The sequence below is a fragment of the Phocoena phocoena genome, chromosome 1, assembly GCF_963924675.1.
Source record: "Phocoena phocoena chromosome 1, mPhoPho1.1, whole genome shotgun sequence".
NCBI classification, from domain to species: domain Eukaryota; kingdom Metazoa; phylum Chordata; class Mammalia; order Artiodactyla; family Phocoenidae; genus Phocoena; species Phocoena phocoena.
In genome coordinates this window covers 51,974,002-52,046,090 of record NC_089219.1, presented here as the reverse complement: position 1 = coordinate 52,046,090, position 72,089 = coordinate 51,974,002, and positions in this window count along the sequence as shown.

The window sequence follows — 72,089 nt, the reverse complement described above, 5'->3', positions numbered from 1 at the left end:
AATTGCACTGCTGTCCCATTTCAGGCCCTCAGCATTCTCATGTGGACCATGGCAATTTTGTTTGCTTTTGCAAATCTTTGCTAATCTTACTTGGATCTAGTTGTCCCGCCCACCTTCAGTGTGTCCTTCTGTACACTCCTCTCCCTACTCATTGGCATTCTGAGCTTCGAAATGCACAGGTCTGGGCACCCTGCACCCTGCTCACAAGCCTGCCATGGCTCCCTACTTACTGCCTGTAGAATTTTGTTTAAATTCCTTGGCCTGGCACTGTAAGCCCTCCGCAATCTGGTCCTTTTTGATCATCCCTTGTACCTTGTTCCTTAGTTACACTTAACTACTTGCTGTTTCCTACACTTAGTTTTCCGTTTTCTGCACACATCAGATCTCTGCTCATCCTTCCACGAGACCCCAAACTGGTGCCTCTATCAGGAGTAGGCCCTTAGCTGCAGGTAAATGTCTTTTTAACCTACATGCCCACAGAATATTCTGCATCTTATGTTAGCCCTTATTATATACACTGTGCCGTGAAATATAAGTATCACAGGTAGGGGGCAGCACAAATGATACTTTCTCAGAAAGGTCACCTCTGAGCTCTCTCTTTTTAAAGTATATTTCACCTATCACTCTCTTTCATAGAATCTCATTCTTTTCCTATAGAATATTTAACAATGTTTATAATTTTGTACTTTTATGTATGCTTATTGCTAAATATTTGCCTTACCTACTGCATTGTGAACTCCCTTGTTTGCATAGGCATGAAGTATGCCAGTATGTTTATGTCTATCACCAGGGCTTAGCAAAAGTGCCTGGCTCATAGTAGATGTTAAATAAATAATAAATAAGTAAATAAACAAAATAAATGCTTCAAGCCTACCTAGATTGTCAACTTCTTGAGGTTGTCTTTGCATTTCACCATTCCGTCTAGCCCAGTCCTTCTTCTGGTAGGTGCTCAACCAACAATAACTGAACTGGATTTTAATTTTAGTTCTTCGTTTCTTTCTGTTGAGTGAGGAAATTACTATGGCTGACTTGCTGGCCTTTGGATTTGTTCATGAAAGAAAAGGGATGGAAAAGTATGCAATTAGATAGTCTTTGATCGCATTCTAGTAGATTTCCACATGGGAGACCCCCAACATGCTTCCCAATAAAAAGCCTTTACGGGGCTTCCCTGGTGGTGCAGTGGTTGAGAGTTCGCCTGCCGATGCTGGGGACACGGGTTCGTGCCCCGGTCCGGGAAGATCCCACATGCCGCAGAGCGGCTAGGCCCGTAAGCCATGACCGCTGAGCCTGTGCGTCCGGAGCCTGTGCTCCGCAACGGGAGAGGCCACAACAGTGAGAGGCCCGCGTACCGCAAAAAAAAAAAAAAAAAAAAAGCCTTTTCATGGTAAAGCAGATCAACACTGTGGCTGTTAGCAGCAGAAATAATTACCAAATTTCTGACATGAGTCTGTTTATCCTGCTACTGTCAAGGGTAATCATGTTAGTTTAAGAAAACCCTTTTGCCTTGATTCTAAGTGTTCACATGTGAAAATGTTGTCAGGTGTGGATTCTGGCTGTGAAATTAACATGCGTAGAAATTTATGTATGTGTTCACGTTGTGGATGACCCATAACTTTAATGAGGGCAGGACAGGATTTATTTGTGAATTAATTGATCAGAGTGTTCAACCATTCATCTATTTGTTTATTGTTTTGTTCTTTTATTTTTAATTACTCATTTGTTTGCTCACTTGACAAGTCCCAGAGGGGTAATTGTGGGCTTAGCCGAGTCAGGGCTATAAGCAAAAACACAACGTGTACCAGTACCAGCCCTCAGTGAGAGCTCGGTGAGAGCTCAGGGTGCATAAAGAGATCACAAAAGGCTTCATGGAGAAGTCAATATGAAGAAAAAGGATTCTTCCCTTTGATCAATAAAGGGAAAATGGGATCTCCATTCACTAATTTTACATTGCTCTTCCTTGTTGGGTTCATTTGGTCATTGACCATATTGTGTGTGTACATGTGTGTGTGTGTATAAGCTGTGTATGTGAATATGTATACATTTTGTATGTGTGTGTATGTATACAGTGAACTAGTCATGCCTAAATTCTGGCTGTGGAAGAGATGAAGGAAATTAACATTTCTAGTTTTCAAAATCCATTATTTAGCAAGTGATTATTTTTTCCTTGTAAACTGTAGAACTCATCATTCACATACCCTACTGAGAGGAAAGCCAGGATGCAGTCAGATGAGAGCACTGCTGGATGGCTGGGGTAGGAGGCCCAGCATGGGTCACTCAATCTTCTCCCTCTAAAGAGTGTCTAGGGCATTGAGTTATATTATATAAAATCTACTGGCTGAAATTATTACCTTTATCGTCTCTCTTTCATCTTTTTCTTTTAACTTTCAAAGTTTTATTTACTAGACCCATGTAATTAATATATCAAGAAGCAATCAAAATATAACTAGCAGTGGGCATAATTCTCCATGCATATGATCCCAGCAGATGAACAAGAATCTACCAATACCCATGTGGGGAAAGAGCTTGCACCTCCTAACATCTCTAAACTTGCAAGCAGGGTCCTCCAAAGGGTCTCCTGGAAGCTTTGGCCCAGATCACAAAGGTAGTAACCAGATCCCTAATGTGATTCCAGGCATGTCTGAAATATTTCAGGCCCATCAGATAGCGCATAAGATGAAGAAGTAAACACCCATGTGCCCATCATCAGCATATGAATAAAATGTTATAACTATCATGGAAGTCCTCTGTTACCCCCTCTTTAACTGCATTTCACCCCCTCCCTACCCCACCCCTTTTGGCTTTGTGGTGATCACTTTCAGCCTGCCATCATTTTCTAAAGCCCATAGGGTATAATTTGGTTTGTATGAACTTTTAGATTCAGTTACTCAACAAGAAGAGTTTCCAGTTCCTTTGCATTTCCTGCCTTGGATTATCACCATTTTTTTTTTTATTAGTTGATCTGACCCTTGGAAGATAATTTAAACTTGGCTGAAGTGTTTAAGTAGGTGGTTTCAGTTAGAGTATGTTGTCCCACAGAGACCACGGTCAAGCTCCGCATTACTTCAGTTCACGTATTGTGAATAGCAATACGTGTGGGAGGCACCAGGATGATGTAAAAATGGAAAACTGGGTTATTAATCCTGGAGGGAGGTTAATGAAGAGAAATTTGGGGAGCATAATGGTCATCCAGCTATTTTAGGGGCTCTCATTCTCCTTCATACTCCTGACTCCTGACTGGTCATCAAGCGTTTTCAATTACTCTTCTTAAATATCTCTCAAGAGGGAGACGCAGGTCTCCCTCTTTATCGCATACACAGGGCCTTTGTGTATTCAGGCCCTCAGCACTCTGGCCTGCTCTATTGTAATAAGTCCTTAACTTACTTCATGCTGCTGCTCACTCCCCTCTAATTCTATTCCTTTTACTGAATCCAGAGAAATCTTTTTAAAACAAAAATCAGAGTAGGTTACCTCATTTTTCTTAACACCTTTCAATGGCTGCCCATGGCCTTCAGGGTAATACCTGGTATTCATAGTCGGGGTCCCTGCCCACCTCTGTGCGTCCTCTCTCTGTCTTCTCCACTTCCCACTCTTGCTTCAATCAGGTTGAGCTCCATTTGGTTTTTTCCTCTCGTGTAGATGTGCCTGGGCCCGCTGTGAACTCCTACTCGTCCTTCAAGGTTTAGATCTAGTGTCACTTCTGTGAAACTTTCCTTGATTGCCCCTTTCTGAGTTCTCATAACACCCACAGACTCTTCCATCTTTGCACTTAACAAATTTTCTTGTAGGGTTTTATTTGTCTGTCTCCCTCTCTGGACTGCAGGCTCCTTAGAAGGTAGGATTGTTGTTTATTTCTCAACCACAGCACCCCTCACCCTGCCTAGTCTGACCCACGTTTGTGAAATGGATGAATGCGCGCATGCCTGAAGCTAGAGGAGGAGAACTGAGTCATTCCCCCACTTGAATGTAAGCTACAAGAAGGATGGGTTTCTGACTGTTTCATTCTTTGCTGTAGCCTCTGCACCAAGCACCATGCATGGCACATAACTGGCATTCAACGAACAGTTGATGAGAGAATGAACTAAGACTTCTTCTGTGTGACTCCATAGGGTAGATGTCTGACAGTGGGTAGGAATTCCAGGGATATTATCTGGGGGATCTGTTCTAGCCCTGCAATTTACCAGCAGGAGGCTCAGTCTTGTGCAGCCCTTGAGCCAACGTAAATCAGGTCTAGCAGCATGATTTTCACTCCCTTCCCACTGGATAGTTTTCAAAACACAGTCTGTGGACCACATGGGAAGCACCTGCACCAGAGGCGCTGAGGTGCATATTAATATTGCAGGTCTCTGGGTCCTGCAGTAGACTAGCTGAATCAGAATTTCTGGGGTGGCTCCAGCAATCTGTTTTCCACTTGTTTCCCGTGGAGACTAGGAAAGTTCAACAATGGCATTGACTACACTGGAAGGGTAATAAATACCCCATCAGTGCAGGAGATCTAAAAGAGGTTGAGCAAACTAGTTAGGGTAACACTAGGCTGACTCTCCCACTCACCCCCTAAATAGTACATGAACAGCACAGTGTAGGCACTCAGTAAAATTTGCTGAAAAGAATGAATGGGTCCGAAACTTGTTCATACAAAATTAGATAAACACATGTTAAGTGATGCTAGGTGTTTGTTCTTTATCTGTATACTTCGGAAAGACTGAGCAATTTATATGAGCCAACAATCAGACCTGGTTTGTTTTTGGACTTGAATTTCCCTTTGTATTCACAAATAACACTACAGGTAGGAAGTCATTAAATTTCTCCTATAACATTTTTATAAAAGTGACTTTTCTGAGCATTACAAAATCCCAGTAAAGTTGAATCTCTTAAAGTTCACTTGAAGTTGACCTGGAAAAAAGAAAATGGGCCTTGAAATTGAGGAATCACAGTTGTAATGACCTTAATCGATTTACAAAACACTCATTCAGGAAGGAGGATGTGAAGATATATAAACATGGCATGCACAACATAAACATTTTATTTCATTTGGCAGGAGATATCATTAGGGAGGATGATGGAGGGGCTTGTTTCCCCTTCTTTTTGGCGTGTTTCATCTTTAATATTTACAAAGAATTGGCATCTTCAAGGATACCTAGACACTTTTCTGCCTGGGATCTTCCTTTCCAATCGTTAGAAATACCAGCAGCAGAAAGAATCAAGAAATCTTTGTTAGGCTGGGAATGCCTTTTCAAAATAAACTGGGAAACTTCCTGACTCTTACTTTTGGAATTTTCAGCAGGTGGCCATAGATCCCTCCAAGGATGTACTTTTTGATCCAGTGAGCACGGAATCATTTTTACCCTTCTGGCTTTAACACATTTCAATATCTGTGTTTTCTATTTATTTGGATATTTGAAGGAGATGATTAAAATACTGTCACCTTGCTATGTGTCATTTGATCTTCAAGGATATGGCCTGATATTGCTGAATATTACCTCCTTGTACCTCATCTCTTTCACTTAATGGGGGGGCACACTCTAGAGGGGGTTGAATGGCTCCCCCCTCCCCCCCAAATATATATCTACTCAGAACGCTTTTTTAAAAAAATATTAATTAATTAATTTTTGGCTGTGTTGGGTCTTTGTTGCTGCGCGTGGGCTTTCTCTAGTTGCGGTGAGCGGGCTTCTCATTGGGGTGACTTCTCTTGTTGAGGAGCACGGGCTCTAGGTACGTGGGTTTCAGTAATTGTGGCACGCAGGCTCAGTAGTTGTGGCTCACGGGCTTAGTTGCTCTGCGGCATGTGGGATCTTCCCCGGGCCAGGGCTCGAACCCGTGTCCCCACACTGGCAGGCGGATTCTTAACCACTGCCCCACCAGGGAAGTCCCTACTTGGAACCTTTATAGGTGATCTTATTTGGAGAAAAGGGTCTTTGCAGTTGTAATTAAGGATCTCAATATTAGATAATCCTGGATTATCTGGGTAGGCCTAAGTCCAGTGACGAGTGTCTCTAGAAGAAAAGGAGAAGATAGACACAGGAGGAGATGATGTGAAGACGGAAGCAGAGATTAGAGTGATGTATCCACTAGCCAAGGAGAATCAAGCATTTCTGGCAGCCACTGGAAGCTAGGAGAGAGGGACTGTTTGTCCCTCAGAGCCTCCAGACATCCTAACACCTTGATTTCAGACTTCTGGCCTCCAAAACTATGAAAGAATACATTTCTGTTGTTTTAAGCCACCCAGTTTATAGTAATTTATTAGGGTTGCCCTAGGAAACGACTACTCTATGCTTTGGACCCAATCTCTCCATCTTTCTGCCACCCTACTCTGCTATAAGGCTAGACTTATCCTGAAGTTTGAGGCCCCCTGCTTTGGTGAGGGATCTTACTCCACAGTCTGTGCTGGGCAACCAGACTTTGAGAACAACCATGGTTGTCTTGGGGCAGAAAATGTTGAAAAATAGCTAACATTCTTTAGTCACTTATTATTTGTCAGGTGTTGTTCTGAGAGTTTTACCTGCATTGTCTTATTCAGTCTTCACAGTAGATCTCTGCAGTTGGTTCCATTATTTTCTTCCATTTTCAGAGGCTCAGAGGATTTACCTATTACATGTTTAGGCAATTATAGAGTTGAGAGCAGAGCTGAGCTCTGAACCTCGGTCAACCTCACTCCGAAGTCTTTTCTCCAAATCATGTGGAATTTCAAGGAAAACAGAGAGCCCCTGGAGGGCCAGGGCCTGAGCAGAGCTTTGGCATTCACAAGGGTGCCCCTGGACATCTGTGTGACTTCTTAGGTTCTAGAAATCTCTGTACTGTGCTTGAGAAGGGGATGGCGGACTAACTCAGAAAAGGACTCCCAGGATGAGTGACTCAAATCTGATTTTTATTTAAATCCCCAAACGTTATGAAGAAATCATTATTAGGACTATTATAAGTTACTTCAAGTCATGGGATATTGAGGTTGAGGGTTGCTTTGCTGGCGAGATGGTCCAGCCTTTTATGTTTAATGCTTCACATGATAGCGTGGCTGCAATATCACTCCCTCCTCTTCCCTCCACGTCCCCTTAACAATTTCTTCCAAAATCTACTGAACTCATATACACTTTGCCTGAACTTTTAAATAAGTAGCAATGGTCTCTTCCTTGACTAGGTGGACAGCAGCTCAGGTAGAGATGGCACTTACCAAAGGAGCCAGGAGACCTGCGTGACAGTGAAGACAACACAAGCCCCTCCAAGAACCCTCAGAACCCTTCAGACCTCAGCAGAGTAAGTAGCGGGGAGTCACACTGATTATATGAAGATGGGGAACCCCTATGGATACCTTGTTTACCTCTGTTGCCTTACTGTCCTTTGCACATGATAAATGCTTAGTGGGAATTTGTTGAATAACTGAGAACAATAAAAAGAATGTCTATGTGTCTCAGACTCTAATCACGTAGGAATTCATAGAAGGGGGAGGCCCATGAGTTAGGGGAAAGTGGAGAAGGCCTGGTTCAGAAAGTGTCACTTCTGACACCTTGGAGAGCTGACCCAACAGTGGGTTTGGCTGTTGTCACTTTGATAGGAGCAGTGGGCAGTGTGGGTGCAGCCGGCCAGCTCTACACCTCATTAGAATCAATATTTGCTACTTTGGGCACCTCTGGAGGATACTTGGATGTTATTGGGGGGTGGTCAGAAAAGGATCATGATGTGGTCATCCCAGAGGAAAGAGGATCAATGAGTTCATTTTGGAGGGGAGCAGGTGACTCCCAGATCCAGGTGCAGGTGGTCCGGGCCTGACCAAAGAGGAGGGGGCTTGCTGAGAGCCTGTGTGTTCAGAGAGGATGGGATTCAGCCACAGAATCGTCAACTTGCCCGTTGCCTAGGAAAGGGCACCTTGGACGCCTCTCAGTTGGAAGATATTATCTCCAGATGGAGTCCTATGCCTGCTGGCAAAGTCAACAGTATTATTTGGTAATATTTTGATGTGCTATTTATGTGGAAAGGGGGTTTATTGACATATCTTTCACATCATGCACAAACAGCTCTAACTTTTTCTTTTGAAAGGGACGATAGTGATGAAGATGGCGAATCTTGGAAAGGAACTGAGGGGCAAAGAATGGGCTGGGCATGGCTTTGTGCCCAACACCATGTGTCCTGGTCTGAGCATCCAGGCCAAAGCTTGATTTGCATTCATGCTGCGTCCCTGGTTGGTGAAGCTGGACTTACTTATCGTCCTGATGAGACTGGCAAAAGCTCCAGACGAAGGGTGACAATGAACGGGAAAACACTGCAGAGGGCAGGGATGGGAGGGGAAGGCTCGGGGGAATTACCCGGGGGTTTCGTGTCATGCATTTGTCTGTTCATCATCTCCATTTGGGCAACAACAACTTAAGAGGAGCAAGCAGAGAGGTTCACATTATTTTAGTGACCCCTGAAAAAACTCCCACATCTCTGCTGGGAAATGTGTGCTTCCCCTCCATGCAGCATTTGTTTTAAATATTTAGCTTCCCCACACAGTGGCAAGCTCATTTACCCATTTCCTCTCTCTTTCTCCTTCTCTCCTCTCTCTCTCTCTCTCTCCCTTTCTCTGTCTCTCTCCCTAATGAAATCACTTTAGTCAGCACAAATTTGAAGGCAGAACCAAACCCAGTAATAGCATATCTCAGGCTGCTATCAATTTTCCGCCAGAACATTTCAGGACACAAAGTCCTTTGTCTATTTCCAGAAGCTCAATTCAATGACATTACATGAATGACTACAACCCTATAGCATGTTCTGCACCGTTTCAAATTGTAACCTAAAAAAAGGGAATAACTTGGATTGCGGCCAGAGTGTAATGATTTCAGTTCTTAAGAAAATCCAGCAACCATTACACCACATTCAATATTTTCTTGCTGTGGAAATTTAAGAATTGACTCTAATCAAATAGCAAGCGTACCACCCCCATCCTCCATTTTCTTATGGTTCCTGTTACTAACAGGCCTCCCACGTCTGTTTTGGCTTAAAAAAATAAATAAGTTTACAATATGTTTTTAAAAATTGGGCTGAATCAGACAATTGTATATTTTAGAAAATGAAGGCAAAATGTAAAACAGGCTAATCATGATTCCGAATTCAATATTCAGGGCCCTAATTGATCCCATCCCAAAGGTAACATTCTATCTTAATTGACATGCCGAGATGGTTACAATTATGTAAAATAAAACTGGGCCTGTTGGAAACTCCATGTTTTCTCGTTGAACAGGAGATGGCCAGCTTCTATAATAGTTGATTGCAAAAGGATGCGACCACTTTGCTCAGATTTCCTATTTTGGTTTGGCCCTTGTACATGCGCAATGAGGTCCCCCACCCTTCCAGTGAAGTATGGACATCAAGGGGGATTTGATGTCATTATATTTTCCTTGGGGCTGAAGGAGGCCTGATAGAAAGGGTCAACATTTTCAATGTCCGTTTTGGAAGTCAGTTAAAAAGAGAGAAGGGAAGAGAGAGAGGGGATGAAATCGAACATTTCCCCATTTGTTGGCGGAGGGATATGTCTGCGCGATGGTGACCACACGCGTGAGCTCGTGCTCAGCCTTGATAGGAAACAGAGGGCAGCGAGCAAGCACTGAGCACGCGGAGATTATAGAATGCCGGGCCCACGGGATGGACCCACAGCCCTTCTGTCTCTCTGTCGAGGGCACCCCGACTGGGAGGCCAGGACTCCCTGGGGGCCATACAGGAGGCTGAGGAAGACAGGAGACCTGTTTATGCAATCAGGAAAGGCAGAGGCTGCCTTCGATGGGGTGGAACACCTGTGCCTCTTGGCAGCTTGCCTCCCTGGATGGGTGAACCAAGGGAGCCCGGTGCGTGGTGGTTACTATTAATCACCCTCCTCCTGCCCAGCAGTGCCAGCCACAGGGGCATTTTCCTCTCACACACGGCGGCTGTGCTCACTCTCTACCTCCCGACAAGACAATGTCATTCTGTCAGCATCCACACTGGTCCTGATTTAGTTTAGAGCGTCAGGTCTCTCCTGCACGGTGGCAGTGGCTTTTCTAACTGGCCCCTCTGCCTCCAATCCTGCCGCCTCTAATTCACAAACCTGCCTATGTGGCAGGTCTAAACCTTGCCAGGGCTCCCCAAGAACCTCAGAAAGGAGAACAACTGCTGTTACTTATTTGTGTAATTATTTGTTTCATGCCTCTTTGGCTGCCAGTTTACTCCTGGATCCTTGGCATCTAGCACAGTGCCAGGCCGTGTGTGTGGAGCCTTGGGGTATTTTTGTTGATTGAATAAAAATGCTCTTCCTTGAGCTTCCCTGGTAGCGCAGTGGTTGAGAGTCTGCCTGCCGATGCAGGGGATACAGGTTCGTGCCCCGGTCCGGGAAGATCCCACATGCCGCGGAGCGGCTAGGCCCGTGAGCCATGGCCGCTGAGCCTGCGTGTCCGGAGCCTGTGCTCTGCAACGGGAGAGGCCACAACAGTGAGAGGCCCGCGCAGCGCAAAAAAAAAAAAGCTCTTCCTTGAGCACTGAGGCCAACTCCCCAACCTAGAGAGCGTTATATACAAGTGTGCTCATATATTCTTCTCTTAGCAAAATATCAGTGCTTTAGTCAACATTTATCACCTACTCTAGACCCGTAGAGACAAAGAACACAGTGAAAGAAGTACTCTTCAGGCTGACAGTATGGTCTGGACACACTTAGCTCCTCTGGAAGGGCCTCGGACAGGAGCGGTTCGATAAGCAGAGAATATTATATTTTGCTGTTACTTTTTGAAGACCCTCAAGACCTCAGGGCTGCATGGGTCTTAAATCACCTTGCTCAACAGATTAATTTTGCAGAAGAGGAAAAGGAACCCTGAAGAGGTTATGTGACTTCCTAGGCGATCAGTTGTCAGTTACAGGTAGGGCTGTTATGAGCACGGGGTGGGGTGGGGGGGGGTGCTCCTAGCCTGAGGCTCTTGTACGTGTTGGGCTGGAGTCCCAGGTTATTTGGGAAATCAGCAAAATCCCTCCACTGCACCTCCTTTAATTCCATTTCACGTTTACACCCCTCCCCCCATCCATTTCCCATTTATATGTTATTTGTGCTCAAGGCCCCCACAGAGAGCCCTGTTCCTGAGAAGCAGCCTGGGACAAAGGAAGGAGAGTCAAGCCTGGAGCCTTGAAGAACCACCTGGGCTCGAGTCTAGGCTCTGCTATTTCCTTGCTTTGTGAACTTGAGCAATTTACTTAGTTCTCTGGGCCTCAGTTTCCTCATGATAGCAACCTCACAGAGTTGTGAAGATTGAGTGAGAAAACATATGAAAAGCCTCTGCCACGTTATAGGAGCTTAATAGATATTTAATACATGTTCCTTCCTACTCTTCTTGTACCCTACTGAAACTCACCCGTCCTGAGCTTCTGTGCCATACTCCCCTCCAGGTTATTCATACCATTGCATGTCTGCCCTTCCTTCCTCCCTCTTTGTATCTATCCCAAGGTGACACGTGCATTTTAAAAAAAATTTATTGGAGTACAGTTGATTTACAATGTTGTGTTAGTTTCAGGTGTACAGCAAAGTGATTCAGTTATACATATATTCATTCTTTTTCAGATTTTTTTCCCATATAGGTTATTATAGAATATTGAGTAGAGTTCCCTGTGCTATGTAGGTCCTTGTTGATTATCTATTTTATATATATTAGTATGTGTATGTTAATCCCAAGCTCCTAATTTATCCCTCTTGCCCACTTTTCCCCTTTGGTAACCATAAGTTTGTTTTAGAAATCTGTGGTTCTTTTTGTTAATAAGTTCATTTATATCATTTTTAAGAATTAGATTCCATGACATGTGCCTTTAGATAGACTAAATCTGGAATAATTTATAATATTTTTGACTATTATGTATTATCTAGCATAAAGTATATTTTATAGTTTATTATATATTATGTTTCTATTATATAAAAAATAAAAATACTCTTTGTCAGAGATGAACAAAATACTGGGGTCAGTAGATGAAATAGAAAGGATGCAGCCTTTGGAATCAGAGACGGTTTTGAATCTCCATGTCCCATATTACCAATAACATGTCCTCGGGAAAGCGACTGTAACCTGTGGAAGGCTTAGTTGTCTCTCCTGTAAAATGGAGTTGATAATTTCCACCTCTCAGGCCTGACCTGTGGATGGAATGGAATGATGGCCCCCTGCCTGGTACAGGGGAGGTGCTCAGGAAAATGGCTAGTCTCTTCCTAGCTCCTGGTACAGACTGGAGCCATCAGATGTAATTTCAACAATTATCTGTTGAATTACATTGCATTTCTGAACGCTAAAGGATTGATTTTAAGGTGGGGTGTCCTGGAGGAGAAGAGGATTTCGCCAACAAACATGCCCTGAATTCCATTATGTGCTAAGAAGTGGAGGTTCTAGATGTGTTCAGTGGATCCCTGTGATCCTTTAGGGGGTTCACAGCCCAGGTGTCAGCAGAACATACACATTTCATAGTAAAAAACAAGACAACCTGATCTAGGCTAAAAGCCACAAGGGTGCTTCCAACCGAAAGTTTCTTGAGATTGAGAAGAAGGAATTTTTCTTTTGAATGGGGCTGGAGGACCATTATTTCCAGGAGGCACTAGGGTATGAGGTGGACCTTGAAGGAAAGGTAATCAGTCAGAATTCAGAGAAGAACCACTTTGGTGGGAAAGCAGAAAGGATGGGCTCACTCATGGATCCTGAAACAGGTCTTACAGTTTATCTGGAGGCAGAGTAGTTAGTTGGGTCTGAAGTTGGTGGAGTACAGCTGACTGGAAATGCCCATAAGTGACACTGGTTCAGTTACTCCTAATCCTAAATGTCTTAGATGTCACTTTTCTAATTCTACCATGTTGGTCATAGGACTACAGGAAGAGGGTGTTGCTGAGTGATATCAAAATAGAAAAGCCATGTGTGGGTAGACACACCAGTCCCAACACTTGCTGCATTCTCAATCATTCCTTCATTCAAAGTTTAAGCTTATTATATGCTAGGCATTGTCTTTGGCCACACCTGAGGTAATATATCTGTGTTCTCTCTCCCTCCACCCATTCGGACCATGTTGCTCTAGAATTGTCAAGAGTAGCATCTTGGTGGTGGCTCCATACACTGGTTCCAGAGACACAGATTTCCCCTCTGACTTCCAACCCATGCATTTGTATTCAGCATTATGCACACCACAGTGATATGCATGATATGGTCATTCTTTCAAGTTCACGGTCTAGTGTGTAAGTCAGTGAGTACAGAGAAAATCACAGTAGGGGTTGATCAAAGCTATGATAGACATAAACATGAAGTGATGTGAGGGAACAGAAAAGGGGGATTGGAACCTGATTATGGTGTCAGGAAGACTTCTTGGAGGAAGTGATCCATGAGATGGGGCCTGGAGGATAAGTGTGAGAGAGTAGCTCCGGTGAACTGAAAACCCACCGTGAACTGAGCACCGTGGTAGGCTTTACGGTTACAGCAGTGGTGAGCAGAACAAAGTTCTTTCTCTCAAGGAGCTTTCGTTCTAGTAGGGAGATAGCGACAGGCAGAGGGAACAGCATGTACAAAGAACCAGAGGTGTGTTTACAGAACAACATATAACTCAGTATGGCTAGGACCTGAGTCAAAGGTGGGGGATTAAGAAGAGGGTGGCTTGGGAAAGACAGGACTGAGAGGTAAACATTGTGTGTGTGTGTGTGTGTGTGTGTGGTCTTGAATGACCTTGTGTGTTAGGCTAAGGAGGGTAAACTTTGCCCTGAGGACAGCAGGGAGCCATTGAAGAGTTTTCAGCAAGAGTGACATGATCACATTTTCCTTTTAGAACAATAACTCTGGCCACAGAAGTGAAAAAATCACTGGCTACAGGAACAGAAATGAATTGGAGGGAAGAAAACTGTGTGACTTTGGAAAAATGATTTAACCTCTCTGAGCCTCAGCTTCTTTATCTGCAAAATGGGAGTACTGTCCACCTAATAGGATTACTGTGACATTAAATAAAGCAAAATAGATCAAATGGCTCTGGTGTTACCAGGTCCTGTGTACTCCTCACATTTCAAGATGAGAAGTTTTTAGGAAGCCCAAGAGCCCATTGGATTTCAGGGAGCAACTCTGGGAGAAGAACTGGGGTGGCGCTGGCCTGGGCCAGGTAGCAGACTGAGGTCAGGGGCAGAGACATTCAGCCCTTGATTCAGAATAGAGCTAATAATGGTTGCTGTGCGTCTAAGGATTATTGCTGGAGGAGAAGTGTGGTGTGTGGTGGAGCGGGAGAAAAATCACTACTTTGAGACAAAGAGTAGAATCCCTGTCAAGAGAGAGAGAAGACTTTGTCCTGGACACACTTTCATGGGTGTGTTTGATCACAGAGCCTCTGTGGTGTAGCCGGGAGGAGCCACGGGGAAGAGATGAAGAGAGAGCTAAATGAACATGAAATAAATTGGTATGTGCTAGGTTGGGAGTAGATAGAGAAGAAAAATATAAGAGGAATCGAAGGAGAGAGGGGGAGATAACCATGGCAGGAGGCCAGGGATTCTGAGGAGAAGTGAGAAATTCCCATTGTGGGTATGGCCGAGAGATTTTAAGAACAGGAACATCTAATTGCTTAACAGTGTTTCTTACCGTATCTGTGTGTTGTTCTGTTTCGTGACCACTTATCACTGTTCTATATTTCCAGTAAACTGTTCAGGAGTGGTGTTTGGGGTAAACCACGGAAAGAGGTGAAACTGTATATTTGAGTCAGCTTGGAACAGAGAGAAGAGTACAGACACTGGAGGAGTAGCAAGAATGCTTTCTAGATTTAGTAGGAGCAGAAAATCTGAGTAGCAACAGATCAAGAACATTTAAACCCTGGAATCCACAGCAATCTCGGGGAGAATATTAGATTTGATGTAGAATGGAGTGGAGGTAGTGTCTCAGCAATGTTATTAGAATCTCAAAAGACAGAGTGGTTCCAGCTCACATTTGAGTTGCGTATGGAATTTGTTCTGACAAATCCGAGAAGCACAACTACTTTGGGAAAGTATGTGTGGCCTTTTGGGGAATACACAAAGCAAGTGCCTGAACTAGAACCTTACCCACTTTATCCACATTTCAAAAATATTACCCACCTATCCACTTACCCATCCATCCACTCACCTACTCACTCATTCCTCCCTCCCTCCCTCCCTCCCTCCATCCATCCACCCACCCATCCACTCATCCATCTATCCTTCCATCCATCTATCCATCCATCTACCTATCCTTCCATCCGTCCTCCACCCATCCAATCCTCCATTATTTCTATCTCTTTCATTGCTCTCTGGAGCTCAGATTGATAAAGTTAAAAAAAAAAAAAAAGAAAACCAGGAAATCCTCTCCCCTCCTTTAGAATTTCCACTGAATAACTTTAGACCTTTCCAGCCTCTCTTCTTACTTTATGGACAGTTACCCAATAGTTACCAGCACTGTCAACAGGATCGTCCTGAACCAGTGTGGTCTGCCTTTCCTTTCACAGTTTGCAATCTAGATATGGATTTGGGACTTTAGGATTTAATTAGAATCTATTTCCCCCATTTTTAGAAGCTCATTTCAAATCCTCTTAGCTTGATCTGAATCTCTTGAATTTTTCCGTTAAGTATTCTGATTGTTATAGATGCTTGGGAGATTTTGTCTTCAGCCATTAAAAGAAAATGGACAGTTTTTAAAAATTTTGTAAGAATCCCACTGATATTTATTATCCATCTTAATTTCATCCAAAAACTATTTGGATAGTTGGTTTTTACTGTGTTAATCAGTCATTGAGGCTCCCAACCTGGCTTTGAGCTTGTGGTGGCGAACAGACCTTTGGATTACAACTCCATGAATCTGATTCGGGGATGTAAACTCTAGGGCACAAATGATTTTAAAAGTAGGTTGAAGCCACATTTCTGGCCTGGGGTTCTGAATGTACTGGGTTGGTCAAAAAGTTCGTTTGGGTTTTTTCTGTAAGATGGCACAAACACCCGAATGAACTTTTTGGCCAATCCAGTAGAAATCCACCGTGTCAGGGGAGTCTGAGGTTGAACCATAAAGACAGAGGCAAACCTTAGCAAGGTCATGTAGAGAGAAGCCCATGGAAACCTTAATGATCAGCCTGGCTGATCCTGTCCCTGGAGTCCTCTAATCCCCTAGGTGCAGCCACTTCATCTGCACCTGTGGGCTCAGCCTTGCCCCAGAATCTGGATTCAATCCTCTCCCTATTTAAGGGGAGTTTAAGGAATTCTGGGCCATTAGTTCAATCAGTCCAATGACTAGTTCCCAATGACTCAGATTTGAATCTGAGTTCCCCTGGTTTTTCTAGGGCTCACCGCAACCTGACCTCCTGCTGTTCTGTCTGAAGTTTAGTTTCCTGGGAACCTATTCTCCAATCCCTCCATACAGACTACCCACATGTCTGGAAATTGCCAACGCTGTTGAGAGACTTTACTAAAACCAGGATGTCACTTACAAAGCATCCAAATGCCAGCTGCTGTCTACATCTTCCCCTACTTCAAGCATCTTCTTCATTTGTCCCTTTAACTGGGGTCTGCCTGATCTCTGGGCTCAGGTTCATTTTCATCTTTTTTAGTTTGGAAACGTCTGTGAATCAGTCACTCTATTAATCCTATGAATACAAAGATGACACCGCCTCTGTCCTTTGGGAGTTCCCAGCTTGGCAGCAAAGACAGATGTGGAAACAAACAATCCTACTCAGTGGATGAAGAATATGCAAAATGCCAGAAGGAACAAGGAAGGGTGTCCTTCTCCTGGAGGGTTCAAGGTCAGCTCCACCCCGGTGGAGAAAATTTGAGCCTTAAAGGATGGGTAGGGGTTGGCTGCACAGATAATCTAGATGAGCATCTCAGCGAAAGAGCAATCAAAAGCACATGTGCTTCTGGGGGCAGTTCAAGCAACCTGGGAAGGCTGAAGGGCGGGGTGGTTGGGAGGTGAGGCCACTGAACTGGGCAGGGGCCAGACTCGTGATGACCTTGTATACAACAATGATAATGACGTTGGCAGTGGTAATAGAGGAGGATGCTGTTAATAACACCAGATCCAATGTTTCTCCTTATAATATTCACATAATGTCAATACAAATAACTTAGACAATAACAATAACTGCCATTTAGGTCCCACAACCAGTTCCCTAGAATGTTCCTGAGCGTTTTTAACATGCATGGTCAGATGTGTGGGAATTGCCGGGGTAAAGGGAGTTAAGCAGATTTCTCAGAGCCTTCCGTGTGTTAATGTGCTTTGTGACCGGGATGTGACCTGAAGCGCTTCCCAAGTTTGACTACCACTTTCCCCTCCTTCAATATTGTGAGGGACTACAGTTTTGCGCAACACCCTTTGGGGACAGACATAGGATGTTTTTCACATCCTGCCCAGTCCAGAGCATTTATCAACAGCCATTCCCAGGATGTAAGAAGGCAGCAGCTGCGGGAGCCTTGGAAAAGTGCGGTGTTAGTCACCTTCCCTTCCACCCTGCTTTCTTCCATCATTCACACGCTGCCCAAGATGTTACTGTTAATCTCTTTGACATTGCACAAGGATAAGGCTGTCAAGCAGTCACAATTTCTGAAAGTGAAACACCGGGGAAAGAGTCAGAGTGGGAAGGAGTGAACTATGGTGATGGAGAGACACTCATAGTGGGAAGAGTGGCCTGGGGAAGAAACTTGAGAAGGGGTAAAGCACTTGCACTGACGATTGGATATGGAGCCCTTTCCCCAATTACAGTCCTGGTTTAGGGACCTGGGTTTAGAACATTTGGGTAAAAATGACCAGTAACTCAGTGTTTCCCAAGCCCTAGAAGGGCAAGACCCTACTATACTAATTCCGTAGCTAGCTCCAGAACAGCCCCCGTGTAAGGTAGGTGCTCAGTTCCTGTGCTAAATTAAATTTTGGTTTTCTCTCTGGGACTCAGCTCTTTGTTAGTAGGCCTGCTGGTTTCTGGTGACATTAAAGATAACTTTCCTTTGAAAACAGTGGTGACCTTTAGAAGGAGGGATTGGGACTAATTTTTTTTTTTTCTGTACGTGGGCCTCTCACTGTTGTGGCCTCTCCTGTTGCGGAGCACAGGCTCAGCGGCCATGGCTCACAGGCCTAGCCGCTCCGCGGCATGTGGGATCCTCCCAGACCGGGGCACGAACCCGTGTCTCCTGCATCGGCAGGTGGACTCTCAATCACTGTGCCACCAGGGAAGCCCGATTGGGACTAATTTATATTTTGTTTTAATAAATGTGTTACATTTATAACCAGGAAACAACAATAATTTTTTGAAAGGTGCATCCTTAGTTCTCCCTTCAAGCAATTTTTAAAGGTAGAAAGAATGGGAGGTTGAAGGGGATATCTTTCATGATGATTCAAATTAATCATCCCCTATTTGGCAGGAAAGGATGGAGAGAAAGGTTGAAATCTTTGGACCTAATGTTTCCACATGTTGAGACCAGCATAGTACATGGCGTGCAGTAAGTGTTCTGTCAATACCTGTTGAATGAATGAATATGAGGGAAGTTGGTGAAGCTTATTATCCTATTAATTCTCCCTTCCTTCCCCAATTCCTTCCTTTCTCTTTCTTTCTTTCTTCCTCCCTCCCTCCCTCTTTCCCTTTCTTTCTTTCTTTCTTTCTTTCTTTCCTTCCTTCATTCATTCCCTCTTCTAAAGATCTTCCCAGTTACAGAATTCCTCCTGTGGCCTATGGGTAAGGGATGGGTGAGTCAGGAGGGTCCAAGCAGGTTGAGTGACTGGCCCAGGTTACTCCGTAGTTTGGGAGGCCAGTTAGCAGAGCCAGAGCTAAATTCAGAGACTGTGCTCAACCAGGCGCACCTGGTCCTAGAGGTTCAGCCAGTCAGGGCGATGCATTGCCATGGATTGTGCACATGTTGCTTTCCATGAACGGTGCTGGTGTTTGGAGCATAAGGCTGCCTTGAACAGATCGCAGCTACGTGGAGCAAAAGTAACTTTGCAAAAAAGAATTTCTCATACACTAGCACCCTTCCTGCCGGCCCTGTTGTGATTTTGCACCAAGGGTGCATTTTAATTGATGAAATGTGCTGCATAGCCCAACCAAATTGAAAAGTAACAACCTTCACTTACCATTTGGAGATGTGACAGAAGTGCCAGAAGTTAAACTCTGAGGACTAAATGAAATAACAGAAGCTCCCTATCTTCTCTTGAAGAAACTCATTAGTTTCTGCTTTCTCACATTCTGCTTGCCATGGCCCGCAGCCAAAAATGGCAACGGCAGAGATAATAAGGGAGAGTTAAGAGCATGTGCAGAGTGGCTGGGCTGTGTGGGACCCCAGACAGTTGGAGGAGTGGCTCAGGTAGGGAGAAGCTGGGAGGCAGGTGGGCGGGGAAAGGGGAGGGGGGAGGAGGGTGGATACAGACTGAGAGAGAGAGAAGAGAGAGATACCTACACATAGAGACACAGACAGAGAGATGGGGAGACAGAGGCAGGGCAACAGAGAAACAGAGAGAGACAGAGAGAGAGGACAGAAACACAAGAGTGTATGGGAGACCGTACACACATGCTCAGAGATAGAAAGATACACATTGAGATGGAGAAAGAGAGGAAGAGAGAGAGAAGGAGGGAGGGAGAGACAGAGAGAGAGAGAGATACGGGAGATCGAATGTGTTCCGAGTAAACATCTACACCAGTTGGGGTGGGTCAAAATCAAGACCATGCTGTGGGGAACAGCAAGGGCATGGTCAACTCCATCAAGATGCTCCCTTCTCACACTCTGCCCACGGCAACATTTAGACACAAGGGGAGTTAGACTTAATGTGAATTTCGAAGGCAGCCTAGAGAATGACGAGTAGGAAAGCGATCCCTCTTGTCCGAATGACCAGTTACAAAGAGTGGTCCTTCTGGTCCCAGTCTTCACTTCCCAGCTGAACCAAGCATCCCTGTGGCTCACCCCATCTCATCACCTAATCCCTGTATCCCCAGGCCTAGCATCAGACCTGGACAGTGCAGGAGCTTGCTGAGTAAGTGCTGGTGCACGTAAGGTATCGTGGCACCACCCTCTCCTTTCCAGCTTTTTCTTGACATCATACAGTCTACTCCTCTATTCAGCCAACTCCTGAGCACCTACTGTGTGCCAGGCACTGGTGAACGGACACAGTCTCTTTCCCCAAAGAGCTTCCATTTTACTGGTGGAGACAGACCAGGACATCAGCATCTCCACCCCAAGCAGAGTGTGCAGGGGCCCAGCTGTACCAACTGGCACAAGCTTGAAGGAGCGTTACGTGGACAAGTCTTTGACGAATGCCACAGTGCGCAGGCAGGCTGGGGTCTGAAAGTGAATGTCAGAGAGCAAAAAAAGAAAAGGAAAAGAAAAGGAGAAGGTAGCATTTACTCTTGTGCCAGCCTCTGTCACATGTGTTATGTCATTGAATCTACACAGTAACCCTAGCAGGTGGCTATTTTTATCCTCACTTTTTTTTGTAGATACGAAAACGGAAGTTCAGAAAGGTTACGGAACCATTCCAAGTTCCCTCAGCTATTCAGTAACAGAGTCACTAGCCCGGGTAAGTCTTTCTACTGCCTCCCGATGCCTCCCGAGGCCTCGTGAAATTCCTCATCCTCCCAGGAGACAAAGGGCTGCCTTTAACACTGAGGCAGGCCCAGAGCTGGCTGCCACCCGCCCCTCCATAAATGTATTTTTCAACAATGAGGTTTTCTCTGCAAGTTAGTGATTTTATGGCTCTCAGCAAAAATCTGTGACACCAGATGTTAAATGCAGCAGGAGAAAGTTATTTTCATCATCGGTGAAATCGTGCAAAGTGCACCGAGTCTGGTCACATATCTGACTCCAGGCAACATGTGATCTGATTTCTGTTCACAGAAAGAGGCTCGGCAAGGGCCACAGAGACGTGAGCGGCTGTTTGGGCCTCTGGGTATCGGGAAAGGGGGCAGCTCAGTCTTCTCTTGTGACTTGACTGGTAAACAACACCTGGCTTGTCTGTGTGACCAGCCCCCTCGGTCAGAAACCCTTGACAATGGCACTCCTGGGACTTGTCCACACTGCAGCCATCATTCCCTCGAATCCCAGCGGGTTGCGTCCTACTGACCCCTCCCCTCTTTCACGTCTGTCTTCTCTGTTCACTTCCACCAACGCATTCAATCCTAACTAGGTTCCTGGGCCAACCATCCCGATAGCCACGATTGGGCGGGACCCTATGAAACTGCCATTTTCTTGGTAGGTAAACAACAGCCAGATATTGGCAATTGCATATCATTCATGCTAATATATTGACAACTTCAGTATTGTATCCAGAGTGGTTTCTTCTTTGTAAATTAGGGTGCTGTTGGTACCTAGATCATAGGGCTGTTGGAAGACTAAATTAGATAATGTTTATCAAGCACCAAGGATATTGCTTGGAATGTAGTCAGTGGCCAACAAATGGAAGCCAGTATTAGGCTGTTACTATTGTTCCAGGCTCCTTACACTGTCTGACCCCAGAGAGAGTCTTGCCCCGAAGTCCTGCTCAGTGCTTACTTGTTCCACTTCCCACAACTTCAGACTGCTGGATACCCCAGCCCAGATGCCAGATTCCCACCACCAGAGACTGTATCTCCTGCCCTGATCTGACTCCCCTGAACGTCTGCCATTTCCTGGGCTCAGGCAGTCCCTTCATGGTCTGATTGCCTCAGGATGGCCAGCTTCTGGGGCAGAGTCAGTTCCCTCATCCCCTGTGATCCCTGGATCTTAGGTTTGCTTCTCATTGTATCTAGAAGAAATGAGACAGGGCTTCCCTGGTGGTGCAGTGGTTAACAATCCACCTGCCAATGCAGGGGACACGGGTTCGAGCCCTGGTCCGGGAAGATCCCACATGCTGTGGAGCAACTAAGCCTGTGCGCCACAACTACTGAGCCTGCGCTCTAGAGCCCGCGAGCCACAACTACTGAAGCCTGCACGCCTAGAGCCCGTGCTCCGCAACAAGAGAAGCCACGGCAATGAGAAGCCCGTGCACCACAATGAACAGTAGCCCCCGCTTGCTGCAACTAGAGAAAGCAAGTGCGCAGCAAGGAAGACCCAAGACAGCCAAAAATAAATAAATAAATAAATAAAATTAAAAAAAAAAAAAGAAATGAGACAGCAGTGTGTTCTGGGGGACTCCGGCTGGGCAGTTCTATAAACCTAGAAACCTGATATTTGTTCTTAAACTCCGAATGAAGCAGGGTTCGGGGGGGATTCCAACTAGCCTGGCTTCCAAGAGACCAGTTCATGAGCTGAGCCAATTTATTCATTTTCAATGAGAAACAGAGCTGCTGAAGGGGCAGGAATGTTGGGGTCAGCACATGGGCTCCCGGTAGGAAATGTGCAGGGAAACTTTATGGGCTATTTGGCGAAGAGTGCATCTGAGAAGAGGAGGCCAAACATCTTGAGGTGCTGAGGAATCCTCTGCCCGCGGCAGAGCACCCTCTCCAGCCCGGCGGCCGGCTGGAGTCAGTGGTTGATCCCCTGACTTTCTCTTGAGCAGAGCTGGGTCAAAATAGGCAGTTCTTCCCTCTAAGTTTTTTGTTTTGTTTTGTTTTTTCTTCCCGTATTCCACTATGACCCTTCCCTTTTGGTGAAGACTATCTTTCATCACACATGGCAATACTATTTGATGCTATTAACCAGCTATTAACTTCCTGAAATACAATTAATCTCAGTTTGCCTTCCTGAGATTATCCAAGTCATTTTCAGTTTAATTCAGTTCAATATGACAAATATTTATTGTACACCTACTATATGCTAGGCCTGCCTAAGATTTTCCAGCTCATATTAAATTCAGTCTCTTCAATTAAATTTAATTTGACAAGTATTTATTGAGTTAGGCCCTGTCCTAGACCCCAGGGCTACAATGGTAGACAGTATATACACCATCCTTACCCCGTAGTCTAGTTAAGGGAACTAGGCAGGTAAACAAGCAATTACAAAACAGTGTAGAAAGGTTAAAACAATAAAGTACAAAGTACATGGGAATCATAGCAAAGGCATCTAATCTATATTTAAGGTTTCTGGGAAGGCTTCCTGGAAGAAGTGACATCTGCTCTGGGGACTGAAAGTTCAATAGGAGTAGGTGGAAAGTGTGCACGTGTGCTTGTGTTTGTGTGTGTGCGTGTGTTTGCATATGTGTGCAAGTGTTTGTGTATCTGTATGTATTAGTGAGCGTCTGTGTGTTTTTGTGTGTATGTGTTAGTGAACGTGTGTGTAGGCCTGTGCAGGTGTATGTGTGCATTTATGTGCACTGTGTGTATGGGTGTGTGTAGCACAGTGGAGATAGGAGGTGAGCGGGCAGGGAGGCAAGCCTGAAAGTTCTCGCAGCCTGTGTTAAGGATGTAGGACTTTGTCCTCACAGCAACGGGAAGTGATTGAAAAGTCGTAAGCAGGCTGTGAAGTAATCGTATTTGTGGTTTAGGAAGATCACTCTGACTACAGTGAGGGCTTTGTGGGATTTCCAGTATCCTTTACTAATACTTTTATAGATACATGTCTCGATCTCTGCTTACATGTGATCAAATTTTCCCATAAATTATGGATTTTCTAGTTTGTCTCATCCATTATTTCCAAGTTTCTAATGGATTGGGGTGAGGTTTGGAGAACACTCTTTGTCACACCATGAATGGAACACTCCCCTGTTGCTTCTATCTTCCTGCCTGGCATTGCTAGAAATGACCCACGTTGCCTCATACCTGAGACTAGTGATAAAATATGGAATGACGCTCACACAGAAAAAGAGGTATTTCCATTAGTGTTAAAACACTTTTTTTTTTGGAGGGAGCAAAATGGCTGTAAACATGACATTAAAGTTAAGAATTATGAATTGTGCCATTGGTTGTTGAAGTTACTAACTGATCTCTGTGCTATGGAGGAGTCCAACGTGTGAATACAGGCGACATCACTGATGACTTCATTAATGGGAAAGGCTCTGGGGAGGGACAGAGATAATCCTGTTAGGGAAATCAGCATGTTCTAATTGACTTAGAAGGAGTGGCAGCAGAGGGCTCCATTTCTTCTCCCTCACTTACTATCAGCAGATTGAGAGGAAGCAGAGCCCGGCAGCTCTGCCTGGAACTAGGTATTCCCTTGCCAAGAGGAGTAAGAGGAACCTAACCTGACTTGCACCACGACCTGCCTATTTGGGGATTTCACGGTGAGGTGGGGGGAAAGGAGCAAAATGGAACTTCTTGGTACTTCCAGAGATATTCTTCACGGTGGTTCTGGTTCTAACACATGCAGGGAGGCTTTGCCTAAATTTCCCATCTTGTGCCACTTATCCATTAAAAATCAAATGTTTGTGTGCTTGAGGTATGTGGACAACAAGGGATGCAGCCCCTGATGGGGCTTGCTCTTGACACTTTTAGAAAACAGATGAATTTGCCCTTGTGATTCATCAAGCTCCTTGGCTGTGTGGGCTTCCATCTGTGGGTTTCTCATTCCCTTGGTAGGATATTCTTCCTTTCCTCTCCTTTCCCTCCCTTCCACCCTCCTCCCTCCCTCCCTCCCTCCCTCCCTCCCTCCCTCCCTTCCTTCCTTCCTTCCTTCCTTCCTTCCTTCCTTCCTTCCTTCCTTCTTTCCTTCCTTCCTGTCTCTCTTTCTCTTTCTTTCTTGAAAGATTAGTAAATTGCAACTTAAACTCATTCCATAAACATTTCTAGAGCACCAACTATGAGCTGTTACAATGGCAGCTACAAAAATGTGTAAGACACAGGCCATACTTTCAAAGGGAAGCCACTAATAGTTGTTCTATAAGGAGCCATGTTCTCAGGGTCATAAGACAGTGGGGGAAGGCCCTTAATGAGCAACTACTATTGGCCAGCTGCTTTACACACATTATTTCCTTTAATCCTTATGAAAACCGTATGAGGTAGGAATTTTAATCCCTATTGTATTTATGAGGAAGTGAGATTCAGGGGAGGTAAATAACTTGTTCAATGTCACAGACATTGGCTATGACCACAAGTCCATTTGATTCCAAATTCATGTTTATTTGACTAGTGTTTCAAAGTATAGAGAGAACACATCTAGCTTTTGTTGGGAGAACGAGGCTCTCAGTAAAGGTTTCATAGAGAAGTAATGTGGAAGATGGATATTAAAGAAACAGTAGGATACTATTTTAATTTTTTTAAATTAGAATTTTATAGTGGGATAAGCTTTTTAATCAGAGAGAGAAAGGAAACAGACAAGGAAAATTTTCACATGCATATTAAATGAGAGTAAGTATCAAAGGGAGACATTTACTCTGCAAATGAAGTTTCTGGGCAGCAGCAAGATGTATCAGTGGGGGGGAACAGGCTTTGAAATCACCCAAACCTGGGTTTAAGACCCAACTCTGTCACTCACTGGCTTATGAGTGTGCTCTTTGGCAAAATAACCACTCTGAGGCTCAGTTTCTGCATCTGTAAAGTGGGAATAGTAATATCTGTGAAGATTAAATGAGCTCATGTTTATAACATGCCTGGCACATGGTGGGCCCTCAGTCCATGTTAGTGATTCTTAAGATAAACAGCTACCTGTTGGGGGCAAGGTCAGCAGACTCAGAAGTGAGGGAATTTCCAGACTCCTCTGGGAGTGGGTGAAGACTCTCAGAAGCAAACACTGTTGCCTCTAATGACACGTCACTTGGCCACGTCTTGGAACATCACTATTTCCACCTTTTATTGTCTTGTTAGTAAAAGTTTTTATAGGCGTCTGTTCCCTAAGAAGACCATTCTGGAAACGTTTATTATCTCTGGTGCTAGCTCAGAGGCTGGCTCGCTCCTCTTTGCCTTTGCAGTATGATGTGGAAACAAGAGACCAAGTGGAGCCCCACGCTGGGAACATTAAAATGCTTTGGTCTGTGGAGGCCAGTTTGGTATGTGCAGCAGAAGGCCTGTGATGCTTGCGGTCCAAGAAGTCTGAAGAAATGGGTCTGTGAGACTCAGGAAGATGCAGTCTCATAAAAATCCTGCACCAGTGCCCTGGAGTACAGGGTCTTGGGCCAAAGGGTCAATGCAGCAAAAGATGTGGCAAGCCCTGGGCAAGCTGCCGAAGCAAAGTGATCGTGAAGATCAATTTCTTTATCCAACACCAAACTTTCCAGGAGAACAGTTCTTTACGTACTACAGCAGAACCAGATCCTGTGCTTCTCTCAACCTCCCCATGGCTTCTGTTCATGCTACAGCTTAAATCCGTGGTCTGCCCCCTCCCCTCTCCCATCTGACCTCATCTCCTACTACTCTCCCCTTTGTCCGCTCTGCTACAGCCATGTGAGTCTCTCTGTCTTTCTAGAATCTTCCAGTCCTGTTCCTGCCTTAGGGCATTTACTCTGGCTTCCCTTTATGCCTAGAATGTTCTTTCCTGACTACCTGTTTAATAATGCTCCCTCAGGCGCTAGCACTCTGATCTCCCTTACCTGCTTTATTTTTCTAATTTATTTAACTTATCACTAAGCTACAGTGTTAATTAGCTATATTACTTAGTTGTAATTCTAAGTTAGAATGTTACTTTAACATTCTTATGGGCTGAATTGTGTCCCCACCCCGCAACTTCATATGTTGAAGTCCTAACCCCCAGTACCTCACCTTGGAAATGTCTTTACAGAGGTAATCAAGTTAAAATGAGGTCAATCAGATAGGGCCTAACCCAGCATGACTGGTGTCCTTAAAAAAGGGAAAATATAGAAAGTGTACATAGAGGTACACATAGAAGAAAGATGCTGTACAGAGACACAGGGAGCAGATGGAGGCTGGCAAGTCAAGGAGAGAGGCCTGAGCTCATCCTTCACTCGCAGTCCTCAGAAGGAACCCACCCTGCACACACCTTGATCTCAGACTTCCAGCCTCCAGTGAGGCAATACATTTTTATTGTCTATGCCACCCAATTTGTGGTACTTTGTTATAGCAGCCTTAGCAAACTAAAATACAAAATCTCTATAATTTACTTTTTCAAAATAAAATTTATTCTGTATCTCTCTCTGCTAGAACATAAGCTCCACAAAGCAGAGATTTTTTTCGTTTTTTTTTTTTTTTTTTTTGCCGCTATTAACCCCAGGACCAGAACAATGCCTGGCCTGTAGTTACTGTTCAACATATATTTATTGAGTAAATCTTTCAGAAGACAGAGAATGAATAAGCTTGCTCTCAGAGTGCCCGTGGGAAGAATGAGACTGGGAAGGGTAAGTCTCTGCCATTCTGTTTGGTTCTCCTGTGTAGGGCTGAGCAGCCTCGGGCCATGGGTGATATTTTCATTATGAGCAGGTTTTGGAAACCTGAGCCATTCTGCAGAAGACCTTTAAGGATGAGGAGGGAGCAGCCCTCATCAGTGTTCACAGAGAGTATCTCCAGATGGAGCATTTAGCACACAGCTCGGGATCCAATTACACTCCAGCACGCAGGCACTAATAAGGCCCAACGGCCGAATGGGCAGGATGTCCTGTGGTGCGGGCATGTTGGGAAGAGGTTACCAATAATAAGATTATTCTCTTGGTGGTGAGGTTGGCAGGGGTCAGCAGCATGGGAAGAAGGGTTGGATCAGGTGGCTAGGCGGGGACTCGTGTGGAAATTCTGTGCTCCCAAGCCAGTTTCAAAAGGAGAAACACCTTCCCTTTTCGCTGGCTGCAGCACTGAACAAATTCCCGGAGACATAGAAGGCTCTCTTCCTTTTCTCTGGTTCTTCTCTCCTGCTGACTTAGTGTAGAACTGAAGGTATGAGCTTATAGAACAGCTTTTATTGAGCACCTACTATGTCACAGGTGTATTCTAGCAGGAGGAGATGAAGAAGTTAGAGACATTCATTAGAGAGGTGTCTTGAGAATGGAATTAAAGGAAATGAAATAATAATAAAGAATGTAAAGTGCTCAGGATGGGGTCTGGTTAGAGGAAGCATTGAAGAATGGAAGTGTTTTCTTTGGCTTTTAATGGGAGTAACAACCTAGGGTGGAGGGCAGAGCCTATTGAAAAAAAGACAAGCTGTCTCTTGGTGTCTCATGGTGGCAATGGCAATTATGTGTTAGAGGGTTTCAGAGGAGGAAGATGCCAAGGGGAGAGGAATGGGCCCTGAGGCTGAGAGGAATTCTGGTAAGGGGAGATGGATGCAGGTGTTTTGGTTGAGGCTGAAGCCTTTGAGGGTTGTAGGGACAAAGCCCAGCTGTGGGAAGAAGCGTGTGACTTTGGGAGGCCCTCAGGGTAAAGCTTGAGACTGGGGATGTGAGGGCCAGGCTCTGGGCTGAGGACTTTGCGTGCATTATTTCTTTTAAAAGTCACTTGCTTCTAGGAGCTACGTTCAGTTATCATCTCCATTTTATAGCTGAAAAGATGGAGGCCCAGAGAGGGAACTCGGCCAAGGTTTCACAGACTGTAGGAAGCAGAGTGGGGCTCAGTCTTGACCTATTTGATTCTAAAGCTTCTACCTTCACCCATGAACCAAACTGTCCCCTGCATTCTTTCTCAGAGAGGAGTTGCTACCTCCTTTTCTGCCAAGTTCTCCAGGGTACGGGGATACAATCTGTTCATCTGGCAACGTAATTCCTTCTGGGGAGTGCAAAGTGCTGGGGTCATTTCATATACTTTACGTTGTCCCTGTGACGGACGGTTGCATCTTTACTAACACTAAATGAATGTTTGAGAGTGTGTATTAGTGTCTTAGGGCTGCTGTAACAAGTACCACACACTGGATGGCTTAAAACAACAGAAATGTATTGTCTCACAGTTTTGGAAGCTAGAAACCCCAAATCAAAGTGTTGGCAGGGTCTTTCTCCCTCTGAAACATGTAGGGGAGAATCCTTCCTAGACTCTTCCTAGCTTCTGGTGCCACCTTTGGTATCCATTGGCTTGCAGGTGCATCACTCCAGTTTCTGTCTCCATCTTTAAAAGGTGTTCTCCCTGTTCTCCTCTGTCTTTACAAGGCACTTTCTCCTTCTTATAAGGACACTAATCATGCTGGATTAGGATCCACCCCGGATGACTTAACTTCATTACATTTGCAGAGGCCTCACTTACAAATAAGTCACATTCACACGCACGGGGGTGCTGGGACTTCAACATGTTTTTTTGGGGGGTGGAGACACAATTAAACCCATAACAGAGCACCTTTGTCAAGGTCCACTTCTGGCTGGGACTTCAAATTGGACTGGATTTTGAGTTTTTAAACTTCCAACACTTTCTTAGTAGTGACTCCTTGCTTTCTCCCAAATTCTCTATGTTCTTTCTTACCATCTTGCTTTTGTTGATCTAATTCACCATTGGGTTTATCCTCTTCCTTCCTTTGTGCTGGAATCTTTCTCCTTCTTTAAGTCCCTATTACCTCTACAAATTGTCCTCTTCAACCCCAGCAGTACTGGCTGCTTCATTTTCTAAACCCCACAAGAATTAGGGGCATATTGTCATTAGAGGGACTGTTTTACAATTTCCTGATTCCTGCTTGCCACTTGGTCTTATTTGCCAAGCTAGGGTATAAACTCTGATTCTCAGAGATAGAGGCTATGATTTTGTTGCTCCAGGCTTCAACATAGGGTTAGCACATTGCAACTGTCCATGAATCCTTGCTAGGGGAATGATGTTCTTTTATTTTAGATCCTAACTGATCTCTTGGAATAATGTGATCTTCTACCCTAGTGACATGGAGAGCTGAGCAGTGATCTGGTTAGGCTGATGCTTTACAGGGAGCCAAGCTGCACCAGGCCCCCATTTAGTACTCTTTCTCCTTTTAAAAGATTTGACGCATCTGGATAATTGCCTTAACTTTCCACCTGACTTAGCCTGTGCCCACCCAGCCAATATCACTAGCAGTTTGGTTAATCTAAGCACTGGTAGACTGGAAGCTAAAATGATTACAGAATAGAGCGGGACCAAGTGGAAAATCTAAGGGCCTCTTTGTTCCAGGTGTCCTCAGGGAGGCTCCGCCCTGGGGGATCACATTGCTGACTCCACCCCTGGGGAGCAGAGTGCTTCTCCCTCTTCCCCAAAGGCCGCCAAGTGCCCTGAATACTGTCATTCTGTCCCTGACAGCTGTTTACCTTACCGACAGTGCATTCTCTGTGGGGCCCTGGTGTCTCCTTCCCCTTCCTAAGCACTTATCCTGAGATTTCCCAGGGATGGCAGTGAACAGAGCAGTTCAGGGCAGGACTGAACAGAGCAGATGTTCCTTCCTCTTTGTTCCTGGAAGTGACTGTCCTGATGTCTGTTACACCCAAGAGAGCTGGCAAGAAATTGAAATTTGGAATCTGAGACTTTTAGGTTGGATGATTTTTCCCAAATGTGTCTTGTTTGGGTGGAGGGAAACTGAGGCATCAAGAAATGAAGCTAAATGGAGAAAGTGTGGAGAAAAGGGAACCCTCCTACACTGTTGGTGAGAATGTAAATTGGTGCAGCCACTACAGAAAACAGTATGGAGGTTCCTTAAAAATAAAAATAGAGTTGCTATATGATCCAGAAATCCCACTCCTGAGCACATATCCAGAGAAAACTATAATTCGAAAAGATACATGCACCTCAATGTTCATAGCAGCACTATTTACAACAGCCAGGATATGGAGGCAACCTGTGTCCATCAACAGGTGAATGGATAAAGATGTGGTGTATGTACACAATGGAATATTACTCAGCCACAAAAAAGAAATACTGCCATTTTCAGCAACATGGATGGACCTAGAGATTATCATACTAAGTGAAGTAAGTCAGATAAAGGCAAATATATGACATCACTTATATGTGGAATCTAAAATATGATACAAATGAACTTATTTACAAAACAGAAACAGACTCAGACATAGAAAGCAAACTTATGGTTACCAAAGGGGAAGGGCAGGAGGGATAAATTAAGAGTTTGGCATTAGCAGATACACACTACTATATGTAAATTAGATAAACAACAATAGGGAACTATATTCAATACCTTATAATAACCTATAATGGAAAAGAATATGAAAAAGAATATATATATATACAAGTATAACTGAATCACTGTACTGTATACCTGAAACTAACACAACATTGTAAATCAACTATAGTTCAGTAAAAAAAAAAGAAATGAAGCTTAAGATATACTTTACGAGGATTAGGTGACAAATCTGAGATTGGGACACAGGTCTCCCTTTCCATCCCAGGCATTGCTTGTTCTCCCAAGTTGCCTTGGTAATCACTGAGCCAGGGACTCAGGCGGGGACTCTGCCCCATATAAGGAGTCTGGGGAGACGTGTTCCCCTTGTGTGTGGAATTAACTCCATTTGAGCTGGTCTCTGCTCACCTCACCAGCCTCACCGTGCACCTTTCTTCCCCTTGTTACCAAAACTCTAGCTGTCCTTGTCTTCTCTCATTTCCAAGCCCCTTCCCACCTCTGAGCCTTCACACATGCTCTTCCCACAATCTGGAGTAATCTTTTGCCCACACTTCCCCTGGATTATGTCAACTCGTTCTTTAAGTCTCAGCGTAAATGTCACTTCCTCAGAGCAGCCTTCTTTGAGCTCCATCATCTAAATAACACTCCCCATTAACTGCTTTCACAGGACTATGCATTTTCTTTCACAGACTTGGCTATTTATGTGAAATCTGTGCTCCCCTATCTCACAGAGACTAAGGCTCATGAGGGCAGGTACCACGGCTGCCTTGCTGACTGCCGTATAATCTGGGCCAGGTGCATAGTAGGCACTCAGTACATGTTTGCCAAATGAATGAATGAAGTAACAGACTGACTTTTTGGAAATGGGAGAGCCAATGTGTCCATCTATTTGAGCTTTATTATTGCGACCATGTTAGAGAGACCTACTCAGCCACTGCTCCGCAGGACTGTTATGTGGGTCTTATGATACTCAAGCTCTCATACAAGGCAGCTGAGAGGACAAGTTGCTTGCCTAAAGTCACCCATCTCACACTGCAAGTGGCTGAGCCTGGGCTAGAATGTAAGGGTCCCTGGCTACGAAGCTGAAGTGCTTTCACCATGTGATGGTGCCTCCCTTGCCCGTCATACCTCTGTGTCTCAGGAATGTCACCCTGTCCCCTTTGTGCATCAGGTAGTCCCAGTTTGCTTTCCCATGACTGTGCACCTTCTTAGTGCAAGAGCCAGGTCTTGACAAAACTTTGCTGACTCTTTAGTCAGTGCTCTGGACTCCAGCTCTGCACTCAGGGCCCCCCATGGGTATGCTCTCTTTGGGGTCATAAGGCTTCTGGGGCTAGTAGAGCCCTGGGCCATGTGGGGTAAAAAAGAAGCCCTTACAACACCCATTTACCATAAATCTTGTTTTTTATTTTACTCTAGTAATGGAGAACAAAGCTCGTTTCACCAAAACGTTCTCCTGGTCCCAGGGCCCTGGTGAAACTCCCGTTTTCAATCACTTGCATGCAGTTAAGTGGAGACAGTTAAAACACCCTAATTACTAAGCTGGTGGGTCCTGCTGACACCTGTAAGACATTTGGTGCAGTGCAGGAAGTAATGCTTCCTTTCCAGTTTACATCACCATTTAATCTAATTATTCCTTCCAGTGTAGCTTTCACATATTCCATCAAAGAAGACATTGCTCATTTCCTTGAGAAACTGTATACATCCACCGTAATGCCATTTTTTTTGTCTCTCGTAAGTAATCTGAGATTTCCTAACCTTCTCCCCCTACTGTATTCCCTGGTTAATGTATAAACTTGGAAGAAATTTCTTGACAGAGAAGTCAAGAGGGTCTCACCTGTGGGAATAGCATTTACATTTCAGGGAATTTGAGAGCTCAAAGGGGCCTTTCATGTCGTCTACATTAAGTCCCTAGTTTTCTAACTGAGGAAACTGAGGCCCAGACTGGGGGCGCCAATCACCCCGTGAACTCTTCCTGAACTGCTGTGTGTCAGGCTCCAGGAAGAAGTAGGCCCTGCCCTCAAGGAGCTTGTGTCCAGAGGAGAAGAGATAAATGACTGTAATTGAAAATAGTGAATGAATCCCAAATGCACAAAGCAAAGTGTAAAAGGAGTATAGGGTTTTAAATGGAAGATTCCATGAGTAAGTGATACTTAAAATGAGTCATAAAGAATGAAAAAGACTTCCTAAATGGTGGGTGGAGAAAAAGCATTGCAGGTGGAGGGAACAAATATATGGTTAGGGCAATGGAGAGATGTCTAGAACAGCTGTAGCGGGCAGGTGAAGAGAGAATGCAGTCAAAGAAAGAGCTGAAGAGTTAGGTGGGGACCAGTCCACGAAGCCATGGAACCCATGTTAAAAACATCTTCTCGAGGTCATGAATGAACATTCTCTTTGCCCCTCTAAGTCTGCTTTCCACCCTTCCATACTGTGCTCTTTGGCCTAGGAGGTTGACCTCTATAAGCTACCTTGACAGGGCTCCCTTGCCCTCTGACTTCTGGTTGGCTTTGGTCAATAGGAGGCACCATGGGAGATGGGAGAAAGTGAGGAGAGAGGTCAGGGTATTCATTCCCTGGGCTGCTTCCTTCCTGGGTGGCGGATTGGCAAAATGCTGTGTTATGGAAGGCCACAGTTCCTGTTAGGTGGCCGTCTCCTGCAGCTTTCCTTTCACTTGTCCCTTTATGATTGAGGGTGCTAACAGCTCTCCACTCTTGCCAGTTTCAGGTTACTTCACATCTCTTGTTGGTCTCACCCTACCCTGTCCCACTCCATTGTAAACAGTCCCTTCATGAAACTACCCTCAAGGACTCCATGTGTTTTTCCATCTGCTTTCTGCTGGCCCCTTTAAAAAGGGGTCCTGCTCCAAAGGGCAGCATGCAAGAGAGAAGACCTTCAAAGGCAGGACATCAATGATGTGCATCGGTGGGTCAGATCAAGGGAGAGGGAGCTGGGGGCAGGGCTAGCAGGGGACCCTCTGAGGCCCCGTGAAAGTCATGTGACAAAACAAAGCGTCTCTCAACCCCTGCCAGGCTCAGAGGTCTCAAAGCCATCTTCTGAAAGTACCTATCAAGCAGGGACTTTCCTACACTCTCTTTCCAGCACCCCCTCCCCCCAACTCTGACCCCACCCTGTGTCCCAACTACAGAGGGGCCAGAGTCAGGCTAAGCAAGCTCAGGGAAAAGATGGAGAAAGAGAGAGGTAAACCCACTTGCTCCCAACGTGTGGGGACACGCTACCCGAGCCAGCCCAGAAGGCTGAAGTATGAACAGATACGTTCTAATCTCTACATTGAGTCACTGCCTAGGAATTTCAGAAAAGCCAAAGGATTTCCTGAATTTTCTTCTAAGTGCAGGGGAATGATTACTACCCCCATCAAACAAATTTATAGGGATTATTGAAAGTAAAACACCCACAATTGCTTTCAGGATTACTCTCTATTGAAGTCCTACTTGTTACTGGTTTTATAACTTTAGGATGCTGCATACTAAAACTCTATTGTGAACTTAACAAGTTACCTAATTCAGAGCAATGCAAATCAAAATTACGAGGTACCACCTCACACTGGTCAGAATGGCCGTCAGTAAAAAGTCTACCAATAGGGCTTCCCTGGTGGCGCAGTGGTTGAGAGTCTGCCTGCCGATGCAGGGGACACGGGTTCGTGCCCCGGTCCGGGAAGATCCCACATGCCGTGGAGTGGCTGGGCCCGTGAGCCATGGCCGCTGAGCCAGCGCGTCCGGAGGCTGTGCTCCACAGCCGGAGAGGCCAAAACAGTGAGAGGCCCGCGTACCGCAAAAAAAAAAAGAAAAAAAAAGGTCTACAAATAACAAAATGCTGGAGAGGGTCTGGAGAAAAGGGAACCCTCCTACACCATGTTGGGAATATCAGTGGTGTAGCCACTATGGAGAACAGTATGGAGGTTCCTTAAAAAACTAAAAATAGAGTTACTGTATGATCCAGCAATCCCACTCCTGGGCATATATCTGGAGAAAACTACAATTCGAAAAGATACATGCACCCCAATGTTCATTTACAATAGCCTAGCCATGGAAACAACCTAAACGTACATCAACAGATGAATAAATAAAGAAGATGTGGATATATACACAATGGAATGCTACTCAGCCATAAAAAGAATGAAGTAATGCCATATCATACTAAGTGAAGTAAGTCAGACAGAGAAAGACAAATACCATATGATATCACTTATATGTGTGAAATCTAAAATATGAGACAAATGAACTCATTTACAAAACAGAAACATACTCATAGACATAAAAAACAAATTTATGGTTACCAGAGGGGAAAGGGGATAGGGGAGGGATAAATTAGGAGTTTGGGATTATCAGATACAAATTACTATACATAGAAAGGATAAAGAATAAGGTCCTTCTATATAGCACAGGGAAATATATTGAATATCCTGTAACAAACCATAATGAAAAAGAATAAAAATAAACAATTTACATAATTCACTTTGTTGAACTTATTTGATCTTGAAATCCTTTTCTTGGAACAACTCCTATGTAACTGATGTTCCTTGAAATGTACTTTGGAAAATATTGTTTTTGGTGCCAAATATGCAGTAAGTTAAGTAAGTAAACTTGTCTTCCCAGGGAGGACATGAAAATGGCTGGTTACAGCTGCTATGGTGAAGCAATCTACCCCCAAGCACAATTTTATCCTAACAATATAGTTGAAAAAAAAATTGGTGCTCATACCAGGAATTTATAAAAAATCATCACAGAATACTTTGCACCCCTGACGTGTATATAGATGGTAAGTCACACTAATAACGTGGACACTTTGTATCCCTTTAATGAGCTCTGAGACCCACAGCTCATGGTGAGTCCTGGGAGGAGCTTACTGGGCACTAAAGAGAGAGTGTTGACAGAATATTGAGTATTTGTCTAACATATAATGGTCATCAAAATGAAATATTGTGGAATTTCCATTTATAAAGTGATATCATAATTTTATAACTTATTTAAAGTACTTGCCAGAATCATAGTAATAAAGCAATAAATGAAAACCAAGAAGAAAAAAGCACCAGGTGGAAACTTGCCCTAGAGGGACCTTGAGTGATGGTGGACTGACCGAGTGGGCCCTCTTAGATCCCTCACGGAATCTCTGCTTTGCTTTCTGTCAGGTACTTCATAGCCATTAAGTCCAAACCACACAAAATCTCTACTAGGCAGGACTTATGATTCTTATTGTAGGATAAGAAGTCAAGGTCCAGAGAGGTCACACAGCTGGTGAGTGACAGAGCGGGACTTGTCACCCTGATGTAAAACTCAGTAAAATGTACCTTTTCTTGGGTTTGCTGGACTGTTGCACATTTAGCCCAAGATGATAACCGCAAATGTAGAGGAGACATTTGTTACCTTTCTAAAAAGCTTTGAATATGAGAGTTTTGGGCCCAGTAGCTCTAACCACTTTAGGAAACCCAAGTGAAATAATACTTGATGGGCATTTCTAAGGGTGTAGGGTTATATAAGATGCTGGAAAAGAGGTCTTAAAATTGAGAAAACGTAAGAGAGGATGATACATATTCTAATATTGGCAGTATTTTGAAATGGGTAGGGTTTGCCTTTGGTGCCCTCTCACCTCCATTTACTGCCTTCAGAATCCACAGAGCTAGACATGGTGGAATTCCAGGCATTGCAGTAGACAATGCAGGCATTGTTTTGGGTGTTAAATCATAAAGGAGTCCCATATTTTCTTCTTCTGAGCATAGCCTGTCGTATTCCTCTGAGGTTGTCAAGTTCATCTTCCCACTCCATAGAAGCCTCATTTCCTGTGGTCTAGTCTTATCATACAGAAACACATCTCAAGGTTTGGTGAACCGAGCTAAGCCAAGGTAGGGACCAACTGCATTCTCCTGTGACCTTCAGGCTTGTTAGTTCCTTGACTCATAGAGAATGCCATCCCTCATATTTTGTTTCTTTACCCAGGTACACTGGGAAGGTCTCATTGAATGAAGCTTATTTAAATAGATCATGTTTACAATCTCTCTTACTTCCATTACCACTCTGACTTCATCTCTTACCATTGTCCCCTGACTCACTCTGTTCTAGCTACATGGGCCTTTCTGATGTTGCTTGAGCAGTTGGCATGCTTCACCTTAGGCCTTTGCATGGCTGTTCCCTCTCTTCCTCCAGACACCCACACGTCTTATCACTGACCTCCCTCAGCATCTTAGTCAAATGTCAAATTTTCAGACTCAACTCTCCTGATCACCTCATTTAAATTGAACCCTTCCCTCACCTGGTACTCCCTTATCCACCTTTTCTACTGCTGTATCTGTTGGACCCAGAACAATGCCTGATACAGAGAAGATACTCCATAACTACTTTGAATAAATGAATGAATTCCAGCAGCCTCTGCTTTAATTGGACTTTCTGTAGCCACTCAAAATTCTGAAATGCCTGTTCCTGGGTGGAGCTTCTCTTGCTGCCCAGACACCTCCCATTTTATTAAGCTCCTTCCTGCTGGCCAGTCTGACATCAAACCCTCTGGCCAAGATGGGTAAGAAGGAAGATAGACTTTCAGCGAAAATGCTAGGAGTGGCTGTATATTTTGAATCAATCCCACTTTTTGCCTACAACACCCTTCCTAAATCCCTTTTCATTCCAAATAAGACTGACCAAAAAGAACCAAGAGCTCACAATTGAATTTGGTCTTCCATGTCGAGTCAAAACTCAAGTCATTCTTTATTTGTATCAGTCTTTATTTTATGGTCAAGATTGTGGGTTCTGGAGCTAGAGCATTGGGGTTTAAATCCATCACATATTAGCTCGGTGATCTTGGATAACTTACTTCACCTGTCAGTGCCCAATTCCCTCACCAGTAAAGAGAGGGTAGTAAAAACTATTTCATGGGGCTGTGGGGAGGATTAACTAGGCTACCAAGCATAAAGCACTTGGAACTGTACAGCATCTAAGTGTTCAGTAAGTGTTAGCAATTTCCCTGTTACTCCTCTGATGAGAATTCTGCCACCTTCCCCTTGAGTAAAGGGGAAGGAAATGCAGCCCCCATCTCCGCTCCCTCTCAGTTATCCATGTCAGCCGCTGACTCCTGCTTGGTGAGGGTAACGATTTCCTGGGTCTTGTATCAGTGCAGCTGAATGAGGCCAGGAGACAAGCATGTCCAATAACTACTTAAAAACAACACTCTGGCCAGCCAGGCTGGGCCCCCAGTGGTCATTCCTTCCCACTGGCACCCCTACCCACCGGTAGCCACTGCCTGTGGACTTCCTGTGCCTGCTGGCTGGAGAAAAGTCCACACTCAGTGCTTTCGCAAGTCATGGGTGAGAGGCAGGCTGGTGCCTTGCCCAGCCCTGTGACACAGGAGCCTGTTGCCCAAACTGAGATAATTTTCTTGTCACCAGGCCTGAAATTCTCACTCGAAGTCATCTTCAAACTGGTGTTCTGAAACAGGGCCAAGTCCCCAAGCCCGAGTTTCCAGGCTGGGGGAGCTGGTGTTCCCTGTAATGTACCTTTCTAAGAAAAAGAAAAAACTTAATACGGCTTGCCAGGGAGAATTAAGTGTCAGTGTCTTTTTTTTTTTTTTTTCCTCCTTTTTTTGGGATAGCTATTTAGATAAAGACAGGAAGCCTCAGAGTCTTTTGCAAAAATAGGGAAAAAATAAAAAATAAAAGAGAGAGAGAGAGAAAAGAAATCCCCCTCCTCCCTGGCGAGACATTTGAGGAACAGTCAAGCCTGAGGGAAGTTTGCATGCCAAGAAAGCGGTGTTCTGAGCTAGTCAGAATGTGGACACAGTGGGCAAAGTTTGGGCAGCTGTACAGCTACTGAGCAGCTTTCTATTCAAATCCACTCTGGCGGAGGGGAAGTGTTTCTTTCATTCTTTCATCACTTCTGTTTTTTAAAGGAAAAAAAGAAAAAAAAAAAAAACCCACCACGAAAGATCCAGAGACATACTGATGTTACTGAGAAGGGCGACCCAGGTCATAATCAAAAGTTGGCTTCAGGGGAACCCTCCCACCCCTCCCCCACCCTCACTTTACAATGAAAAACCTTGCTCTAAAAGGCAGCCCAGACAATGGATCACATGCCAAACCATGTGAAGTGCCCAGAGGCAACTCCACAACACCCCGCCCACCAGCGGGTGGAGGCTGCCAAGGAGCCAGATGCTGTAGCTTTAAAAATATCTTCGGCTGCCTGGCATCTGCAGTTGCAGGCTGCTGCCTGGGAGAAGGGGAGAAAGAGCGGGCAGGGCCAGGACAGCCAAGGCGGGCGGTAGCGCCCTGCGTGTATGTAATGGAGAGCGCCTCTAACCACGGGGCTGCCCATTTGGCCTTGTTAAATCACCCCCGGCATATGGTGAGAGACATCTGCCCAGGATTTGGACCTCACAGACTGGAAGAGGAGGGCTTAACACAAACAGACTGAGGCCTGAGAGACCGGAGGTGGCTGGGAAGGCATTTCTAGGGCCAAGGGCCTCATTTCACAGTGGAGCTGGGATTCTGAGAAAGAAGGCACTGGCTCAAGGTCACGCCACAGCCTGCTGTCAGAGCCGTAGGGAAGCATTCATCTCGTTTCATTGAGCCTCTGTTTATTTATCTGTGAAATGGGGTAAATAAGCCTTACAGGCTTGATGTGAAGGTTAGAGGAAGTCATTTAAGTGAATGGCCCCTGCTCCATGCATTTTCATTGATGTGCTTCTCAATCTTCCAATTATAAATGTCAGAAGCAGCCACTGACGTGTTATGTCATCAAGAGGCTTTAGAAAAGATCCAGTACTTCCTCAAATCCTTCTCCACTGGCCTAAGCATTGGATGACATTCAACTGCATCCTTTTGACTACTGTTAGAATACAGCCTTATTTCCATGGGTGAAAATTTCAACTGCAGAAAGTCTACTGTTGGGGTAGCTTGCTTTTTCAGGGTTAGTAGGGAGCTAATGTGTGTGCTTTGTGGGAAGACTAAACAAACAGGAAAACGAGGAGGGGAGCCAGCATCTTCATTGGAAGGCAACTCTTTTCCTCTCAGAGTCATTTAACTTCCCTCTACCTCAAACCTCAACTCCAAATATCGAAACTATGGCTTCCTTTTTTTTTTTTTCTTTTTGGCTTTCAGACTGGATTATCTTTGTACCACTACCCTCCCATTAAAAAGAGCCACCAGTAAGTACATTCTTAAGTAGGGCATTGGCCCAGCCTGGAATGTAGTGGGGAAATATATCCCCAAAGTGGTATTAAACAAGGAGACATTCACACAGAGATCCTTGTGAACCTTAACCATGAACGCATGCCCGAGGTGGCTGGTGGTACACCGCTTTTTTCCCCTCACATATGAACACTTCATAAATACCTCTGAAGAATGTGACATATCCTTGGAAGTATCCAGAGTCTTTCCCAGATCAAATCTAAAGACTTCTATTACAGCAATATTATTGCCTTTTCTTCACTGCAGTGGGTATTTGTGGCTGCCTTGCCAGCCTTTATTCTCACCTGTCTCCAATCCTTACAGCTTCTAATAGCCTATGAGAGAGCCTAGAGGTTCCAGGTTGCACTTTAGGTGTGGAACACATGACTGAGTTAATTCAAGCAGTGTCTTCCATCCTCTGACCACAACTTTGGGTTAAGGATGGGCCATAGGGCCTACATGGATATAAAGAGTGACTCTTCAATTTTTCTTGGGAATGCTGGGACTCTTTCTTGCTAGGTATGAATGGGGAAGTAACTTGGAAAGATTCCTGCGTTAGGATTCGATTCCAAGACAGGCAGAACGGAGAAAGTGGGTGACTGTGAGTTCCTGGATCAAGCCATGACTGCAGACAATACTATCTTTGGGGTTATTTATTTATTTGGCTGCGTCGGGTCTTAGTTGCAGCACGTGGGCTCTTCATTGTGGCACACAGGCTTCTCTCTAGTTGTGGTGTGTGGGTTTTCTCTTCTCTAGTTGTGGGGCATGGGGTCCGGAATGAGTGGCTTCTGTAGTTAGTGGCATGCAGGCTCTCTTGTTGAGACATGTGAGCTTAGTTGCCCTGCAGCATGTGGGATCTTAGTTCCCTGATCAGGGATCGAACCCATGTCCCCTGCATTGGAAGGTGGATTCTTTACTGCTGGACCACCATGGAAGTCCCCATCTTTGGGGTTTTCAATCATAAGAGCCATTTATAATTTATATATATATATATAACATTTATATAATATTTATATTTTAAGCCTGTTTTCCATACTTAACAACCGAAAATATACAGATGCACTCAGGGAAGCACTAAGAAGTTGTACTTAAAAGACATTTGGAAAAAAAAAAAAAGACATTTGGCCTCGGCTTACCTTTAGATTGTCAATTTAATTTTTGGTTTGCCTCACCTGTTACATGACAAAGTCATCAGACCTGAGGGCTGAGCGTGCAGATCTTGCCTTTGTTGCATGAAAAAGATAGTCTTCCTGAATTAGGAATGAGGATAAATGGGTGCAAGTCCTCACTTGCCAAAGGAGAACTTTTTGGTTCCTCATCTCTTCACTTGTATTAGCAAGTGGGTTGTATTAGATTAGGTTTTGCCAAACTGCAGTGATTTATCTATTATCTTTACAATTTTTTCTATGCTCACCTATGCTATTAGTTACTAAATATTTTTCTTTAAGTTAACTCACTCTCTTTAATTTTATAAGTCACTTCAGAGTAAAATAAAATGTATATCATGATAGAAAGTGGAAGAGCCAATATTTAATACATATTTAAACAAGTACATCATTAACATAAAAATCATCAACATAAAAAATGTTGGTATACCACCTAAAATTATCTTGCTTATGATCCATTGGGAAAATCTAGGTTGATCAATGGTTTTCAAACTGTTTTTATGGAACTAACTTGTTTTGTTGTGGTAGTATAAGATGCAAATTTCATTTTGTAACATATTTTTATCTACTTTGAAAATTGAAATAGAAGTCCATGAATATACTCAAGTCTGTGTGTTTGTATCTTATATTTATATTGGAGACTGCCAGCATGATTATTTGAGCTGATAGGTTACTAATTTTTACATAGGCTTGGAAGAAAACCTCAATAATCTCTGTGAATATATTTAATTTTACTTAAAAAATAATTCCCATCAAAATTTTAACAGAAAAAGACAGATAAAGTGTAAATGGATAATAATTCCACTACCCGTAGAATCCCCTTGATGTTAAAAAATAACAATACAAGTCTGTACACATTCTAATTTCTTGTCAATATGTCATTGATTAGAAATAATCTTTCTGGAATTCAGACTTTTAACCTAAAATTGTATGAGTGAGTCACAGGTACCACAAATAAATGCCAAGCAAATATCTAATCAGCTGCTTTGGCCAATCATTTTATCAAGGTGTAATATTTTAATTCAGAAACTTGTGAATGTGAGATGTGCTGATCTCCATGAAACATTTTATAGACAACTTTAGTGTTAGTGTAAGTTTTGGGCTCTTCATGTCTGATTTTCATATTTATGTCAAAGATAGAGAACCATCGTTAAGTGTTGTTACTGATTCAACTATGAAACTGAAATGTCTTGCTACTTTGCGTTCAGATTTCTGGCCCAGATTAAATGAAGAGTATCTTGAGATTGTTAATCAAACTGTTTACAAAAAACAAACAAACAAAAAGCCCACAGATGTTACCACTTCGACTACTTATCAGTTAGATCAGAATTTTCATAAGGCCAGATATTCAAAACAAAATACTGAAATAAAGATGATACTGAGGTTATGAGAGCAAATATCATCCATCACTTCAAAATCAAATGTTGGGGTGAATCTGAATAAACTCATTGCTCTTTTTGGTGGAACTTGAAGTAAATGATATCATTTTGAAATTATAAAACAATATTTGTCAATATAATAGCAATATTTGCATTCACATATACATACATATAGACATACACTCATTCATTCTAAAAGCCAGTGGACCATATGATCTTTAAGATGTTCCTCCAGCTCTAAAAATAAAGTCTCCATTTCCTCTTGGGCTGACTTAACCTCAAAGTTGTGGGTGGTGAAAAAGAATAAGAAAATGACAGGTAACATCTGCAGTGCTTTTTAGATTCACAAAGTGCTTTCCCTTGAAGGAAGAGTATGAATTTCAACCCTGAACCCTAATCTTACCTCTTCTGTAAAGCTTTCCCTCACTGCCTCAGGCAACGTTAAGCGCCTCCAGGCTCCCAGGGCTCTTACTTTGCAATATTGCACTGCCCATGACACCATTTTAGAGTTGTTACCTTACATGCTTGCCTCTGCCCCTGGATTGTGGATGCCTCAAAGGAAAAGACCATATTCTGTACATCTTCGTATTTTTAGTGCCTAGTCTGGTGCAGGGTACCTGCTTAATAAATGCTTGGTTGCTTACGTGAATGAATGGTTTCCTGGGAGCCAGTAGAAAAACTGAGCCCTGGGTGATAGTTTATTGTTTTTTCCCCATCAGCTAAGCACATGTTTCCCTCATCCGGAATATTTATTAAGTAACAGCATATGTGGTCCTCATCAAGGAATATTTCTTAAGCAGCACATTTGTGCATAAAGTTTGGCAAGGTACCACTTCTTCTGACATTTATCTTCCCCTCTCAGTCCTGACTATCCCAGTTTGTGTCTTCAAAAGCTTTTCCTGGGAATTCCCTGATGGTCCAGTGGTTAGGTAGGACTCTGTGCTTTCACTGCTGAGGGCCCGCAAGCCACGAGGAGTGGCTAGGAAAAAAAAAAAAAGCTTTTCCTGGGTCTATTTCCTTGAACTCTTATCAGCACACATCTGACCCATTCCTGCCTCTGGGCCTCTGCTCATATGTTTCTCTCCACCTAGAGCACATTTCCTCGTCATTTTTGCACGTTCATTGTCACCTGAGCTCAAACTCTTCCTGATAGTCTATTCCGGTGCAGTCCTAGCAGGAGGTGATAGAGTTCAGATGTGCCATCTCCTGAAACCCCATAATGGAACATACCACTCTTTTACTGCATATCACAGTTTCTTATAAACAGGCCTTCTTTACTTTTCCGGATTTTGTTCTCCTTGAGGGAAGAATTTGTGTTGAATTATTTTTGTTTCCACCAGAACATCCAAATCCTAGAGTAGATGCTTAAAAATATTTGGTGAATAAATAATTTGTATGGCCCCTATGGCTCATCCTGCCTTTGTCTGAAACAAATTACGGGCTAGTCACCATCAGAATTGGAATAGACTCTTAGAATTTTGAATGAAGATCACTTCCTCCATCAACAAAACAAGAGGATATTATTCCTGCTTTCCTTTGATGCTTACATATCACCAGCTGTGTGTTCCCATACAGGTGACTTAGTTTTTCCAATTCCCCAGCTTTTCTTTTTTGCAATCATGCTTAAGAGTATAGACCTAAAGAATGAAATGAGCTCATATATGTAAAGTGGCAGGTACACGGCAAAAGTTGAGTTGATGGCCAGTATTATCACGATTGTGGTCATTGTTATTGCTAAAAGATGCTGTAGAAAAATCTCATAAATACTGGAGATTAACTTGTAGTTAATGAACCAGTCTCTTCTGTTGGAGCACTCGCTGAGTGTAGGCTGCCTTTTCTGTCTTTGCATTCGGAACACTTAACACAACACTTGGTACAAAAAAGGGATGTATTGAAAGCTTCCTGATGGAACCATATGCATTTCTTGGTTATGTTAACAATCACCTTAGGATACTGGCTGTTCCCTAGGTGACCAGTCGAGATCCTTTACAAACTGTCTCACGGACTCCATGCAACATTCCTGTTGGAAATGAGCTGCTCTGTTTTGTGGCACAGGCCACGTAACATGCCCACAGCTAGCAGGTGGTGGAGCCATGATTAAGATGCAGGTCTATCTGGTTCTAGAGACCACCGGCTTACCCTTTGCTACGCACACTGCAAGGTTGCCACACAGTATTACAAGACTCGTGGAGGATTCCAGGCCCTGAACTGATGGAGGTGACATTAGGACAGAAGAGAAGCAGCAGGCAATGTGCCTGATCCCTTGGAGAGGGAAATCAGGGTATGGGGGTGGGAAGAGGGAAACTGATGATCATGAAGAGAGTCCATGCTTGAGGCCGGCTGGGGAGCCAGAGTGCCCATTTCTAGCGCTCTCCACTGCCTACACCCAAGGCCCAGGCCAGCTTCCCTCCTAGGTTTCCTAAGAAGCCCTGACGAAGGCAGCATTGACTGATTGCAAGGCAGGCCCGGCCCAAGCTGTAACAGCAGTGCTAATGGGAACTTGGCCCTGCCCCAGGCGGGTATGGAAAGCGGCTGTTGGCGCTTGTAAAAATCCTTGGTCCAGGCCGGTTTTTCCACAAAGAGAAATTCACCGCCCCGAAGAAATGCCATCGCCTGTTCCTGGTGCCAAACTCGAGGAAAATCAAGTGGTGAGACTCTCTCCTCTGCCTGGGTGAAATGACAGATAGCAAAAGAGCTTTCAGTTTCCTCTACCCCAAAAAAGTCTGCCAGAGATATAAATATTTAAAAACAGGAGCTAGACTGAGAGGGTTAGCTTTCACTGTGTCTTCTTTGGCAGGCTCTCCATCCACCCACCAGATATCATTTTATTCTGTGTAATGGAATGGCAGTTCTGGGTCGCACATCCCAACTTCTGACACACTGCGTGGAAAAAAAAAAAAAAAGACTGTGACCCTTGTAAACTATTTTTGTAGTTGGAAACAGAGACAGACCCAGGTTGTGAATGCCAGATTGAACATAGCTAGGAGAAGTTTAAGTGGTTTTTTTTTTTTTCTTTTTTCCTGCTGTTCCCTTATTTTTATCTCCTGCTAAGAAGTCCTCTCTCTAATTTCCATCCGGTAGGATAACTCCCTTTCCCTGTTACTCAGGAATGCTTTATTTATTTATTTTTAACTGTTCTCTTCTCAAATTGGTGAAACAAAGCACAGGTCTATAAAAGTGTGCAGTCTGCATTTCTTTGTTTCTCTCCTGTGGCCGTGTCTGAAACTGTAGACACAGAAGACAATTCCAAGCTATTCATTTTCTTTTTCCTATAGAGAAATGGGTGCCAACCTCCATGAAATTAAATAGGTTTGAATCATCACAGACGACCTTCACAATCTAGGTCTTATGATTTTAGGTGGATTAGAGGAAACTAATGAGGATTTTGAAACAAGCTGTGGACTAAAACTCTCATCATGCAAATCCATTGGAAAACCCCAGAACTTTAAAGCACAATTAACCCATCCCCGGTCCCCACCCCCCTGTATCTGACTCATTTTATTTCTTCTGATTTTGTAGTCTTCATAAAACAACAATAACAACAATGCAGTGGGTATTTTTGTTGTTCTATTTTTAAAAATCAGATTCCACAGTCCTTTTTCTTCTTCTGGTTCTGTTTTTTGTTTGTTTGTTCTAAATTGCTCTGTCCTCAGAGTCCTTTTTATTACGGTTTAGGACTCACAAGAGTTAATAGGCGAGAGTGGGGGGAGGAACCCACTTGTTTTAAGCCTGGAGCCTGTCACCTTTTCTTGGCAATTACACTGCTAATGGCTGGGTCCCAAGCAAAGTGGCAAAGAATATCTCTTCTCACGTTCCCAACTCACAGTGCATTCCCAAATACCAGATGGTGTTTTTGGAATCCATTTCACTATGTTTGATATGACAATACTTTTGTATAACGTTAAATTATATATAACTATTGCAAATAGCTGAGATCAGAACAACCAAGAAGCGGAAAATTAGACACAAGAAGGAAAGATAGAAACTAAAGACTGTGGACTTTCATCTGCCCCCATTGTGTCCTGTTTCCCTTGGATTTTCTTTTAATCTGAAGAGGATTGGCAGGAGGGGGCTGGGGGGCAGGGGCGGTGGTGAGGGAGAAGTGTAGGGGATGGGGGAGGAGTGAGAAGTAGTGCTGCTGTGTTGCTGCAATGCAGTTACATCAAATTGGGATCCTCTCCCTGCTAGAGTTTAGTACACATCATGGAAAACTTGCCAGACATTTCGAGAGCAGCAGCATCTCACTTCAGTGGCCAAAAACCTCAAAATAAGCCAAAGAAGACGGATAAAGCCCCATGTTCAACCTTTTTAGAAAATGTGTGTGTGTTTTTATTCCTTGGGGAGGGATATGCAGATGAATTCCCAGATCTCAAAACCTCAGTCACTGACTTAGGAAGCATTAGAAAGACAGTGCGAGAGAAAACAAATGCCCACTCGATGTGTTACAAAGGAATTCAACAGAAACAGAGAGAGGCTTTTCCTAGTTTGGGGGCACGTGTATATATTGATTTGATTTCTAAAACGGTGTGGATGGAACTGGACCCTTGCAAGAAAAATGCCTCCAAGAATCCACCCTCAAAAAAACCTGGGCAACGCCAGTGGAGCAAGTGTTTCTACCCCAGATGGCCAAATGGGGTAAACATATCACTTTAATTTTAATTTTCTGGCTATTTGACAATAGGCAACCTCTGGTCCTCCTTCCCCAACCTTCAAACGGGCCTTATCTCCACATTGCAGGACTTATTGATTTCAGCCCAGAGCGAATGCATTACAGCCAAGTGATAAATTGCTTAAAATTATTCTTAAATGAAAACGCTGGAAACCTCGGATGCGGCTTTTTGAAAGGAGGGTGGGCAGGACAATTTCCAAACTGCCTGTATCAGAGATTCTTTCCGCCGATTGATTCCTTCTTCCTCAGCAACGTTACTAACCTTCCGAGCCAGGCGTCAGGACCAAGGGCTCACCCTATTCGTGCCGCTAGGGTTTGATGAGTGGTTTTTCCCTCCCACCCCTCCATACCCCTTCTTTCCAGTCACCCCTCCCCCACTTCCTTCTTCCCCCGGCATATAGCCTCACCACCCTCCCCAGAAAGCTCCCCCAGCTCCAGTGACTACTACATAATTAACAATAACTTGTAGTAATGCAATTTAAGAGTCCTTTTAATGGGCAGCGATGGTAGAATGTATAGCCCATCTTTCTTTGTCATCTGAGAAAAGCGGCCCCATGCAGAGCTGCTGGTTGCTGAGTGACGCTTTGTTGTCTGCACCAGACACAGTACCAGCTGCACTGGCAGGTAGCCGAAGTGCAAGGAGATAGCTGCCAAGCTATGCTATACAAAGGGAGCGGTGCCAGAGAGAAAGGGACCTTTGCATGCGATGACCTTTGACCCCCGAGCCAGCATGGATCCCATATTCATCCTTTCCAGACAATTGCATCTTTCATTCCTCCACAAACTATGATTAGAAAGGGGCCATTTGTGATCAGGGTTAGTTAGCTTATAAGTTCCCGACAATGCGGTTATTGCGTTTTTTTTCTGTTTTAATGGTGACAATATTTTCCTTAATCTGGGGTCAGTAATTAAACACGGGAAAATTCTGAAAGCAAACCAGTCACCCAGCCAGTGGCGTGGGGCAGGGATTCAGGGAAAGTGAGAAGTGTGTAGACAAGGACCATATGGCATTTAAAACGTCAAACAGAAATTGAACTCTCACCTGATCACGGGGAATCTTCCCACAAGGAGCCTAATAGAACTATGCGTTTTTAAGGAAATTGCTAACTTACTCAACACTGTCATATAATACTTCTTTTATTCCCCAGCAAAGCTTTTGTTTGGTCAACTTAGATTAATGAGAAACTAACAGCTTGTATTTGAATATGTCCTAGCAAGTTCACTTTTGTTCTTCTTTGAAAAACATCAGCGATCTTTGGAAAAACGGCTTTTATTTTGTGTTTTCAAGCCAGTCTACATCAGGACATATGAAAAGAAGCTTACAGCCTCAAGTAAGGACCACCTCAAAGTCACGGCAGCCTTTTTGAACCTAACCCTTGGCCACCGTGTATAGTGGGCAGAGAAGTCAGTTGTCAGCATCACATAGCCACCACAGCAACATACCCCCCAGGGCGCCTAGGAAACGCTCTCACAAAGGCAGGAATATAATGAACCAGAGTTTCAACTTCAATCTCTTTCCAGAAAAAAAGGGAGTCAGTTGTGTACGTGGGGGGACTCTCTGAGAGCCGTTCCAGTAGCAGAGGCGTTCTGGAACAGCCCTTCTTTGATCTGTCTTCTTATGGAAGGCTATGTTCCTTTGAGGCTGGGGAAAAAATGAATACCTGCCGGCCAGCCTGGAGGAGCCGCACCTGACTTCAGGCTCCCATGTGAAGCCGTCTGTTCTTTATTTTCACTCTGTATGAAGCTAATGGAATTTGCAGTTGATTAACCTCAAATCTGGAGAAGTGATCCAGCCTGGGATCACAGCTGGCGGGGCGGAGGCTGCATGTACTTCTTAAGTGAGTCAGACAGCAACAAGTGTTTGCCCACAAAAGCAGAGGCCTGGAGAAATGGGTGTGAGAGGGAGAGTCCCTTGGGTCCACGGACAGCCAGCAGGCCCAGAGGCAGGCTACGTGAGCATCTGACCTCCACAAATAAAATGCTGTTGTCTAGATGACAAATTAAATGGGGAACCTGAATCTTCTTAAAAAAAAAAAATCCCTAGGGCTTCCCTGGTGGCGCAGTGGTTGAGAGTCCGCCTGCCGATGCGGGGGGCACGAGTTCGTGTCCCGGTCCGGGAGGATCCCACATGCCGCGTAGCAGCTGGGCCCGTGAGCTGTGGCCGCTGAGCCTGCGCATCCGGAGCCTGTGCTCCGCAATGGGAGAGGCCACAACAGTGAGAGGCCCGTGTACCGCTAAAAAAAAAAAAAAAATCCCTAAAACATAGAGGTTTCACTCTGTGGAGAGGCAGCGGTGTGGAAGTTCAAGCATGGACCCTGGAGCTAGACTGACTGCCTTTGAATCCTGGCTCTCCTGCTTACTGGCTGTGTTACTCTGAGCAAGTTACTGAACTTCTCGGTGCCTCAATTGCCTCATCTGTCAACTGGGAATCATCATAGTAATCAAGGAATTGTAATGAAGATTAAACAAATTAATATTTGTAAAGTATTCAAGAACAGTGCCTGGCCCATTGTAAGCATATATGCATTTCCTTAAAAACACATGGATTCCCCCCACCCCAGAAAATGTGCAACTGTATATTTTGTTTCTGTCAGAGTCATTATTCTTACTCATCTTGCATTAAGAGAAATTGCCTTTCTTCATCAACTTTTAAACACAAAGGACAATAGTCTAGATATCCTGATATTCTGTTTGGCTAAAAAAGTCTACAGAACTAACTCTCATGTTTAAAACAAACAAGAAGGCAAGTCAAAGACGTAAGGTTGTTCCTTATTGTTCTGCGTCAGTCAGTCTAGGTTGCTGTAGAATTTTCTTGAGAGGAAGCTTCCACATACGGTATACTTAGTGCATGAAATGTGGCAGTTGGATTCCTGTGTGTTTGTTTTTTTAATTGTCATATAAACAAATAATTCCAAACATATTTCTTCTTCGTGGATTTGTTTCTATTTTGCAAATTGTTTCAGGCATCAATAAACAGGATTACATAAATGTGCATACAACTGCAAAACTCACTTAGTTTAGCAAGTGCTTCTCACATATTCATTTACTCAACAATGCTACTTTCGAGTCATGTCAACATTACTCCATTGCTGCCTCATGACTAATACAGTGTTACTTAAAACCCATTTCACATCTTACATCCAAGGAACACCACCAAACTTTTTGGTTTGCACCACCTGGTTTCTAATTAAAATCAAATTGAGAAAGAGGCTTTCCGCAGAAGTGCAGCGTCTGCCCTAACACACTGATGGGTCCTCAGCAAGGATTTAAAATATAAGATCACTAACATAAAAGCTCATTATAGGAAAAAAGCAAAAACTGAGAAGCACATTATACCATTTAGGAGGCTGTGAGTGAGAGACCCATGGGTAACCGACAGTGAGATGGTCTCATTGTCCATTCTGTTCATCAAGGAGGGTGAAAAGAATCTTTCACTTGTAAAGGAATACTTTGCCAATTTTAAATAATCAAAATTGGATCTATAACATTCATGGATGTTAGAATGGGGGAAACACAAACTGAGGCCCCTCACCCTGGGCGTTATAGTAACAGAATCTGCTGTTTTGTGTGTTGAGTCAAAGATTTTGAAATGTGCAACCATTCTAACCGCGGCAAATAGGAAAACAATACCCGTTATTCACTCAATTTTCTTGAGCTAAAAAAGGCGAATGATAACAACATATGCTCTGAATGTGACCCATGCCGTTTAGCTTAAAGGCAAAATAAGATAAAAGTCAGCACTGCACACAGAGTTTAAACAGAAACATACGTATCTATACACTTTCCTTCCCTCTCCATATGTTACCCTGTGGTGGGAATTATAATACTGTGCATCACACCTTTCACTCAAGGATCTTAAGCCCCTCTCAGAAATGAACATAAACCCATACACCAGCCCTGGGAAGCAGGTGGTGGGTATTATTATTACCATTTTACAAATGGAGACACAATGTTCCCCAACTTCAGCTGATTGAACTCAAGGCGCTGGAGTCTTTATGGGGGAGGTGCTTTCTCTCTCTTTCTGTCTCTCACTCTCTCTTTTTTTTTAACATCTTTATTGGAGTATAATTGCTTTACAATGGTGTGTTTGTTAGTTTCTGCTGTATAACAAAGTGAATCAGCTATATATATACATACATCCCTATATCTCCAGACCTAGAGACTCTCACTCTCTTTTTAAAATTTCAGTGACAATACAAGTGAATCGTAGCACTTAAAAGTTCTAAAGGTTCATGCTGGCATTGGAAAAAGATTTGCTTCCCTGCCATGGACTTCTTTTCATCCCCCAAACTGCCAAATATAACTGTCGTCGCTAAGAATAATGATCTCAAACTTTCTTCTATGTATCTCTTTTGGGTAGAGCTTGGAACACTAACAAATGAAAGTCACAACCCAGGGAAGTGAGTTCTTGAATTGGATGTTTTTATAACCAAGAGTAAAACTCGGGCAGCTTAGAATTGAAACTGACAAGGAGCATCCTCTGTGATCCAAACTCCTGGGCTGTGGTTGGGGAAGTGGACTTGGACAGCTTTCTGAAGCAGCCCAGACTCTAAATCCAACACAGACAGGTGTGTTTCACAGCAGAGTTACCCAGGGCAAAGTTTCAGATTAAGTTCTCAGCTGCTAAATTTATTTATTTTTACATCTTCATTAGAGTATAATTACTTTACAATGGTGTTAGTTTCTGCTTTATAACAAAGTGAATCAGTTATACATATACATATGTTCCCATATCTCTTCCCTCTTGCATCTCCCTCCCACCCTCCCTATCCCACCCCTCTAGGTGGTCACAAAGCACTGAGCTGATCTCCTTGTGCTATGCAGCGTCTTCCCACTAGCTATCTACCTTATGTTTGGTAGTGTATATATGTCCATGCCTCTCTCTCGCTTTGTCACAGCTTACCCTTCCCCCTCCCCATATCCTCAAGTCCATTCTCTAGTAGGTCTGTGTCTTTATTCCTGTCTTACCCCTCGGTTCTTCATGACATTTATTTTTTTCTTAAATTCCATATACATGTGTTAGCATACAGTATTTATCTTTCTCTTTCTGACTTACTTCACTCTGTATGACAGACTCTAGGTCCATCCACCTCATTACAAACAGCTCAATTTCATTTCTTTTTATGGCTGAGTAATATTCCATTGTATATATGTGCCACATCTTCTTTATCCATTCATCTGATGATGGACACTTAGGTTGTTTCCATCTCCGGGCTATTGTAAATAGATCAGCTGCTAAATTTTAACCCAAGTACAACTGCTTAGGAACCTGAGGCCCAAGTTGGCACAGGTAATGAGCAGGCTGCCTGGTGAAAGTGGACCTCTCAAGTCAGAAAGCTGGTTCCAGCTTGGGGTTTTCCTTAAGAATCATTCACTTCCTGCCAGGTTCACATCCTCTGAAGTAGGGCTTCAATTTGCTACAACTGGAAAGTCATACCCTTTCTAATTCGACACAATGGATTCTTGGGAAAAAAAGGTTTTAGAAATTAAAAAAAAAATCATGTTGCTTTTCAGGTCATGTATCTAAGGGGGAAACATTCATTTTTTGCTGAAATCACATTTATGAAAATATATGTCTATGGGACAGACTGTTCTTATATTCCTGATGAGACCCTGCCCAGTATGAAATACATAGAGACACTTGAGGGAGGCACAGGAAGTCCTTGTTTTTTTCTTTTTCGGAGGGTCACTTATAGCCATAGGAGAAAAATAACATGAATCAGACCTCCCTCCTCCCTTCCCCTGCCAAAAACAGAAACAAAAATTTAAAAAAATTGAAAACAAAGGAATAAGAGGATTCATTTATCTAACAATAATAGCTGACCATTTTGCTTTTTGTTACACAACATGCATGCGCTGTGCTGAGTGCTATAAGCTCACACCGTTTAAAAATTATGAGAAAACAGAGGCTTAGAGAGTTTAACTCACTTACTCATAGTCACACAGGAAATGCTTTTGGGTACTAGATTTATTAGTCTCTAGAGTCCATGCTCTTAATCCTCGCTTATACTGTCCAAGGACAAAATATTATTTATGTGGATTGCTATGACCTAATAAAATAGGAAGAGAATGAGGTAGTAGGTAAAAGAGTGACTTATAAAATCATTTCTTCATGAAGAACTGCTGTGCTGGGTGATTATACACAGCACATGGCTCTCCGAGGTTGCCTTTGTTCCTCTGGATTGATCTCATATCAACTTTCACCAAGCCCTCCAAAAGCCTAAGGGACTATATCATAATTGCCTTTGTCTTCTTAGTGGCTAGGACAGTGCTGGTCTCAAGGACATGCCCAATAAAAGTTTATTGAATGAATAAATAAATGAAATGACTCTAGGTTCTCTGAAAACACATTGACCTGTCGATGGATTATTGGTGACAACTTTAAAAATAAATAGTGGTTAGTTTTCCCGGGCACTGAGCCAGCCTCCCCTTCCTCTCTAGTCTGCGTGTACTCATGGCATGCATATACATTGATGTTAACCTGAGTAAACCATGATTAGGTCCAGAGAGAGTGCCCCATGGTGAGAGATGACACCAGGGAAAGTCATGCTACTAGCATCTAGAGGAGGAACTCAAGGGAGACTTTCTGCTCATTTAAAAGAGCTGGCAGTGAGTGGTGGAAATTCTGAAGAGGCAAAGTCCTCATTCAAAATCTATCCTCTGAAAACACAGGGAAAGGTCGTCAACGTCACTAATCATTAGGAAAATGCAAATCAAATCATGAGATAACAACTCACACACATTAGGTTGACCATTACCCAAAAAAACCAGAAAGTAACAGTGTTGGTGAGGATATGGAGAATTTGGAATCTTCGTGCATTGCTGTTGGGATTGTAAAATGGTGTAGCCTCTATGGAAGACACTATGGTGGTTCCTCAAAAAAATTAAAAACAGAATTACCATATGATCCAGCAATTCCACCTCTAGGTATATACCCCAAAGAATCAAAAGTAGGGACTTAAACAGATATTTGTGCACCCATGTTCATAGCAGTATTATTTACAATAGCCAAAAGGTACAACTACCCAAATGCATATTGACAGATAAATGGATAACTTATGGCATATTCATGAATGGAATATTATTTTTCTTCAGAAAGAAAGGAAATTCTGTTGCATGCTACAACATGGATTAACCCTGATAACACTATGCTCAGTGAAATAGGGCAGACACAAAAGGAAAAATATCATATGATCCTACTTAGATGAGGTACCTAGAACAGTCAAATTCATAAAAACAGAAAGTAAAATGGTGGTTACCAGGGGTTGGGGAAAGGGAAAAATGGGAAGGTATTGTTTTATGGGACTGAAGCTTCTTTTTTTTTTTTTTGCGATACGTGGGCCTCGCACTGCTGTGGCCTCTCGCGTTGCGGAGCACAGGCTCCGGACGCGCAGGCTCAGCGGCCATGGCTCACGGGCCCAGCAGCTCCGCGACATGTGGGATCCTCCCGGACCGGGGCACAAACCCGCGTCCCCTGTATTGGCAGGCGGACTCTCAACCACTGCGCCACCAGGGAAGCCCAAGGGATTAAAGGTTTTTTTTAAACATTGAGTACAGTTGACTTAGCAATATTATATTGGGTTCAGGTATAAAACATAGTAATTCAATATTTATTATAGATTATATTCCATACAAAGTTATAAAATATCAACTATATTCCTAGTGCTATACATTATATCCTTGTATCTTGTTTATTTTATGCTTGGTAGTTTGAACCTCTTAATTCCCTTCATCTATTTTGCCCCTTCCCCAAATCCTTTCCCCACTGGTAATCACTAGTTTGTTCTCTGTATCTGTGAGTCTGTTTCTGGTTTGTTATAATTTTTCATTTGTTTTATTTTTCAGATTCCACATATAAATGAAAACATATAGTATTTGTGTTCCTCTGTCTGACTTACTTCATTAAGCATGATAACCCAGGTCCATCCATGTTGTTGCAAATGGCAAAGTTTCATTCTTTTTTATGGCTGAGTAATATTCAACTATACATATGTATATGTATGTATGCATGCATGTGTATATATATATATATATATATATACGTATATATATATACACATATATATGTGTATATATATACACACATATATATGTATATATATACACATGTATACACACACACATATATATATATATATATATATATACTACTCATCCATATTATACCACATCTTCTTTATCCATTCATCTGTGGATGGACGCTTAGGTTGCTTCCATATCATGGCTATTGTAAATAATGCTGCTATGAACATTGGGTTGCATGTATCTTTTTGAACAAGTGCTTTTGTTTTCTTTGGATGAATAAACAGGAGTGGAACTGCTGGATCACATAAGTTTTAGATGAAAAAGTTCTGGAGATGGATAGTGCCGATGGTTACACAACAGTGTGAACATACTTAATGCCACTGAATTGTATACTCAAAAAGGCTCAGATGATAATTTTCTTGTTATACATATCAAATATATTTTACCACAATTAAAAACCCTATTATCAAGGTTAGTGGGCAGTGGGCTAGAAGTGTGAAAATAATTATAAGCTTGGAACAGGCCTAATGTTTCAGGAGACTTTAATAAATTCCCAGCATCCACTGTCATAGTAAAAGTGTACTTGGCGAGGATACTCATGGCCCCTTGGCCAGCTCCCGGGGATGGAGAAGTATGTGGCAGGTGCATAGCCCCAAGGGTGTGGGGTTTCTGAGCATGCTGGTAGGTCCCACCCTCTGACACACAGGGCCATGAGTTCCCAATCTCTGTCTTGAACACCTTTTGAATTTGAGCGGGTCTGTGGTACAGAGCATAACGTCTGGGTTAGAGAGGTGCTTCCTTTTCACCACTGCCTGTCGCTTTTACCATCATTTCCGTGCCAGGCAGAGAAATAAATACCTTTTGTCCTAGGTTGACTTAAAGGACATTGCCCTTAGGCTAGTTCCTCCCTAGTTACAATGAGGGCTTCAACACAGGACCTCAGAATCAGATGCCTAATGATTTTTTGAAGATGTAGACTAATTCCTTTCATGCTAAGTGGTACTCCATGTGATTGTTTAAGGAACCTAGAAAATGTAGGAATCTAGAACAAACGTGCAGACTTGAATTTTGGTTACCTCAGACCTAAATTATTAGAACTTTATTTTTAAATTTTATTGAAGTATAGTTGACCCCCAATGTTGTGCTTAATTTCTGCTGTACAGCAAAGTGACTCAGTTATACATATATTCTTTTCGTATTCTTTTCCATTATGGTTTATCACAGGATACTGAACATAGTTCCCTGTGCTATGCAGTAGGACCTTGTTGTTTATCCATCCTATCTAAATTATTAGACCTTCAAATCATTCAATACATGGATAATGATATTAGTCTCTTCCTGTTTGTATTGTTTTCAATATTTTACAGCATTGCTTTCACAGCCACTATTGCCAATTAAGATTCTCACAATAAACCTGCGAAGGAAGCAAGGCAGAAATTTTGTGTAGTCTACACATGATGAAATTGCTAGAAGTTCCTTAAGACCAGGACCTGCGTCTTGTTCCTCGGTACGTGTCCTCAGTATGTTGGCCTTTCCACACGAGCTTCAAACACAATAGGTTTTCCATAAGTTCTTGCTGAATGACAATGAAAGTATGGAAAACTTTTCGTTAACTGCGTAAGGTTCTATAGTAACGAGAGCAGGGGCTGGAATTCCTTCTGATTTTGTTTTCTATAGTAACACCTTAATTTAAACAGCAATACTTCCTGCGCCAAATTCCTTCTGGAGAATCTGTCCACCTGGAAGGTTAAATACATCTTAGCCAACCAGCCACTAGCTTGGTGGGCTGAATGCCTCAGTGGTTTCCCCTTAAGTTAAAGATGCACATCTTGATTGGAAGCTGGCAAGGCAGCAGCACTCCTATCCGACCTGCCCAAGCCACCCTGCACCTCACAGCCCCTCCTCTGGTACTGAGCTCTCTGGTTGCCTGGCTTCTGTCACCCTTTGCTGTCCGCGTCAGGTGATTCCTTGCCTGCTTTCTAGACTAGCTGCTCCGGGCCAGACTTCCTTTATCTTGTGGTTTTCTATCGCTATCTTATCAGGCAACCCCACTCCTGTTCCCTCCTTGCAGGCCTCCCTGCTGAGTCCTGAGCCTTTGGTAGCTGGGCACCAAGGCTCCCCCCCGCCCCCCTGCACCCCCTGCCCTGGCCCTGGCTCACAAGGAGCTGCTTCTCTCATCCCCCTTCTCCCTTCGTTCTATCACAGCCTGCTCTGTTTCCTATTAGGGGAGCGTGCATTTTAAATGTCTCAGCAGTGTCTGTGTCTGCAGCCACAGTTCCACTGCTCCCCCCCCCCCCATTCCCCCATCCCCTTCCCCAAGTCAGACACTAGAGTGGGGAGCATCAATTTACAGTTTCTGGCCAGATACCAGATGTGCTGGGTGGAAGCAAATTGTCACAGAAAATGTTTGTAATTTCAGATAAAGATCACCTCTACAGTTGTAAGGATGGACAAGAACAAAAAGAGCTACAGTTTTTATTGTTATCACGATTGATAATAATCCCAGACAGGCTCGCGCTCTCTCTCTCTCTCTCTCTCTCTCTCTCTCTCTCTCTCTCTCTCTCTCTCTCCCTCTCTCTCTCTCTCTCTCTCTCTCTCTCAACCAGTTGGAAGTGATTATAAAGTTGCTCTCTGGTAGACAGCCTCCATCATGTCCTGAGGTACCACAGTAACACAGGAATTGGGGAAGGGATTTTTATTAGTTAGTGGCAAAAAGTTAGCAGGCACCAGATTTGAAAGGTGCTGGCTGGTTACCTAACACATGTACCAGGGACTGGGAGACAAGAACAATATTCTGTAATATTTAAAGTGCTTTAGATAACAGAATCTATGGGTGGGTCTTTGAAATGTGAAACAGTTAATTTGGAGCCATATATCTCTGTTTTCCAATTACTTCTTTTTTTTTTTTTTTTTTTTTTTGCAGTATGCGGGCCTCTCGCTGCTGTGGCCTCTCCCGTTGTGGAGCACAGTCTCCAGACGCGCAAGCTCAGCGGCCATGGCTCATGGGCCCAGTCACTCCGCGGCATGTGGGATCTTCCCGGACCGGGTCACGAACCCACATCCCCTGCATCGGCAGGCGGACTCCCAACCACTGCGGCACCAGGGAAGCCCTTCCTTTTTCTTTTAGTCTTCTCTTTTCTTCCCTGATGAGTGGGAAATGAGTGAACCAACCCAAACATTCACACATGCTCAGTCAACCCTGGGACTCTACTGGGACCCGAGAAAGAAGGTTGATGATCTGGTAAACTAATTCACTCACACGGGATACATGGGCCCATTCATGGCATTTCAGCCATGTGATATCTTGAAATAGAAAGAATTTAGGTTCTGCACCTCAGATTATAGTGTGTAGGTGACTGTCTACCCTACCTGTGTGTGATGAGTGAGAAAATAACATGAACAAGCTAAAATGGCAGATTATTTAGTTTTTACTGCCATGGGACTCAAAATGAAAGAGGTAGGGAGACAAGAAGGTCAAATAGAGTAATCGCCCAATTTTTAGGAGGGGAGTTTTGGGCACCTTCATCTCAGAGCTCTGATGGTCAGGAGAGGTATGACACATTCTCAAGTCCTTGCAGACAATGGTAAAGGGAAAGAACAGTATTCGGAAAGGAGCGTGATGTGGTGGTAAAGAGATCTACAGTCCTCACTGAAACCAAAGCCCATCATCACAGGCACTCAATACATGAATGAAGGAGGGAAGGAAGAAGTGAATGATCACGTAGTCCACCACTGTATCATAGCACATAAAGCATAGCATAGTGGGGGGTAGAGGAGAGTTAGATCATCAGCCTAAGTAGACGAGAGATTACAACACTTGTCATAAGTTTTACAGAGATTGTTGTAGCTTAAATTCATATTTGTGAATCTTATTTCAAGTTAGCTCATTGCAGACTCCGTTTAATCCACAGGACCTGTTGTAACAAGAGAATTCATTCAAAAGCAAAATAAACACCTTATTATTCTGAACTAAATTAAGTGGAAATGTGCAATTTTCTCTTGCTTTCTAATTATTATAATAGGATAATAGGCAGCCATACGGACAGAAATTGAAATCAGAGTTTTTTTTCAAAAGTGTCACTTGGTGTATCAAAATGAACAGAGAAGACATTTCAAAGCATGCCTGCTTGCTCCTGCCTTGTCTGAATCCAGGACCTCAGGGTGTTTGTTGAAGGAAATCCCCAACTATCAGGTGTGCTGATAACACCCTGTTTTAGAACCACTTTTAGGGGGTTAGTCCCCAGTTCAGGTTCAAAAGAAAGACCATGGGATTTGGGACCATCTTGGAGTAGTTTTATGACATGGAACAATTTATTAACTCTTTGAAGCCTCAGTTCTTTTGTTTGGAAAATGGGGATAACCATACCTATGTTTGAAAGAGTGTAGGTCCATGTGTTTGTAAATGTCAGGTCAGTGCCTGGCACAGAGTACAGTGCTCAATCAATGCAAAATTCCTCTAAATTTAAAGTCATAAATTTATGTTTGGAACAATGCCTGTGAGCTCTGTAAATCCTCAGGCATTAAATAAAGATTCAGCATAATGCTCTGTTGAGGCAGAAAAGTATGCTATTATATTTTAGAAGAAATCTTAGCCCCCAGAGTGGGAACCAAAAGGGTCAACTGTCAGCTAACTAGAAAGTAAAATCAAGTACACCACCACTTCTCCAAAAATACTGATCGACAGATATATTTGTAGATTTGATGAGTGCCCAGAAGATCAACCGTAGGGAACAATTTGGTTCAGGAAAGGCCAAAGGTCTATAAATAATATTAAAGTTCTCCAGATTTTACCCTTTCCAAGCCTGGAGTGTGCCCTTCTTTTTAGAAAAGAGAAGTCAATGCTTTAAGGATTGAACTTGCAAAGCAAGTACATTTTCAACGGGAAGGATGGGTGGGGAAGAAGGTTCATTTAAAGAAACTATTCAACCCTTTGTTTCTTTTCACAGCAGTCTCCTTAGAGACCTTATAATTGACTGGTTGGTTTAGAGACTGAAGAGTACAGGGGGATGGAGCCCAGAAACTTCCAATGAAACTCCCACTCGTTAAATACCAATTGAAAATGAAGAGTATTTCCTTAACATTCTCTATCCTCTAACTACCCCATCAGCTTATCTCTTGCCAAGTCCTTGAACTCTTGCTCTAATCACATTGGATGTTTTTTCCACTCTTCTTTCATCTTGACGCTTCTACAGGTTCTGTTTTCTTCTCTACCATGTTCCCACTTCTGTCCGGTGAATTTCTGTTTGGTCTTCATGACTCATCTCACATCCCTCTCTTCTTAAGTGTTCTCTGATAGTCCCCAGACTGGGTTTTTGGCTTCTTTTTCAGTATCCTGTGCATTGAACTGTAACGGTCTGTTCTCTTGTCTGTGTCCCCTACTAGAAGGTAACTGGCATATCATAATCATTCAATAAATATTTACAAAATTCATTATTCTACAAATATTTATTAAACATCTACCGTGTTCCAAGCCCTTTTCTAGATAAGAGATGTAGCAGTCAAGCAGATTATGTTCCTGATTTTCTAAAGCTTTTACTTTAGTAGGGATAGACAGACACTAAATAAATGGTGAAAAATGTGAGGAAGAAAAATAAAATTGGTAAGGAGGAAAGGAAGTGTGTTTTTGTATGTGCAGTAGAGCTAATCTAGCTAGGGTGGTCAGGGAAGGCACATGTCACATGGCATTTGAGCAGAAATCTCAAAGAATTAAGGAAACACATTCAGTGGCTATCTGGAGGAAATACATTCTGGGCAGAGGGAAAAGCATGTGCAAAGGCCCTGAGGCAAGTGTGTACTTGTCCGGATGACAGAATAGCAAGGAGGGTGGTATGGCTGTGCAGAGTAGTGAGTGAGAATTGTAGCTGGATGTGAGGTCAGTCAGAGAGGGGATGTGAGGTGTCCAGCTGGCCTCTGTGCCCACAGTCTTAGCTCCTTTCCGTCCACCCTCCACAGAGCAGCCAGAGCAATTGTTCAAAACATAAATCTCATCATGTCGCTTTCCCCTTCAAAATGATTCCTCAGCACTTACAAACCATCTTCAGGTTCATGGCAATGCAAATCTCTCAGGCCTCTCACTCCTGCCGTGTGCTTCATGCTGGCCACAATGAATGAACCACTCTTGCAATACCCAGGTTTGTTTCCCTCATCTAGGATTGTGTCTGTTGTTTTTCCTCTACCCACAAGGCCACTTGGGGTCCACTACCCCTAAGGCAAAATTCATATAACTCATCAGCCTTCAAAATTCAGCAGTAATTGTCACTTATTCTCAGAAGTTTTTCCAGACTTTGAACTTTCTTTTAACTCTCTCCCCAGCCATTACTTACCCTAAACCTAAGCCTAAAACTACGTTGGACCCAAACCTTAGCCCTACACTAAATGCAGCTTCAACTGCCATGCTAATCGTAACCCTAACTTCAACCTAATCCTAAACCTAGCTTAAACTCCATCCCAAGCCTCACCCCTGACCCCAACCCTGACTCTGACTTGGCCAGCCAAGGATCCCTTTCCTGAAATACAATGCATGTGGCTCTTGAGAAGAAGGCAGTATGTGAGAGTCAGCATTCCATACTGAGCTCGCTCCCAGTGAGGAAGTGCTCCTGTTGACTTACTGGGATGTGCCGCTTCTCTAGTTTGAAAGAAATCCACCTGTACCTTTTATTTGTGATTTGAAAACATTTGGTAAATCACCAAATCTCTTTGTGTCTCAACAAAGTCATCCATAAAATGAAGAAAATTAAATTTATGTTACAGATTTCCAATGAATACGACATGGTCCAAGTACCAAAGAACATGATAGGCCCTGGGAAGGTTATGAGTTGGCCTCCTCCAGGATCCTGGGTTTTCTCTGAGGCCTCAGTCTCTTCTGATACCTCTTAGGAATCCCTACCCTCAGTGAGCAATGTATCTTCCACGTTAGAAACCTAATGCATTTTATTTGGTGATAATGTTATCCTTGAAACTTGGTGTAAAAATACCTTATTCTGATGAAGAAGATGGTAATCTTCATCTCTTACATTTATGTAGAAATTTGAAGTAAAAACATTTATTCTCTGATATTTAAATTCCAATAAACTCCAACAAAACAACAAACAAACTACTGAAATACCTTAGGATTTTGACATGAATGGCATTGAAGCTGAAGTTGATTTGGGAGAAAACTGTTATATTTGCAATTTTAGGACATAGCGTGTTATAGCCCTACACTGGGGATATATTTATAAAATCTTCTTGGTAATGATTTATAGTTTATTCATTAGATTGTACATACTACTTGTTGGGGTTACTTCTAGGTGTTTCATGATTTTGTTTTTGTTACTATTGGGAATGGAGTCATTTCCCATTATGTCTTTTATCTGCCTTTGTTGTATATAATTAGCTTGTGGCCATAACTTAAGTAATCTATCTTTTAACTGCAACAGTTTTTCATTTGGTTCTTTTGGATTTTCTAAGTATTTAATTAGGTCACCTGAAAATAACAATGCTTTTATCTTCCTTCAATAATTATACCTTGTATTTCTGTTTCATATCTTTTGAACTGGTCACAACTTCCAGGACAACATTAAAGAATAATGATAATTTGGGGCTTCCTTACGTTGCTGCTGATTTTAATGGGAATGCTTCTTGTTTTGCCATTAAGTATGTTGTTGACTATTTGATATTATTTTCTAGCGTCATTACACGAGGCTAGACAAGAAAGCCTGTGCAATTTCTATTTTTAGAATTTATTGTTGTGTGTGTGTGTGCACGTCCATGCACCCGCATGACATAATACATTTTTGCAGTGCTTTTATGAGTGCTTTTAAGGCCAGCATATACTGTGTTTGTAAGAGGTCAACATTGTCTAGTAGACTTAATATTATTAATTATATTTATTTAAATCTCCATATTATAATTTCTGGCTTGTCTAATTGAACTAGAAAGAGTGGATAAATCTGTGTTAAAATTATACATACAAATTGTGTTCTTGTCAGTTTCTCCTTAATTTTCTGAGCATTTTTGCTTTATATCATTTGATATTAGGTTAATTGCTGCATAAAGGGATTAACTACTACTGTACATTCATTATGCTGTTTTCCAGTTTGTAAACGTAAATAAGTAATCTATTTTTCCCTATTTATTACTTTTGCCTTGAAGCCTACTTTGCCAGAAATTAATACCACCTCTCCTATTTTTAAGTTCATCCTATTTAATAACTATTTGCCCCTCCTTTTATTTTAACATGGACATTTTTGTCTTAGGTATGTCTCTTAGAGGCAGCAGATATTTGGATTTAATGTTTTTACTCCAGTCTGAAAATCTTTGTTTTCTAATAGTTGGATTTAACCACATATATTTATTGCTGTACAGATGGCTTTGTTAACTTCTGTCATTTTGTTCTACATAATTTATTTTCTTTTTAATTTTTTGCTATTTCTTTTGCTTTTTGGCCTTGAAAATATGGAATTTTGTGTGTATTTTTTGTTTCCTTAGTAATTGAGAATGTGTCTATTCTCTTTTCAACCTAACTTGTAATTTCCAAAAACCAGACTTTGGTTTATATTTTTCTAATTCTCAGAGTCAACAATTTGAAGTCTAAAAAGAATTTAGAGTCTCTTCTATGTGAGATCAGGCCTTTAGTGAATTTTTATTCCTCTCCCACCCGATTTTATAATCTTTTTTCCCATCCTGAACAGCAGGTGAGCTAGGTAGGTTCTCTCATTGATCTTTGCCTGGAATATAGTAAACTTGGCTCAGTCTATAAATGCCTCTAGTTCACAAAGTTTTTTTTTTTCTTCTGTTATGTCTTTGATTATTGCTTCCTTTTGCTGTCCAATTGCTCTCTCTCTTTGGGAATCCTTATGTAATCCTTGACTTGGATCTTCAGTTTCTGGGATAGGTGCCATTCTCTGTCATATGAGTTTTATATTTTGCGTGATTTGTGTGTGTCTGGGAGAGTTATTCAAAGTTTGACTTTGAAATTACTGGATCAATTTTCACAGTATTAATTCTGCCTTGCAGCAGACTTAACACTGCTAATTTTCTCGAATTACTGCCTGATTTTGTCAATCTCTTTTAAAATTTTATCCTCCAGTTTTTTTTTTTATCTTTATTCCTCCAGCTTTTATTTCATCATCTATTTTCTTTCTAATGGCTTTCTACTCTTGTCTTAGAGAGCAGACATTGTTCCACTTTTTTTCTCTCTGTTTCTATCCTTTATGGTTTTCAGATGTTTCTTTCTTCCGAGTCTCCCTTTGCTCTTGCTCAGCAGCATGTAGTGCTTTCTGTTTTGTATGTTCTTTTTATTTATCCATCTTCCAATAGGAAGAGACCTAGTTGGATCTGTGTTTTTTACATATAAGGTACATGTATTGCTCCAGGCGCCACTTGCTCTCCAATTGTGCTCCACTGAAATCCTCTTCCCACATCTATAATTGTATATCAGATTGATGTCCTGGCCCGACTTACAGTGTATTAGCATCTTTCTGCTATTTTGCTGGTCTGTGATAAGAAGTAGTTCTTATCCGAATGGCTGACTCCCTAATATTCAGAGCAGATGAAATACATAAAAGCACAATTCCCAGTATGCAAGGACACTGCAGCTTTCTCCATTTCTTCCCCTGTCTTTTGGGTTTTACCAATGGGACCACACTTCCGAGGATGCATTGTATCACTACCAGCTTCCCCCCAACTCCTACTTAATTGTTTTACGGTAGTTACATTATCTCAACGAGTATAGAAATATTAGTGGCAAAAGAGGAACGGCTATCTCCACGTGTTGTAGAATATGAGTTTCTGAATGAGTAGAAAGAGGTGTGGAAAGTGACCAAAGATCTTCCTCCCTATTGTCATGTACTCATGGGACTTCTATTTTTGAAGCATAGCAGTCATGGGCCACTAATTGTATGTTTCTATTCAATGTCACAGATGTGTAGTTAGTGGAACTGCCTACCAGAAATGTCAGTGGGAAATTTCTTAGTACCAGTTGTCAGTATTTTTAAGAAGTCTTGCCTTCTTTGGTATCTTAAGTGTTGGAACATTGGCAAGGATTGCATTAGGGACTCCTAGTTAGAAGCCCTTTTAAACCAGAGCTTTCCAATTCTTTCCACTGACTCACCACCAAGAGGGTTCATAAAGGGGCTTAATTATTATATTTTCCAGGAGGTCTTTAGTGCTGTGACCTTGAACCCTGGCTCTCAATGCCAACTTTGTGGTTATTATTCCCCATGTGGAAAAATATTAATACGGTTAATAGCTAATACAAAGTTTAAACAGCAAACATTAATGTAACAACACATTAAATTACACACTATAGTCAGGTGGTTGAGAACATGAGTTTTGGACAAGCATTCAAATCCCAGATCAATCACTTCCTGACTTTTGGAATTAAATTTTGGTAAGTTACTTAACATCTCAGTTTATAATCTGTAAAATGGGAATGTTACACAGGGCTATTGTGGGAACAAAGTTATATAAGGCAAGTAAAGTAGTTGGTAGATGGCCTGACATAGGGATGTACTCAAAACATGTTGTCTATTATTATTATTATATTAAAAATATATTTTATAACATTTTATTATTATATTTTAAAAACTATACTCTTATAGTTTCCTAATATACTTTTCTTAAATAAAGAGACAGTTACTGTTTTTGTTTTATTTTACTGTGGCCTGCAGTATTAGATAAAAACTCATGAGTTAGTTGTACACAGGCCATGGTTCTCTCTCTCAGGGGAATAAAAGGTCACTGATATTCCACGGAAACTGCTGCATAGAGGTTGTTAAGCTGAATTGAACACATGACAATTCCAAGTGTAGAAGCATGCTTGTAATTCAGCATGAATTTAAGTGACACAGCAATTCTTCTGTGGGCCTCTCTCATTAAATATCTTGGGAAATGGAATTATGTTGAGAAGAAGAGCACATTTGCTTGCAAGAAATTTTATCACAAAATGTGTTATTTCCACAGCATGGGATGAGGTTATCATTAGTAGGATGTTTTTTCATGTACTCTCTCTGTTTCTGAGGCGTCTAAACCACATGATCCTTGTGTTGCCCAAACTGAGTTGATAGGGCAGGTAATCGAACACATTAGGGGAGCAATTTCTTGGCCTCTAAATCCAAATGTACCATCTTGGAAGAATGAGTCTGTTAGATATTGTTTGACTGCCTTGCTATCTTCCCACACTCCTGAATATTGATCTCCTAAAAAGCAATAGCTAACATGATGATGATGATAGTAACAACAAAAATAATTACAATCTTAATGATGGCTGATGTTTATTCTGTGTATAACATGTGTCAAGGCACTGTTCTCAATGATTTATACAGATCACGTAATTTAATCCTTATAGCAATCCACGATGCAGGTATTATCATTTGTCGCACTTTGCAGGTGAACAGATTAGGCAATCTGCCTGAGGTCACATGATGAGAAGTTGCGGAGGAGGGATTAGATACAGGTGTTCTCATTCTAGAACGTACGTTCTTAAACTAAACTGTCTCTACACTTACATGTACCTTCGGTTATCAACTGCTTGAGGTCACTGTTGAGTAGGTGTGTTGAACCCCACTCTCATAAGAGAAGATACAGAAAAGGCCATGAAAATTTTGGTTGAATGTATTTATTTGGAGCTTGTGTTTCTTAGGTTTGTCAATAGTGGTGTATTACATATCTGTTGTACTTTATAATTTTCAGAGAAACTTTTCCACCTGCTGATTTATTTTATCCCCAAAACAGCCCTGTGAACCATGTGAGGATGATATTATTATTCTAAAGATGATGAAGTTGACAACCAGAGAGGTTAAGGGGCTTTCTAAAGGCCACATAGATTATTAGAGGAAGATTTGGGATTATCTATAATAATGATAATAATAATAAACCATTTACTAAATATTTATGGTATGCAAAGCACCATGCTAATCACATCAATGTCATTAACTCATTTAATCCTCAACAATCAAAGACGTGAAATGACACGGCCAAGTTTCACTCCTAAGACATGACAGAGCCAGGAATCAAGCCTAGGTTGAGGCTCTCAGCTCTTAATTTAAGTCTCCACTTCTCTAATGAGTTTTCTTTAAAGGACATTCTATCTACTTTTAAATACCTATCAGTATGTGTAAAATATTAATTATGATAATAATAATTAAGACTATGTCAGTGCTCGCTATGGAGGGAACTGTACCACCCATTTGCTCATTGAATGAAGTTTTGACTTATCACCTACCATGTGCCAGGTACTGTTCTGGGTACAAGAAAACATATATGAGCAAAGTGTTATCCTTCATGGAGTTTACATTCTTTTGGGAGAAACAGAAAGTAATCAAATAATCACATACATTTATGACTATAAACAGTGCCCTGCTGGAAAGTCTGGAGTGCTCTGAGAGTCCATCAGTAGAGTTCTCTGACACTCTCTGGGGACAGGGATAGCTTCCTGACAAAGCCATGTTTGTATTGAGAGTCGTAGGTGTGGAAATGTTAACTACAAGAGAATGTGTTCTAGGGGAAGGAGAAGACTGTTTGTAGGATCTGATATTTTGGGGATTTTGAGGAACTAAAAGAAGGTTAACTAACTAGCTGGAGTATATTTAGGGAGAAGAATGGCCCCAGACACGCTTGGAGAGGCAATGCTATGCAGTCCTTATTAAGGACTTTCCCTTTAAGAGAAAGGGTAATCCATTGAAATCACAGATTACTTGTGTTTGAAAAGATCCTGTCGCCTGCCTTAAGTGTTAAGAATAAATTACAGGGGGCAAACATGCACACAATGAGACCAGTTAGGAGGCTTCTGTGGCAATATGGGCTAGACAAGGTGGTAGCTTGGACTGCAGGAGGGTGGTGGGGATGGATTTAGAAACTATTTAGGTGGTAAATTCAATGGGATTTATTTTGCATTAGATACATGGAGTAAACAAGAAGAAGGTGTTAGAATGCCTCCCGGGTTTCTGGCTTGTGCAAAATGCCTTGTTTCATTTAATGCTCACAACAGCACTATGATGATTTTACTTCCAAGTTTCAGGAACCTGATTCAGAATTTTTTAGTCACTGTCGATAGTCATACCGTCCATCCAAAGCAGAGCCAAGATTCCCTCAGGTCCATCTGAATCTGAAATCTGTGCTCTTGACTGCTATGCTACACCGGGGGATGGTAGAACCACAGGACCCATTATAGGAAAGGGAATCTTCAAAACAGCAGTTAAGTATGGAAGTTAGTGGGCATCACTCAACTTTGAAAATATGCACATCCTTAAAGCCCAAGCTTCCGTGAAGTCTATGCATGTTTGCAGCTGGTGCTATTTCTATGTTCATGAGATCAACGGGGACAGGACTAATATCTTTAGTATGTATGATTTTGTTAAACATCATTTTTATAAATAAAAAATACATGTTCATTATAGAAAAATAAAAACAGAAAGAAAAACAATGAAAATCTCCTGTAATCCTCAGAGTGGGTAGAAAATACTTGCTTGCTTTTAATTAAACAATGCCATACACTATGATTAACCACCACAGGTATTCAGTAGAAGATCACTAGAGACCCCAGTTCTCAATCCAGACTTCTCTGGTGATTTTGACCTCTGGGGGACTTTAGACTCTGGGGCTTCCCCTTCTCCTTTGCAAAATGGAGTGAAACTATGTTGCCACTTAATGATCACAGTCTTTTTTTGAGCCTGAGTGTGGCAGTGCTGGGTGAATTGTTGTCACTACAGTGTAGGACTATTCAACTATTTAACTGGCTTCTTCGCTTCTACTCTGTTTCCTCATTGGTGGAGTGGAGGTAATGATACTGGTGTCACAGGAGGTTTTGAGGATTAGCTCACACGTGTGCAGAGTGCTGGCTGGGCCCAGTCCCTGGGCATGGCAAGCAGTAAACACACAGCAGTGAAAAATCTCTACAAAAACATGGTCAGGCAACAGTGCTGAATGATGGCCCGTGCTCGGGGTCAGGGTCAGCAGAGTCAGGGAAGTCCCACTAGTCCTAACTGCTCTCACTCCGCCAGCTGCTGGCAGAGCTGCACAGAAGCCCTTTCTTGGGGTACTTGCCACAGGATTTTTATCTCTTTTACTGGAGATAAAAAGAACTGTAAGACCTAGACTTCGTTCTTAAGGAACAAGCCACATACTGCAGCTTGATAGTAAACAGAAAAATGCCAACACAATTTCATCAATGTCCTAATACTGTGAGCAACGGGCTGTGGGACCAGGAGAGGGTGGAGAAGTGACTCATTGTGCCTCTGGGGACCTGGCAAGGCTTCATGTGTCCTGGACCTGGCAGGAGGGTAGAATTTGCTGGGTAGAGAAAAAGGGCATGAAAACCCTCCTGTGCGCTAGTGAAGAATCCTTTTCTGGAACGCCCATGAGAGCCTACAGACGCCAAGGCCACTTTGAGAAATCTGGGGCTAGAGCAGAGGGAATTGGGGTGAGCAGGTGAGGCTCAGCAAGCATGTCTAGTGCAACCACCGAGCTCCCACCTCTGCGTCCTCTCCACATCCTCCCATATCTCCTAGCTCCCCTTTCTGCTAACTGCCTTTCCTCTTGAGGGCCCCTCCCCCTATTTTGGATACTTACAGGGTCCTCTGCTTCCCCTCCTCCATCCACAAAAGACTGCCAGGAGAAAAGAATCAGATGTGAATGGCTGAACCTGCAGTGTAGTTTATGTGGTTTACGTTGCTGTGATCTTTTCCCAGGGGTATTTGCCCGTAAGTTCCTTGCTTTTTGTGGAATGAAACACTTTGATGCTGGAATCCCACTCTATCTTCTGATCCACAGTCTGTGCTTAATCACTTTAGGTCCCTGGATAGCGGATGCGTTTTGTTTGGTTAGTGCAGTGTCGTTTTCACTGTTGTTTAGTGGTAAATAGGTATCACTCTCCAGTTTCTCACAGACACCACCATCCCCTACTAATTTATTACATCCTCATTGTCTTACCCTTGGCTGACCTGCCTGGTCTGAAGGTATTTGTGTATGTGGCCCCCTGTATGAAGCTTTGTTATTTCTTGACTTTTCAATTGAGAAATTACATCAGCCCCTCCTATAGTAATTTCCCCCTCAGTTCTTTCCTTTCTTAGGCAGTTCTACCAATAATGCTGTATCGATTTGTACCCCAGGGTTGGGCAATGAATTACAAGAGTGTCAGGATTCCCTCCTAGTGAAGAGTCCAGACTTTAGCACCTGTTACTAAGTTGTTTCTCACACGCTTACAAAAATGAGAATCGAGGCTGCTGTTTTTCTTAAAATAAAACACAACAGAACAATTTATCATGATTTTAATTGATTCTTAAATGAATGAATGAGATCAATTATTTAGCCCACAAAGTTTAGCTTTTCAACATGTGAAGGGAGCTTATCAAATCCAGCTGCTAAGGCATTTCATCAGCAGACTAGAGTCGTGTGTCTCGGGGGGAGAGGGTGGCTGAGGATGATTTGGGGGTGGGGGGAGGCGGACGGGACCATCCCCAGAAGAGTGTTCTCAACTGTCAATGAGTATGGACTTTGTCCACACCTAGGTCACGTGGGGAGATGGTGCGCCTACTGAGGCGAGAAGCGTCAGCTGCATTCATTGAATGTCTGATTCAGCTCACAAGCGCTGACTCTCTGCTATGACTCCCCCACCTACCCTCCGGGGCACTGCAACTTGGTAGAGGGCTGCTCTGCCCAGGATCATGCTTCCCCACCTCTGACCTGGTCATTATTCAAACAGTGAATAATTATCATCCGTTTCAAACAGTCAGCAGGGCAATAACATGTGCTCATCAAGGATCACAAAAGAAACTTGGATTATGAGGAATAGAAAAATCTGCCCAACATGTGGCACCATTAAAGAGCTCTGGCTGAGACATATTGTTTGTAGTCAGCAGTTGTCTGGAAAATAGATGTTTACTTACAGGGAGTGCATTAAGATCTTTGCCATTAGGCAATATATATCCTGCATTGTACCTTCTCTTACAGAAAACTATGGTGGAATAAACCTTTAATTAACGATTCTTGCGATAAGGAAAAATATTAAACAGCAATACTGTTCTATGTTGGTGTTTCTGCTTATTAAAGACAGAGAGAGCGAGAGAGAGAGAGAGAGAGAAGCATCAGGAACATTTCTTTGGAAGGATGGCCTTTTTAAAATGGTACGTTCCATTTAAAACTGCAAGTGAAATATTCGCTAAATATAGATTATATTACTTAGAGAAAAAAATGTCCCTAATATTCAGCAAGAACTTAAACACACTGGGTTTCCCTGAGCCATCCATCTTCTGATGAAAAGGTGTATTTTAATAAGACTAAGTGTATTCATTGCATCAGACTCTCATGTCTCTCGTGAGTTTCTTTAGTCTGTGATGATACAAAATGTTTCTATTGCATAATAGGGAATTTTCTTTGCACAACTCTTTCAGAACAGGGACTGGACATCATAAGACGAGTGTCCTATCTTGCTTTTGACACATTGTAATTTCTCTGCCTCTGTTTTCTTAGCAAACAGACTTGTGCCTCCCCAATACCATGGAACAAATGGATGGATGATCCTAATCCTGTAAAGTTCTGAATTCCATTACCATCTAGTGCTAAAAGAATTGACTTGTTTATGACAAATTTGGTCCAAGATGAAGCTGGAGGGCGTGCAGTCTGAGCAGCTCATTCTAGGTGTGTGCCCATCCTGGGGCAGTGTGCCACCTTTCCTAAGTCTTGATTCCCTTGTAAGTAAAGTGGGGGCAATAGCACTTCATCATTTGTGGTGAGGATTAAATGAAAAAAATATACGTAAAGCACCTAGGACAGATTCTAGCAGACAGTTTGTACTCAATTCAATGCTAGCTGTTAGGATGAAATTTTCAGTTAGGTAAGAGAGGTTGGCCTAGAGCCTTTAAAACTTGAATGATGGCATCTGGCAGAAGCAGCAGCTGATTCTCTTCCCTGCTCTGCCCCAGGCTCTCAGTAGGGGCTCAGTACATATTTGGTCAATGAATGAAGGACC